This window comes from Arachis hypogaea, chromosome 14 (genome assembly GCF_003086295.3).
Source record: "Arachis hypogaea cultivar Tifrunner chromosome 14, arahy.Tifrunner.gnm2.J5K5, whole genome shotgun sequence".
Taxonomy (NCBI): domain Eukaryota; kingdom Viridiplantae; phylum Streptophyta; class Magnoliopsida; order Fabales; family Fabaceae; genus Arachis; species Arachis hypogaea.
The window spans coordinates 131,079,152-131,151,240 of record NC_092049.1 but is presented as its reverse complement, the minus strand read 5'-3'; the positions used below and the strand labels follow the sequence as shown (position 1 = coordinate 131,151,240).

The window sequence follows — 72,089 nt, the reverse complement described above, 5'->3', positions numbered from 1 at the left end:
TACGAGTATGAGGATAGATGTACTTCCAAACAAATTGAGGCGCATCCACCTTGGCATCACCCTCAAAAGAAGAGCTAGGCTCTAAAGCCTTGCGCTTCTTCTTTTCTGGCTCAGGGGAGGATCGGGGAGGAGGGGACGGCTGAGAAGAAGCCGAGGAAGAAATAACAATAGGACGGGCAGGGGTCCCCAAATTGTGGGAAGGAGGGGGAGGAGAAGGAAGAGAAGAGCTATTTACCCTGGTGCCACCAACTCTGGCGCGGGATCTTGCCTTGGCCTCCTGAACTCTCTGGTAAGACTCCCTGGAATTCTTTTTTGCCATCTCTATAAAAAATAATAGGTAGCCAAAGTCAGCAAAACAAGTCGGAAGAAATGAAGTCGGAAAATATAAACAAACCAAAAGCTACCTAATTGTGTCTGGACAAAGGTCGGAGCCCCCTGGAGAAACTTTTTGGTATTCAGATAGGGGCCCTCCCCCACACTTCTCGGAGGAACCCCACAATGGCTGCCTCCACTTCATCCAGATCATCCAAACTATATTTCTCACAGGGGGAGGCCTCTAACTAGTACAGAGGAAAGCGAGGAGAAGAACTCTCATCCAGGAAAAAGGGGTGGTGACCCTCTACAGCTTGAACTTTGAAAAAATAATTTTTGAAGTCGTGAAAAGATTCATCAAAAAGAGTGAAGACTCTCCGACCTTGTATAGCTCGGAAAGACATCCACTGTTGCTTATTATTTTGCCCACTGAAGGGCTTAGTCATGTGGAAGAGGTAAAAGAAAATCCTCAAAGAAGTCGGAAAGTCTAAAGCGTGGCTGACAAACTGGTAAATTTTCAGAAAACCCCAGGAATTGGGGTGAAGCTGGGTAGGAGCAACACGGCAGTGACGTAGAACAGCGATCTTGAAATCAGAAAAAGGGAGAAAAACGCCCAGGCGGGTGATCATACTCTCATACATATAGAAGAAATGGGGGGGCTGCCTCAGAAGTCCTCTCGAAACAAACCCGGTCTTTCGGACCCGGGGCAAGCATCTCATACTTTGGCTCATTCTCATCAGAAGTGCAGAGCCTGTGATGAGTGTGAAGGTTGGTGATGAAATCGGTATCAACCATAGGTTCTTCCCCTAGGACCGTGACGTCGACCCACTGAGCAAGAAGTTCTAGGGAAGTCATTTTTTCCTAAAGAGGATTAGTAAAACCTACAAAGGAAAAAAGGAAAAGAATAAAAAACAGGGTCTCTAAGGGGCCTGGAATCAAAACAGAAGTCTACAAGCCAACTCCTCTCTCTAAAATAAAAGCATGCAAACAGAAGCACCTTATGAAAAGAGAAAAGACAAAAAAACTAACCTTTGCCTGGAAAAAGGATAGAGAAAGATGAATGCCTTCAAACAAGAATTTCCCACAAGCAGATGAGAAGAGGTTTTGAAAAATTCGCAGAAACGAAACAACGAAAGAGAGGGAAAGTATTTATAAACACGTTAGGGGCATAATGGTAAAAATAGAAGCGGTCATTAATGGGTGCACCGTTACCAAGGTAATTATCCCTACGTGAAGTTACACGAACCTCTAACGGACGCGACATTTGATTAGACGCAACTGTAAAAATTCAAAAGTCACAAAAAGTCACGTCGGTTCCAAGCGATCACATCGATTCTTCCACAGGTCGGCTACGACCCCGAGTAGAATACTCGAACCCAAGTCTTAAAAGAAATTGGGCTCGAGTAGAGGCACTGTTCATACCCTGGCCCAACACTGAGGCCCAGGTCCAAATGGAGGGCCCAATCCAAAGGATTGAGCCTCACTCCAATGCCGACCTTCGCCCTGAGAAGTCGGTTCTTGCCACGACTAGCTCTAAAGAAGTCAGGAACGAAGATTAGCTGGCAGATAAACACTCATTCAAATGAGTAACTGCCCCTAAAATCTCTCCACCCACTTCCAGGAGCTTTATCCCAACTTTCCTAAGATAAAGGACGGTTATTCCCCCTTAAATGGTGGAACTACTCCAACGGTGGTTATGGGTTCACCACTAAAAATACCCTGACATCCCTCAGGTATCACTAAGCCCAATACTCTCTATACCTGTTTTGCTCCTTTGCTGACTTTGGCATTGGAGTGTCTTTGCAGGTACCACCCACATTCTCTCACACACAAGTCGGACAGAGGCCCTGGATCATAAACCTGCTCAAAGCCTTCCTCTTTTAGATGATTGGGCTAACCTAACTAATCCAATCTAATAATCTCCGGTTACCCATCGTAACAGTATCGTTTATATTTATATAGTATATCTGTGTATTAGTTGTAGGATTCTATGCCTTTATTACTTTGATTCTTCTGGCACCTATATATACTCCTTGTATATTGTACTTTTTGATCACACAATAATACAGAAAATACTTTCTTTAGTTTGGTCTCTTGTTTCTAACATGGTATCAAGAGCTTAGGTTGTTTTTTTTTTCAGAAACACTTGGTTTCTGGCTCCTTTATCTTGTTTCACCGGCAGTACTTTGTGCTCATTTTTTGTCTTCCTCCCGACGCCTTGGTTCGTCACCGTCGCCACCCTCGCCTTCTCCTCATTGCAAGCTTTCCAATGCCACCACACTCGCCACCTGTTGCTGCCGGACGCTCCCTCACGCGCCGCCAGAAGTCCGGTCACCGCTTCAGCCAAATTTAGTTCAATCAGTTTTGGTTTCTTTTCCTTCTCCAGGCAGCCTCTTTCGTCCTCATTTTGCTTGCCTTCCCAACCTTTATATTTGTCATAAACCATATCATTGTCTTCGTCTCATCCTCACGATTACAAAGAGCTCCGCCGCACTGCCAGAGACATCAGCACGCGCCGCCAAATCATCGCTGGCCGCACCCCTTCTTCTCTGCCTAGAAGCTTCAGCAGCGGTTGGATCTTCGCGCAGATCAGACGCTCCGCAAGCCTCCATGTGTCACGCCGTTAGCCTCCGCAACCCGCCCCGCGTTCTACCCGGCCCGACCCGCAACGCTGACCCGCGTCTAGCTCAGCGCCAGCGTGCCTCCTCTCTCCAGTCAATCGCCGCCACGTGTCACCGCTTTGCTGACGTGGCAGACAAGTGGGACCCACCCTAAGGTTTTTTGGTGAGCTCTTTCCGATTTTGCCTTCCGTTTTCTCATTTTTGGCTTACAAGTTGCAGTTTTTCTCTCCTCTTCGTGATCTCTATATCTACTATTATGGAAAAGTTGTTTTTGCTACCACACACAGAAATGATAAATTCTGTCGAAATTGTAACCGTTTTGGGCACCTCTTCTTCGTCTGTCCTTCTGTTGAATGTCGCACATGCCATCAGAAAGGTCATATTAGCTACCATTGTTCACAACTGTTCTGCCATTATTGCAAGCTCTCGGGACATTTGCTTACTACCTGTCCTACTCGCCCACCACGTCGTGTGCCTGCTTCTGCTGTTCATGCTACTCCTGAATCTACCACCTCTGCTCCTCTCACCTCGTCTTCTGTCTCTCTATCTTATATTGCGTCTCTCCTTCAGCGACTTCTCTCCCTTTCTGGTAATACCCCTGCTGCTTTTTCGACTCCTCCAGGTAATTCTAAATGGTATTTTGACTCGGCATGCTTTAATCACATGTCTCCGTTGCGTAATCTCTTCTCATCTCTGTCTACCACTACAAATGGACCTTCTGTCAATACTGCTAATGGTTCCCACTTGCACGCAACACACAAGGGTTCTATCTCCCAGTCGACTCTTCATCTTCCTGATACTTATTTTATTCCCAACTTATACTTTAATCTTATTTCCGTTGGTCAACTTGTTGATCTGGGTTTTGATGTCACTTTTTCTCTCTCTGGTTGTCGTGTACAGGATCGTCGGATGGGACAAGTCATCGGGACTGGACGTAAGGTTGGAAGGTTGTTTGAAGTCGAGAATCTTCATATTCCTCCTGTACCAAATATCTGTGCTGCTTCTTCTCCATCTACCCTTCACTTATGGCATCAACATCTTGCCCACAGCTCCTTAGAAAAATTGCATCCTCTTGTGTCTCAAGGTGTTTTGGGTCAGGTTCCTAATGAATCTTTTGATTGCATTTCTTGTCAAACTGCCAAACAACCTGCTTTATCTTTTCACAATAATTCATCTCTTGCTTGCTCTCCTTTTGATCTCATTCACTCTGATGTTTGGGGTCCCGCTCCCACCGCTTCTATGGGAGGAGCTCGATACTTTGTTGTTTTCATTGATGATTATTCACGCTTTACTTGGGTTTATTTGATGACCAATCGCCATGAGTTACCTCAGATTTATATAAATTTTGCCACTATGATTAAAACTCAGTTTTCCAAGGTCATTAAGGTTTTTCGCCGTGATAATGCTATGGAATACCGTGATTCCAAACTCTTAACCTTTCTTGCAGAACAGGGTACATTGTCTGAGTTTTCTTGCCCTGGTACCTCTCAATAAAATGGCCGAGCTGAACACAAACACCATCACATTCTTGACTCTGTTCGTGCAATGCTTCTTTCTTCTTCGTGTCCTGAGCGTACTTGGGGTGAAGCTGTTCTTACTGCTGTTCATGTTATCAATAGACTCCCTTTTTCTGTTCTTGGTAATGTTACTCCCTTTGAGTGTCTTTATCGTACCTCCCCAGATTATAATTCTCTTCGAGTTTTCGGTTGTGTCTGTTTTGTTCTTCTTCAACCTCATGAACATACTAAACTTGAACCTCGGGCTCGTATGTGTTGTTTCCTTGGTTATGGAACTGACACAAGGGTTATCGTTGTTGGGATCCTCTCTCTAAACGTATTCGTATATCTCGTCATGTTGTTTTCTGGGAGCATCACATGTTTTCTCGGTTCTCCTCCTTTGAGTCTATTCCTCCTACTCAGTCACTTTTTTTCACTAACCCCAATGTTGATCTTTTTCCTAGTGATGATTCTACAGGTTCTATCTCGAGTCACCCTCCACAGCCTCCTGTTCTTCCGCCTTCTCCATCTTCCGATGATTCCGGACTGGACGACGCTCCTACTCCTACCGTCATGTCGCCTCCTTCCACTCGTTGTTCCAGGGTGAGAAATCCACCTCCTCATCTTCTTGATTATCATTGCTTTTCTACTATTCTTCATCAACATGAAACTAAGTCATTCAGAGAAGTCTCCACAAATCCAAATTGGCAACAAGCAATGCAGGAAGAAATACAGGCACTTGAAAAAGTACACACTTGGGACTTAGTTGATTCTCCTTCAAATCAAGAAATTGTGGGAAGCAGATGGGTATACAAGATCAAAACTCGCTCTGATGGTTCTATTGACCGTTATAAGGCACGATTAGTTGCTCAGGGTTGTACGCAAGAGTATGGTATTGACTATGAAGAGACTTTTGCTCCTGTTGCTCGTCTCACATCTGTTCGAGCTCTTCTTGCCATTGCTGCGGTCAAAGATGGTCTCTCAGTCAGATGGATGTGAAGAATGCATTTCTTAATGGAGATTTGAAACAGAAAGTCTATATGAAACTCCCTCCGGGTTATCCTTGTCCTTCTGGCAAAGTTTGTCTACTTCGCAAGGCACTCTATGGGCTTAAGCAAGCTCCTCGTGAATGGTTTGACAAGTTCAGCACTACCATATGCGGTCTTGGTTTCACTTGCAGTCCTCATGAGAATGCTCTCTTTATTCGTAAAAATGAACGTGGAGTTGTTCTTCTACTTCTGTATGTTGATGACATGATCAATACTGGAGATGATGCTGATGGTATCTCTGATCTCAAGGCGTCCCTTCAGCATACTTTTGAGATGAAAGATCTTGGTTCTCTCAGCTATTTTCTTAGTCTAGAAGTTATATCCACCGATGATGGTATCTATCTCTCTCAAGCTAAATATGCTTCAGATCTTCTTACTTGAGCCGGAATTACCGATAGTCGCACTGAGTCTACTCCTCTTGAGCCTAATGTTCGATTTACTCCTATGGATGGCACTGTCTTGGATAATCATACTCTCTATCGACAGCTAGTTGGAGGACTCGTCTACTTAACTGTCACCCGACTAGACATTGCCTATCCCGTTCATGTACTTAGCCAGTTCTTGTCAGCTCCTCGTACTACTCACTATGCGGCAGTTCTTCACATTCTTCGCTACATCAAAGGCACTTTATTTCATGGCCTTTATTTTTCTGCCCATTCCTCTTTGTCCCTTTAGGCATACTCCGATGCTGATTGGGCTGGTGATCCCACTGATCATCGTTCTACTAATGGTTACTGTTTGTTTCTTGGCGACGCTCTCATTTCTTGGCGTGTTAAGAAGCAAACGTTCACTGCTCGATCAAGCACAGAGGCTGAGTACCGTGCCTTCGCTGACACCACTGCTGATGTTATCTCGATTCGTTGGCTTCTCGAAGATTTGAGTACTCCTCAGTCGTCCCCTACTGATGTTTTTTGTGACAACCGCAGTGCTATTGAGATTGCTCATAATGATGTCTTTTATGAACGTACCAAACACATTGAGATTGATTGTCACTTTGTTAGGCAACGTATCCTTATTGATGCTGTTCGTCTCATTGTTGTTGGAACACTGGATCATACTGCTGATATCTTCACGAAAGCTCATCACCCGACTCGTTTCCGGATTTTGTTATCCAAACTCAAGTTGGTATCCTTAGCTCCCACTTGAGTTTGAGGGGGGATGTTAGAGAATTATTAGAGAATCATTAGAATCATTTTAGATTAGTTAGTATCATTTATATTTATATAGTATATCTGTGTATTAATTGTAGGATTCTATGCCTTTATTACTTTGATTCTTCTGGCACCTATATATACCCCTTGTATATTGTACTTTTTTATCACACTGAATAATACAGAAAATACTTTCTTTAGTTTGGGTCTCTTATTTCTAACAATCATAACACAAGTAACTTTTAGCCTGAATTTATAGACAAAACTATAAGTACCTATAGAACATGGACACCATTTTCATTATCAATCTAAAAAAAACTCAATTCTAAGAGAACTCCATATAGAAATTTCTAGTTTAATAGATATCAATTTGTTCAAATAAACAATTATTTTGAACCAGCTAATATTAAGTAGTGTAGCTTTAGCTACATATCAACTTGATCAAAGTTAATCGATCTATCATCAAAATTAAAATTGTTTGTGGTCGAAGTAGTTAATAAATTATTTTAGTTTTACAAAAATAAATGTACAAATGTTTTTGTAGCAGTGAGGTAAAAAAAATATTTTGTACTATAATGAATAAATTTTTAATAAATTAGATGAGAGTATTTAATTTTTTGATAATAATAATAGAAAAATAACATTAGCAGTAATAATACCAGTATGACTGAAAAACAGAAAAATAATAACAGAGTATAGCAATGGAGTAAGTTTTAGGGAGTGGCAGTGCTTTTAAATTTTGGGTTCTTTTTTAAAAAATCTTATACCTATGAATCAGTCTTTTAATTTTTTCTAATTCTTTTTCACACCCTAGTTCTTTAAGGTCTTTGAGATACTTTTGTCACCATAGAAAACTGCATCTTATGATGTGTTTTTGATAGAATGTTACTAGTTACAAATATTATGGTTGTTCAATAACTAGTGTCCAACATGCATTCACATAATTCTCTTTTTGTTATTTGTTATTATTATACAAGTGAATTTTAAAGTCTATTTTTATTTTTATGGTTTACTTGGACCATTTTATTCATAGTTTCTTTGCTGATTTTAAATAAACCTTATGCTTGCATTTCTGTGTCTCCATGTAATTCGATCTTTCAAATTTTACTCGTAATTCAATTTGTTTTTTTTTAAGTTTCAATTGAACTCTAATTTCTAAATGTTTTTCAATTTCTCACAAATAATATGTTTATTTTCTTCGCCATTTTTTTCATAAACACTTAAAAATTTTAGCATGATGAATTAAGCATCTAAATCAACATTTCGTAAATAAAACAGCAATGAAAATACACTAAAAGACTAAATTTATACTGTGTTAAATTTCAAAGATTAAATTGGACTAATTTAAATTTAATTATTTAAGAGATCAAATAAAAGGTGAGTCAAATTTGAAATATTAAATTGAGTATTTTAAGTTTAGACCAAATGTAACCAAATTAAGAATATATGCTTGAACTCCCTATGGTGGTTTGTTTTATATCATGAGCTTTATGTATGGTTTCTTTTGTGGACTCATTCTTCTTTTCATCCTACTTTTCTTTTCTCTAGCACTTGTGTTTCATAGTTGGATCTAATTAAAAATATTTTTCTAGTTAATTTCAAATAAGAAATCGATCAAAATAATAATATTTTGGATTTGAATTTTTTAATCATATTTTTAACAAATTAGGCAGACTAAATTGAATTTTGCATATATTATTTTAAAGTTAATTTGATTAATCTAATTGGATCCAAAGTAGAGGAGTTATTTATATCTTAGTTGTTAATAACCAAATAATCAAATAAACACACATTTGTTATTAACTTATTATGAGTTGAAAATTTTCTCCACATAACAAGAATAAAAACTATCAACCAAGTACCTTTTTTTTTTTTTTTCATAATTTTAATTTTGATATTCTCTTGCATCAAACTGAAAGAATGGTCCACAGTTATAGGACCCACCACACCTAGTTCTTATCTACATCTACCTTTAATTTAATAACACTTCCTGGATACTTTAAGTATTGCTATTCTTTTACAAATTTAACCAAAATCCCACTGTATTTGTTATAGAAGAATATTAAATTGTTATCAGAATTTATTATTTTTTATTATTAATTAGTTATTAATATTTATAAATATAAACTAAAATATATTATTAAATTATTAGATTAAAAAAATTGAATTAATAATTAAAATAATGATTAAAAATAATAAATTTTAATTACTTTCTAATATTTTTTATTATAATAATATTGTTATTATATATAATTTTGGGTATAAAATATTCACAGTTACTTAATCTCCTAACAAAAATAATTTTCATATTATTATTATTATTAATTATGGAAATTTAAATTATTCAACAACCTACTGATCTTCTAAGATCTTTTATTACTATTATTTTTTTGCCTTAATTAAATGCCCCAGCCGCTAGTAGGTACTAAACTAAACTAAGTAATTTATATGAATATATAATTACAATAATATTAAAAGTTTAATATTTTATATCCAACAACATATCAAAGACATGATTTAAAAAAATGATATAAGTGAAAGTAATCAAAGAAGAGTTAGGAATCATATTGTATAAGAAACACTAACTGGCACACCACAAAACAACAAAGAAAACGCCTTTTGTATAATCCATACGGTGCATTATGCTGAATAAATGCCTTTTTATTTTAAGAACTTTTTTTTTTCTTTTCTTTTTTGTTTTGGGTGACTTTGTCAGAACACACTATAGAATAAAATATAAAGATTCTAAAGATCATTGGTTGCTTTCTATTTTGCATTGTGACAGAAGAGCAAGTGTTCATTTAATTTGTATAATTCACTGTTTATTTAATGCACGAGACCACAATTTTCTTGCTCAATCTTATCGTACATTCTTAGCCTAAAAGAAAGCTCTAAAAGTATTATTCGTATTGGCAAAGCCATAATTAATGTTGGTTCACAAATTAGGCAGTTTCATAATAATCATATCAAGCAATTTTAATTTGCCACGTTTTAGAAATTATGAAGAGACTAATTAATAATGTGAGGAAGATTATAGTTTAAGGCTTTAAGTCAAGTAGCTATATTGTGAAAGAGGTTTTAGTTATACCTTGTTAGAAATTATTTTGTCAAATCCATTTACTGGAAGTAAATGTCCAGTAAATGAAATAAAGTTACAGAACTCACATTCATTCAAGAATATGCCAAATTATTTGAAGTTTAGAACAATTTTATTTAAGCAATTTTGACTATTTTTTACATTAAATAGTAGTTTTTAATACTTCATCAATGAAACAAAATTGCACAATCAATTATGCATCGTATATCTATATTTTTTATTTTTTTTCAATTTATAAAGATGCATGTATTCTTCTATTATTAGAGATAATTTTAATATGAACTAAATTTTTACAATGATTCTTAAAATTTACGATTTTTATTATTTTAATTTTTTAAATTTAAAATTCGTTATATTAGTCTCTTAAATCTAATTTCAGGCACTATATTTATTTTTATATTTTTTTTTATGTTGAGTTGAGTAGTGAAATAGTTTTGATTTTTCATGCGAGACATAAAACTAAATAATGTTGTTTCATTTTAGTATTTGAATAAGATAAAAACGAGGTCATTTAAAAAAATAAAGAGAGATAAAATGATTTGTACGTCGTATAAAACTTTTCTTCGTCTTTTCGTTTTTACCTTGTTTAAGCACTTAAATGAAATAATGTCGTTTAATTTTATATCCAACGTTATAAGTCAGAAACAACTCAACACTCTATTTGCTAATTCAATGCTAAAAAAAATTTCAAAAATCAATATATTGCATAGAATTAGATCCCAAAAATTAATATAATAAATTTTTATTTAAAGAACTAAAATGGTATAATCGCAAATCCGAAGGAATGCTTTGAAAATTTAATCTCCTATCATAGCTTGCCAAACTTTTCATGCAGATAGTTCAAAATTGAAACCACTAGTTTAAGGGAAGTAACATTTACTTTTTTTTTATTTAAATTAAATAATTATATAATTTACAAAAATATATAAATATAAAATAATTACTTAAATACACAGCGTACCATATTTCGGATGTGAGGGAAACTCAAATATGGATGTATCTCGGATACTGAGATCTCGGATACTGAGATCTCGGATTATGACGCAATGAAAGTTTGACGTATCCTGGGTGCACTGAGATACGTTTTACGTGAAAAAACAGGTATTGAGCACCCGAGATGCGTTCAAAAGCTGATCAGGGTCTCAGTATTCAAGATACAGTTAAACGCAAAAAATTAAGTCACAGTATTCGAGATATAGTCAGATACAAATTAAGATTACAGTACCTGAGATACGTGTATTATAGTCTAGGTGTCTCTGCACCCTAAATTTCTTGAAAAAAATTCTATATTCTCCCATCCTCAACCATATCCTCACAATTTGTTATTTTCTCTCTTCTCTTTTTTATCCTTCCACTTTGTTCGCATGGATAATAATCAATTCTTTTTTGTTATAATTTATCCCAATAGGATAGTAAGAAACGATGATAAAGGAGTGGTTTTTGAGTCTAATTCAACTGTGATGTTGCGCACTAACCGTGTTGATACCCTACATGCGCTAAAGAATATCACACTGAGCAACATGGAAGAATAGGTTCCAAGAAAGTTGGGCGGGTTGCATATAGATTTTTGAACGCGCTTCCGAGTGGTGGATTTACCAACAGGTTATTCTGACTTGAAGTGGACCAGCATGTGAGAGTAATGTTCGACGTAGATGCAAAGCTAATGCTACAACATGTGATGGAGTGGTATGTTACGGTTCGTGACGTGGTTGGTAGTGGTATGTCGAGTCCTCAAGTAGTCCCGCTAGATGCAAGACCCATCCACTTCGCCCAACCTTGTGATAGTGTCGAAGAAGACGACAACGATGGTGATTCAGATTATGTTACCAAATCCAGATCGACGACTTCTTCCTCTGATGAATATGTGCTAGAAACTCCCACGGGCAATGGTCTCAGTTTCTCTTGCCTTTCCCTTTGCCTATTCCTCAATTGTTAGAAGTTTTAAGTCATTATCACACTTTGAATTTGGACCCAATGCAGTTGGATGATCCTTTCAATACCGGCCAAGGAGAGGATTACAACACCGATGTTGGGTTGGAATTCTGGGTTAGCCATAGGTTTAAGAACCAAGATGCTGTTCTGATGGCGGTAAAGAATTACAGTATTAAAAGGAACATGGAGTACAGAATTCTGAAGTCGGATAAGCTTAATTACCATTGTTGTTGCAAGCAATTCACCAACGGTTGTCCATAGAGCCTTCGTATGGCACTACGTCAGAATTTGAACTACTAATATATTTTATTTATTAAGTTTGATGAAATTAAAGGCTATTATATTAATTATGTCTTGTACTGAATGTTGACATGTACAAGTAATTTTGTAGGAGGTGCATAGGTTTCGTAGACCACACACCTGCTTGACACCAACCATGTCTCAAGACCATACTCAGTTATAGTAGTTTGATTTTTAAGGTCATCCTACCTATAATACAAAGTGATCCATTTGTCTATATTCTGGTGTTATAAAGTGCAGTGTATCAGAGTTATCATTTCAATTCATCGTATTGAAAGCTGTGGATAACAAAGCGAAAAAGCGATTGCTCATATTTATGGTGATTAGAAAGAATCGTACAACAAGATACTCAGTCTCTTACAAGCTTTGCAAGAATGCCTCCCAGGTACGCTTCACGATTGCATTGGAGTTTCGTATTATGACGGCAACATGATTGACAGAGATTGGAGCAGCTTGATAAGGTATTTTGCAAATTTTCTCCTTGTGTTGAGGTATTTAAGCACTGCAAGTCTTTTGTATCAGTGGTTGGGACACACTTGTACGGAGAGTACGGGGCGTGTTATTAATTATTGTGGCTCAAGATGGTAATAACATTCTGCCCATAGCTTTTGCATTAGTCGAGTTTGAAACAACTGAGTCATGGCCATTTTTTCCTACCGAATTTGAGGCAGCATGTTACTCCGCAATAGGAACTTATCATATTTGATAGATCACATGCCATTCACGCTATCTTAAATGCACCTCACAGTGGTTGGCATCCTCCTTCAGCATATCATGCTTATTTCATATGCCACATGGCTTCGAACTTCAATTCACGATTCAAATCAGCCAAAAGTAAAAGGTACCTTATAAATACAGCGTATAATCCAAGCAAAGAGGGTTGCAATTGGTATTTGGATGCTTTGGGTGGATTATCCCGCGATATGTTGGATTGGACTCTTCGATTTAGGAAGGACTTATAGCTTCAATATTGTGATAAAGGTCGTCGGTGTGGTCACATGACAACGAATCTTTCAGAGTGTATAAATGCAGTGCTAAAGGGAACAAGGAATCTTCCTGTAGCGGCCGTTGTTAGGGCAATTTATGAGAGGTTGCAACAGCAATTCGTGCACAAAAGACACAAGAATAAGTGACATGCATCCTGCAATGTCAATCATATTATGTCTAGCAACGGTGCAGAGTGAGTGGTACATGTGTGCCAGCAGTGCAGACCCCTAAGACAATTACCTGTAATGATCGAAATCCACAAACAATTGCAACCATCTCAAAGGAACAATTGTAGCTGACTTGTCTGTGGAAAGAAACCCCCCGATAAGCATCATCAAATAGCACCTGACGTACTTAAGAACTATATCCGGATTTGTCCTAGGTGGAATGTGTGAAACCCTATTCTTCAGCCATCCTCAAACCGAAAACTTGCTTCCTATCCTTTGGATGTGGATGTGACCTATTGTCAAGTAAATCCTCAACCTACTCCCACATGGGTGTCCATGCTACTGTTGGAAATCTCTAGTACAATTCCTAATCGGCTCACCCTCAGTGCGCATACCAAGATAGTAAGCAACATCTTGAAGCGTAATATTGATCTCACCCAATGGAAGGTGAAAACTGTAGGTCTCAGGCCTCCATCGCTTGACAAATACAAAGATAAAGAAATTATCAAACATAAAATCTCTCAACTCTACTGCATGTCCAAAGCTAGCTCCCTGATATAAGGCAATAGGATATTCGATGGGGTCTAACCAAGGTCACACGATGTGGCAATAATAACTGAGGCCTCTACAATAGTCACAACATTTACTCTCGCAAATTAATCTCGTCTAAATCATTATATAGGTTTAATAATTATTAAATATTGTAAATCTAGTAGATACACATCATTAATAAAATATATATTTCATACAACATTAATATTCATTATCAATATTCAAAGTATCAAATAAAAAAAAATAATATGAAGCAAGAATTAAAAAATAAATCATTCATGTTGCACTATTTTAACCTAACTAGTAGTCTTCTAGATGATATCAATCCAGCGATAGATTTTAACAAAAAAATATGATCTAATAACTATTTTATTTGAATAATATATTTATTTAATTTAATTAATATATTATTTTACGTTTAACTATTATATTTATTTAAGTTAACTTTCTAAAATATTAAAACCTACTATATTTACCTAAGTTAATAGAACTTCTAACTAACAAACTCAAAATACCTAATACATTAACTAAATTAATAAAGCTTAAATACATAAACTAATTATTTACTAAAAATAAAAGCGAAAAAAAAAACTAACCTCAAAATCTAAAGCTCTAACTATGTGCTAAGTCACATTCAGTCGGTTGATGTATTCGTCGTGAACATATTGTTGAGGGGTCATCTGTAATTCAAAAACTCAAAGTAAAGGTATTGCAAAGTTACAAAATTTTTCAAAACTCTTCAAATACATGAAAATCTTGGCTGCAATTAATTTATATAGGCATCTGACTATATTTTCGGTGCTATGACCTAATTTTTACGTTTGACCGTATCTCGAATACTGAAATTCCTGATAATTTTTTGAACGCATATCTAATACTTAATACTCGTTTTTTCACGTAAAACGTATTTCAGGTATATCTAAGATACGTCAGACTTTCGTTGCGTCATATAGCCCAGAATCTCAGTATTCAGAATATGTCCATATTTAAATTTCTCTTACAGTACTCAAAGTGTAGTAAGTTACATATTTAAGTAATTATTCTATATTTTATATATTTTTGTAAATTATATAATTATTTAATTTAAATAAAAAATTCTTACTACTTCGAATTAATTAGTTATTAAAAGAGTTTGACCTTTCATGGCTAAACTTTTTGCAAATAGATTATTTTAGTGTTAAATATAAAAATACTTAATTATTTTAATATTTTACAACATCATAATAATAGTATAAAATACCATTAATATTTTGTAGTAAAAATATTTAGTTATAAAAGGGCATCCACAATAATATATAACACATAATTTAAGTTATTTTTAAAAAATTTACTCATGATAATCCAATATAGAAAAAAGGTTTATAAATTATAATTGAATGGTCTTCACTCTGATTTTGTAGAATGATTAAATCCATGTTATTAACCAGTGTAAGTATGTTGAATATTATGTTTATGCAATTATATATATATATATATATATATATATATATATATATATATATATATATATATATATATATATTCAAGAGAGTTTCACATAATTATTGAACAAATTCATAAAATCATTGTCATTTGGTAATATAACCATGGCAATGTATTATTAAATGTACATAGTTTTTTAATTAATCTTTTATGCTGGTAGCTAATGTTAGTTACTATATCATATTTTATATCAATTCCTTGCATGATCTGTCAGCTTAAAAAACTATATAAGAATCTAAGAATTTACACTAATTATAGTACATTGAAAACTAAATTAATGAACAAACTATATACTCCACTACCTTGACGGAAATCATTTCAATTTTGGTGAAAAATTAATTTGGTATTTAATGTTTTTGGTAGTGACATTATTTATGAAACCATTAAACTATGAGCAAATCTTACACATTTGGTCCATAGTCTTTAACGTTATTCTCAACAACTATTCAGAAAAAGACAATTTTGTGTTATATGAGGTAGCTGAAATGCGCTCCAAATATTTTCAATATTATTTTGTGCCAAATATTTCTACAATTATATAAAATATATTTCACAAATATTTATTATTAACTAGCTATAGTTTAGGTTTTTCTAGACATTTGTTTAATAACATCAAAATAAAAAATCTTATTAAAACCGTTGAAAAGATTTTTTTTTTTTTTTTAAGAAAACTTACTCTAAAAGACGGTTAAAAAAAATAATTATTAAAAGAGACTTATTTTTATCAAAATTATTTAAAAAAATTAATTAATAAAATATTTTAAAAAATCATTTTTTTATTAAAGAAACCAATATATTTTTAAATCATTTTTTATTTATTTTTCTTTTAAAGACATATTTTTTCTTTAATTGAATTTTTTTTCTTTTTTTAATTATATTTTTATGCATCAAATCATTTTTCGAGTCTTTCTTTATTTTTTATTAAAATTTTATTGTAAATAATTTTGTTATTTTACTTTATACTCTCACTTCGTACTCCCAAATCTAATACAACAACGATAGAATAAGAACTAAGAGAAAAAGAAAGAAAATATATATTTTTATTATCTTTTGGAAATTATGTACATAACTGAATTCAATTATAATGTATTGATTCTCTAAAGTTTTTATATCCATCGTCATTGTTAAATTCTGTAATCAAATTTAATTTTATAAGGTTAATAATGAAGATAAAATTTACACTATCTAATAATAATATTAAAATTAACTACTTATAAAAAGAAGTGACAAAATCAACTTAAAAATATGTATAAATAATTATAATAAAAGTATAATAATAATATATTTCATGTTCATAATAAAAATAAAAAATATTTTTTCTCTCTTCATTATTCTTGTAGTGTTGTGTTAGATTTTAGAAGTGTAGTGAATATTAATGGTGAATTAGTAGTTTACAGTAGTAAATTTATGTTTATAAGTAAAAGTGTATTAATAAAAATTCGAATATAATAGATAATTAAAAAAATATGCTTATAAAAAAATAAATAAAAAATAACATAAAAATATATATATATATTTTTAAAAATTAATATTATTTTTTAAATATTATAAAATTAATCTTTTTTAATAATTTTGGTATTAAAAGTTCTTTTTAATAACCTTTTGAGTAACTTTTTATTTTTCATATGTTTAATATATTAAATATTTAAAAATGTGTATTATTATTTCCTTGGCAAATATTCTTGTAACAATTTATAACCAAATTTTTTATTTTTAAGAAATTATAAATAAAAGTAAATAATTATAAATATGCTTAGACAACTCATTAAATTTATTTTAAAAAGAGAGAAAAATTTTTAAGTGCAGCGCCACCAACCTAATTAAATGACACAACTCCAATTCTTTCATGTGACACCAACCTAATAATAATGATGCATGCATAGCTGAAATGAAAAATGAATATAGGTTGGAACGACAAGACTTTACTTGCTTGGGGAAAGCTTTTGCTTTTTCAAAAATAATTTATAAAAATTAACTTTTAAAAAATAATTTTTTAAAAATTATGATATTTATATTTAATAAATTAAATTAAAAATAATTTTTAATAAGTACACGTAACAATAAACCTATTTGATAAAATAATTTTTAAAAAAATTTCAAATATTATAATAAATGTTAATATAAAAATTAAATTTAAATATTAATTAATGTATAAAATATATTAAATTTTTTAATTTTAATAAATACAAATTAATTTTAAAATATTTTTTTTAAAATACTTTATCAAACCAAATCCAAGTTGGAGTATCTTTTTGTTTTTAAAAAAGTATTTTTATATATTTCTTCGTTTAATAATAATAATAAGCTCTATTTTACTAAATAAGAAATTAAAATTTGTTAATTTATTTATTATGTCTAATTGTATGTCATTTTCTAAATAATGTTACACTTACTATTATCCAATAAAAAAATGTTAGAATTGTGGTGCTTTTTCAACGAGTGATGCAGAATTGGTTATCTTCGATTCTCGATTCTAAACATCTCAAATAGCAGAGTCATTGAGCAGTGCCGGATTCTCAACGTTAATCTTCTTCTGTCACCTTCATTTTTTCTCTCGTTTTCCTCTTTTTGTCATTTTTCGTTCAATTTTTCTTCCTTCACTGTTCCCCATATCAACATGCATTATCATTTTATCTTAATTTTTTTATATAAAACATAGACATTATTACATCATAATCATGTTTAATTCAACAACTCAAAACATAGAAACACAATATCAAGGAAACAAAACAACACAACCCCACATGATGCAAAATTTGATGGTGTTTTGCTGGCCTCACCAAAGCTTTTCTTTCTTATATGATCTCTGTCTCTCTAAAATATAAGTTCTCATTCTGCTAAATTGAGTAAGTTTCCTTTGATTCAAGCTCCAAATGATTCCTCTCTCTCACTAACCCCAAGCACTTTCTCTTCTCACTCTTCTTCTTCAGATTCAAAATTTTCATTTTTTTTTCACCTTTTTCCTTCCATTGCTTCATATCCACTTTCACAGACCCAGTTTCTAGAATCTCACCTTCCGAGTCTCATTCACCACATAGAAGAAAAAAGTTCACTCTTTCATCACTTTTCCGGCGACCCATTTCCCAGAAAGTTCACTCGCCGGAAAAAGTTCACTCTTTTAGAAATTTTCCGGTGACCCATTTTCCTGAATCTTCCATTCGCCGGAGAAAGGTTCACCCTTTATAACTTTAACGGCGACCCATTTTCTAGAACTTCACGGTGATTGTGCTCTCTCTCTCTCTCTCTCTCTCTCTCTCTCTCTCTAGCAATGTCAATTTTCGATGGAGCATTCATGGACACAGAGCTCTCAAAGCGAACCTCAATCTTCGGCCTCCGCCTCTGGGTCGTCATCGGAATCCTCGTCGGAGTCCTCATCGTATTTACCCTCTTTCTTCTCTCCCTCTGCCTCACCTCCCGCCGCCACCGCCGCCGCCGAACCGTTGCCGGAAAATATTCATCCGCCGGAGCACCACCAGCCAAGGAGATCCAGGAGATAGTCCACCTCCCTGGACCACACATGCTCCGGCAGCCTCAGGCGCCGGCGCCGGTGCCAGAGATTCACGTTGACTTCGGAAAGGTGGAGCACCGTGTGGTGGTGCACTCTGATAACAACAACAACAGCAACAATAGAGGAGTGTCTAGCGGTGAGAGTAAAGGAACTGTTAGTGGCTGTGAAACGACATCGTCGTTTGGGAGTGGGAGTGTCGTTTTGGGGGTTGGTGGTGGTGGTGTTGGTGTGGGACCTGAGGTTTCTCATCTTGGTTGGGGAAGATGGTACACTTTGAGAGAACTTGAAGCTGCTACTAATGGATTGTGTGAAGAGAATGTGATTGGTGAAGGTGGTTATGGCATTGTTTATTCTGGCGTTCTAAGTGATGGTACCAAAGTTGCTGTCAAGAATCTCTTGAATAACAAGTATGTGTTCTTTTCTTATTCTTCAATTCAATTCTAGGTTTTGAATTCTTCTGTTGGTTCATATTTTGTGTGGTTGAATTTGACATCAATTTGGTGATAACCATTTCAATAGTGCCATTCCTTCCTTGAATTCACTTTAAGTTTTACAAGTTTAGGTGAAATCTTGAGTTTGATTACCTTGCTTCCCAGCTTGTTTGTTTTGCATGTTTCATTTGATGCTTCTGCTTGATTTTTTATGGGGTGTGGCTTAAGAAATTTCAATAAAACTGAAATGTCTTAATTGCCTAATGACCAGCGGTATTTTGATCTCCTTTTCAATGTTGAATATGTGTATGTTAGTTTTCTTTATTTAGCTCATGCTTGATCTAGGTGAATTTGTTTGAATGTAGTAAAAATATTAGATGAGGTGTCAATTGTTGTTCAAATGTTGTTTTCTCTCATGCAATTTAGCTCATAAAAAAACTTGGTTTTCTTAAAAATTCATGATATTAAGAGCTTTGTTGATATTTTGAATTGGAAGAAGGACAAAGGAACATCTTTTATTATTAATTGTTGCTCCTATTCCATGTGATTTGAAAGAAATAAAACAAAGTTTACACACACATATAATTGGATTATACTTCAGAACACAGTTCTGAGTTTTAATTGCACCCTCTATAATAATTGAAATAATTGACACATTTATTAAATTAATAAATATATATACAGTTGTTCTCTGTCCTTTTTAATTATTTTGTTGATGAAACCAGTGAGAAGTATCAAAGGGCAATGATTGGCTTTTTATTGTAGGCCAGCATTTTCTTTTGTTTTACTTTAACTACTGCTTTCTACTTTCTTCCCTTTTTTTTTTTTTTTTTTTTAAATTTTAACTGTTTTTTTCACTGTGTTGTCCTTGTCTTTTATAGTTAGGACTTCATCATCATTTCAGTGAATTACTCATGAGAAGGAAAGAATCAAGTCTCTTTTCGGCTCCTTGATCTCATATTGCTGAATTGATATGATGTTGTCACTTGTCATGATTTTTTGCACTCATTGCATCTTTTGGATTTTCTTGCAACTTTCTCTTTTGGATTACTTGATGTTGCTTACTAGTGAAGGTTCACTAGTCCTTTTCTTGATTCTTGTTCTTGTATTTTTCTTTTGCATAGGATGTGTTAGGTAAGTGTCTCATGACAGAAAATACAGATTCACTGAGATAATAGAGACGGAGGTCCATGTCTCCGTTCGGGTGAATAGAAAATTGAACAAATTTTGTCCGAAAACAATCATAGTTCGTCGATTTTTATATTTACCTTCTTTTCCAAACACATTTATATCTCAATGTTTCTTGTTTAACTCACTTTCAGGGGCCAAGCTGAGAGAGAATTTAAAGTAGAGGTAGAAGCAATTGGTCGAGTTCGACACAAAAATCTTGTTAGGTTACTTGGCTATTGTGTTGAGGGGGCCTACAGGTATTGATATCTTTTTGTCCCAAAAATATAAATACAAAAATACAAAACCATTAATGCTAAAAAGTTTTATTTGGTTTTGAGAGATGTAATATTGAGGCATGGCTTTGTTTTAATTTACAGGATGCTTGTGTATGAATATGTGAACAATGGGAATCTAGAACAATGGCTCCATGGGGATGTTGGACCTGTAAGTCCCTTGACATGGGATATACGCATGAACATCATCTTGGGAACTGCAAGAGGGTACTGAAATTTGTGACTAATTTGCATATTTCAGAGCCGAATCTGTGTTGCTGCTATGATATGAATGTTTTTGGTCACTGTGTTTGTGTTATATTATTTCAGATTGGCATATCTTCATGAAGGTCTTGAACCAAAGGTTGTCCACCGGGATGTGAAATCGAGTAATATACTCATTGATCGCCAATGGAACTCTAAGGTTTCTGATTTCGGGCTCGCTAAACTTTTGTGTTCTGAGAATAGCTACATCACAACTCGAGTGATGGGGACATTTGGGTTAGTATGATTAGGCTAAGCTTTTTTCTATACATTCTTCCGAATTAGAATTAATTCATGGACACCAGTAATGCTTTAAGGCCACAGACACTGAGCCTTTCTCTATCTCCTTTTGTAGTTATGTTGCACCGGAGTATGCTTGCACCGGAATGTTGACCGAAAAGAGTGACGTTTATAGCTTCGGGATACTCATCATGGAGATAATTACCGGGAGGAGTCCTGTCGATTATAGTAGACCACAAGGAGAGGTTAGAGGCCATAACCAACGGCACCATAACAATTTATAGATGTTCCCTCCATCCAACAATAATTGTCAGATTGTCAAATTCAGTACATCACTTGAAATAATTTGCACCAATTTTGTCAATATGACAGTTGTTATGGGATGGACGAATGGAGTATTTCCTTTTACAATTTTGTCCTTCCTCTTTTCTTGTGCTAATTGTGAAAGTTACAAGTCACAGGTTAACTTAATAGATTGGTTGAAGACTATGGTTGGGAATAGAAAAGCTGAAGAGGTAGTTGATCCTAAGCTCCCTGAGATGCCAACCTCCAAGGCCCTTAAACGTGCTATATTGATTGCCCTTCGTTGTGTTGACCCTGACGCGACAAAGAGGCCTAAAATGGGACATGTGATCCACATGCTTGAGGCAGATGATCTGTTATTCCAACATGTATGTACTTTTTGCTTCCTAAAACTTAACATTGATCATGACTTGATCAAAAGCAAGCTACATTTTTTGTTCATATATACTGGGATGAAATTTAAATCTAGAATTTCATGCATATTATCCGAACCCTTCACTACCAAACTAAGTCCTAGTGACTTAATACTTTTTTTTTTTCTTGTTTGTAGGAACGAAAAACTGAGGGAGAATCTTCGCGTTCGCAACGACAAGAGCGCAAGGACTCAGATTTAGATAAGAGGATACCAGATGGAGGGATCACTGATCAAAGTGAAGATGATAGTAATAGAAATCACCAGCAGCATACTAGGTGGAGATGATAAATTATAATAGTATGATAATTATTTAAGTCATTAAATAGCAATATGTTCTCACTCTTTTTGTCTTTAGTAATTTCCCATTTTTATATATTTATTCCTAGCTTGCTTTCAAAAACAAAAAAATTCTAATTTTTTTCTTCTTTTGATTACATAATTTTGTGCCTGTTGTTAGTGACACCAATTTGGATCCATATTCATGTGTATACTACTATGATTCATTATTATAAGTGAAAAAAAAATAATCTTGTGTTCATATGAAACAATTTTGGATAAGTATTACCCTACAAAAACAGAAAGAGCTGAAACAGAAAGAAGAATGAGACCACTTTGGCTCCTACATTTTTGGATTTAGCATTTGCATAATGGTCCCATAATTAAGAATGTAACAGTGCTAATTTGTGGCCCCTCAATTAGTTATAGTTGCTGTGCTCTGATTGAGCATTGAGCACCACACCTACCATCCAGCTATGTTGATAGGAGCAATTTGATTGATTGCATCAACATCATTGCCAACTCCATTGTTGGATTCTTATGGGAAAATGGACCTTCCTAACAGGGGTGATCACTGATCAATGATCATTGATCAATGTCAACTTGTGTGAAGCTTTTTGTCATTTTGGCTTCTTTTGAATTCTATCTTAGACAATGCAAACTTTGTCCATTGAAGATGAATTTAATGAAAATTGTTGGATGCTGATTGTGGATGTAGTACACCTCTTTTTGTCTCACCATCTTTCAAACAGTTAGTTTCTTATGATCACTATCATAAAAGTAAAACTACACTGCTCTTGAAAAAAATTATATTGAACAATTAAATTTTAATCTAATTTCTAGGGAAAATTTTAGCTATACAATTCTGGGTATCCTTGTATTTTATAAAAAGTATACCTTTTAATTTAATAAATGACAACTACTCTGCTACCCTCTGAAAATTGAAGAGTATATTACCTTATTATACATTATTGCATGATAAGTTGATTCTATATATTTTTAATACAGGAAATATTTTTTTTAACCAATACAACTTGGGGTTAAAGTTTGTACAAGAACTCATTTGAAACATGCATTAAATGCACTCTAGAGTTTAATTAAAATATGATACTTCATATTCAAATAAAATACAATGAGATATTTATTTTATCTGCATAATTAGACTTATCATGTAATGTTATATCATAGAGGATAATTAGTTCTCCAATTTTCAAAAAATACAGAAGCAATATATATTACGTATCATCTAATTTTAAGTGACTTCAGTGTAATTTACTATAATTTCCTATGTGCATTTCTGCACTTCTCATTGGTGGTCACAACACCAAATACATATAATTTATTATTTATTTCTAATATATATGAAATTTGTTTAGCCTACAATGTAACTAACTATAACTAACCAATAGATTTGTGGTAGGCATTGATGATGAAAGTATAGGTAGTTAAGTCCTTAATAGTAGGCAGAGTTATTAATTAAATAGGTCTAATGATATTGCCTTTTCTTGTTTTGCTTATCGTTTCTATAACCTTCAAAGCAAAAAATGTTAAACCTAAATCTCTTGCAAGAAACTCAATGTCTCCAAATTTTCAATTAAATGTTACCAGCATTATTTAAAGTTATGGTCCTTTAAGAGAATTTAAAATTGGTTCCTGCTCAAATAAATAAGGGTAAAATAAATTTTTGTCCTTGAAATTTTTTAAAAATATCCATAAATTTTATAATTTTATCCTAAAAGTTTTCGATTTGCATCAAATATTCTCCTGGCGGCTAATTTTTCAAAAAATTTAGGATTAATTTAGCAATAATTTCACAAAAACAACCTTCACTACAAATAAATCAGATATAGTTGTCATACATTATTGCTAGCTTTATCTTTAACTTTTTAAAAATTTAGTTGTAAAGATATATTTGATGCAAATTAAAAATTTTGAGACAAAATTAAAACAAAATAAAATTAAAAAATATTTTAAATTTTTTTTATAAATGTCAGGAATAAACAATATATTTTACGTTTATTTTTTTACATATTGATATACCATTGGTGTAATACTCAATCATTGAATTTTATGGTGTTTTTCAAAATTGTGGGAACAGTACAATCTGTCCCCCTCATACAAGGGGGACGGATTGTACTGTTCCCACAATTTTAAAAAACACCATAAAATCCAATGATTGAGTATTACATCAAGTTTTTTTAATATACAAAAAAAATTAACCTATATTTTACCCAATAAATAAATTCTTTTTTTTTTAATTATTTTCCTTAAAAGTTAAAACAATTCATTTTGGATCCACCAAAAAGCATTTCAATTTGAAAATTTGAAGGTGTGTGCACTCAAGTCATGTGAAGTTTTAATGGATTGATGGATTGTTGTAGGTATCGTCATGTGTGGTAGGGTTATGATGATGAGCATCATGGCTCTCATAAATGGGTTACTATTACAATTGGCTTATTCTTATCTCCTGCTAGTTATGTCAACGGAAAAATGATTGTACAAATATTATGAACTATATAACAAAAATGATTGTACAAACATTTTGGGATAAGGATTTTGTTGAAGTGCACTACTTGTTTAGTAATAATAGGTAAAAAAAATGAAATAAAAATATTATATTGAAATGATAAGGTCAACAAGTGCACTTCTAATAGGGTCTATAAAGCCAATGAATCATTAACAAAAGGCAAGAACAACATTATTGATTAGCTAACATGACAACTAACAATGAGGAGAAAAAAAGAAATGAGAGGCACTCTAGACGACGACGACAATAATAAAGTTTTGTTCTATTAGGTAGAGCTTGTTACAAGGATCAAATGATTCTATTAAATTTTATCATGTATTATATTTACAAAAAGATCGTTTATATGTAAATTTTGTTTGACCATCTCATGGATGGTCTTTCTCTACTTTTTATTCTTTATCCATCTTCCATCTCATCCACCCTCTTGACTCGGTATTCTGTCGGTCTTTTTCTTACATGTTCAAATCACTTGAGACGCGATTTTACCATCTTTTCTACAATAGGTGCTACTCCAACTCTCTCTCTCTCTCTCTCTCTCTCTCTCTCTCTTATATCTTTGTTCCTTATTCTATCCAATCGCGTATGACTATTTATCCATCTCAATATTTTTATCTCTGTCACACTTAACTTATGTTCGTGTTCCCTTTTGACCGCCCAACACTCTGTACCATAAAGCATAACCGATCTGATAGCAGTACGATAGAATTTACCATTAAGTTTTAAATACACTTTTTTGTCACATGTAAAATCAGACGCACTCTACCATTTTGACCAACCTTGGATCATATGATTTACATCTTGTTCAATCTCTCAATTATCCTGTATCATAGAGGTGGCAATGGGTAGGGTAGGATAGAGTTTGGATCCAACCCTAACCCTATCCCGCAGGTTGAGAATATTCCAACCCTAATCCTATCCGTTCTTAACCCGCGGATACCTGACCCTACCCGAGGTTACCAAAAAGATGCAACATTATTATATAATTTGATGATAATTTAAAATAGAATTTATTTTTAGGGTAAAGGACAAATAGGTCCCTAAACTTTTAATTCGTGGACATTTAAATCACTGAAGACTGGAAAATACAAAACGCTCCCTAACCTCTCAAAACGCCGTACAAATTGGTCTTTTCGTTCAATTTGTATCGCAACACGTTACAGATTCAGGTTACCTGGCACCTATGTGGCATAGCAATGGGTAGGTGTCTCCAGGATGGTGTGAACGGGGCTGACGGGGTCAACCGCAAAAAAGTTATGAGACATTGTGGTCCTTGGGTTCTAAGACGATGTCGTTTTTCTTGTGTGTCCTATGTCTTCAAATGGAACCCAGTCGCCATTGCCGTTGTCATTTCTGTGAGAGGTTGAGGGTGATGGTATTATGCAGTGTTAAATGGCCAGCGACGGAGCTTCATCTAGCGCACGATGCGTTCCACTACCATCAACCGTGAAATGCGTGGAAGCTGCAGAGGAGAAAGATGAGATTGCTCCGACGCGTAAATGTGGAGTGTAGCCATATTGTACAAATTGAGGACGACGACAAATCCCAATAGATTATTCTTTGGATGTCCATTCTTTAAGGTAAGTTGGTGATTTTATTTGAGTGAGTTTGATTATACGGGCGTTGTTTATGTATTTTTTGTTTTGGAATGATGAACATGCAGCTGAAAAATTTCAGTCACTGCAAGTTCTTCTTATAGCTGGATGACCATGTTTCAACAATAAGAGTCCTTGACAAGTTTATGACCAAGACCGAGGTTGATGATCTAAAAGTATATCTTGGGAAGAAGGTAGTGGAACAGAGACTAACTGATTTGGAGAAGAAGCTGTTGCATCTAGAGATGAAGAAAAATGTTAATTTGTATTTGGTTATTCTTGTAGTGGTTAGTGTAATTTTTGCTTCCGTTATTGTCAAACTTGGCTGAAAAGTGAAAAAGTATTTTCAAAAAAAGATGTAATGCGGTATGGGATGAGTTCCCAAGATTTGTATGCTTTTCGAACAAAAGTATTGTATTAAATTATGCGATATCTAGTAAAGGATGAAAAAATGTGTATGAAAAAAATATAATATGTGGGTTATTGTTGTATGTTTGGTAGTAATTTGTGCTGCTGTTGTTGTTATTAGGTGTTATTAAATGATGAGCATCGCTCTTGTGAGGGACAATTTTCATAATGTACTTATGTTTATCCTTTGATGAATGATAATATGCTGTTGCTGTAACATCTTGTGTTTAAATAGCTATATATAATATCATGTTGATGGTTCGGGTAGTGATTAAATAATTTGGATCATTAAACATTGAACCATAAGATAAGTTCGAAGGATTACAATCCTAACAAAATATGATAAGCAGTCTCATAACAGGTCACAACCTAAGCATCATAATTTTTCCAACAAGATACTAGAATGCATAACAAATGAAAATAAGTTCGTCCAAATTTTTACATCAGCTACGAATGACTTCCTAAAATATCAACATCATTTCTTGGAATTGTTGACTCCTGGGATGGGGATGAACCGAAACATTCTTTTAGTTCTAATGCTTGCTGCAGCCAGAGTCTCATCAGATGGTCCTTCAATTGCTTTTACACTTGGCTGTTCTGATCCTTGAACATGTTGTTGCCATCATCCTTCCTTCTAATTGGTTGTTTTGGTCTCAAGGTTCTATTGATTGGCCTTGCTAGAATTCAGGCTGGAGGTTTAAATGGAACCTGGCCTTGCCTTGCAGAAATGGTCACAGATGCAGCTTTTGGAGCAGCTTGATGTTGAAACATATCTGGAGTTGTGGTAGTTGCAGAATGGTTCTAGTTGGTTGGAATAGCTAAGTTATGCTCGTCATCCTGAAATGAAGAAAAATAGTAAAGTCATCAAACAAATTATAAAAATACAAATATGTCCTTTAACACTTTTAAAATGGACAACTAAATCTTTCAACATTTTATCGGGGGGACATAAAGATCTTTCGTAATGTCAAGTACCTCTGTCTCAGGTTCTGATTGTGACAGTGGTAGAATCACAAGAGAAATGTTATTTTGGGTCTTCTTCTTTGGTTTCTTGGTCTTAGGTTTCTAATTTGGGTTGGATGGCGCACCCTTGCAAGTCTTATAGTTGTGCCCTGTTTGACCACACTTGCTGCAGGTTACATAGAAACTCCTTTTCAATTTTTATCTTCAATAACAATTTCTGCTGGGTCTTTCTACCTATTATAGACCTTTGGATGACCGATTGGCCTCTTAATGACAGGTGCAACAAGCCTAGTCTGATCAGTCTGTGTCCAGAACTCTTCATTAGTAACAGGCTAGATAAAGTACTCGTAAGTCTTCTTCAGCAATTCCATGCATAACCATAGATGCACATAATCTTCCATGTTGTCATGTCTTTTTCTGATTGCTGCAACTGCATGAGTGCACGACATTCCTTTTCCAAGAAATCCAACAAATTGGTAACAAGCATGCAAGTAAGGATAACTATAAGACAAATGCAATTAGACAAATTTCAAGTAATAATAATACTAGCAGGAAGTCCAAGACAACAAAGAATAAGTAGAGAAATACAATTACACACTGACCGGTTAGTTGCCATCTGTTACATGTACATGTATGCTTGATCAGGTCCAGATCCAACTTAGATTCTTTGTATGTGACCTCAAATCGCTTGCGTTCGTTATCACTAATCCACTCTGCAGTCCATTTGTTACTTGGCCTGACAAGCCATTTCAACCTTTTCTCTTAAACCAGTGCAAGCTTCCCGTGATGGAAATCTGTTAGTATCTTGTGCTGAACCATACGTCTCATGAGGTAGCACCGTACTTCCTCGCACATTGTGAGTATAGGCTTGCACCTGTACTTGACAATCTTGGCATCGAAAGACTCGCACATATTGTTAGTCAGGTTTTCCACTTTCGGACCATGACTGAAGTAGTCCCTTACCCATATTGCATGATCAAATTTCATCAGGTATGACCAGGCATCCTGATTAACTTCCTTCAACCTCTCCATTGTTGCCTTGAACTCAAGCACAGCCGTTCATCTTGCACAGTCTCACACAATTTTTCTAACGTATAAATCCTTGAAACAGTTGATAAAATTCTTTCACATGTGTATGACACAATTCTGCACATGTGCATTCGACATTATTTCTTTCAATGCAGGCATCAGACCCTGACACGGATTGATTCAAGAAGGGTTTTGATCAAATTGTATGATAAGTATTTAAATTAAGTTGAGAAAGTCACTTACTAATCTTTTACTAGTTAGACAAAAAATTCCAACCATGTTGTTACACATCTTCAATGTCCTCTTGTAGTAGGGTCAGAAATCACTTCCATGACTCCTTTGATTCATACTTTGCCACAGCATATGCAATCACATAAAACTGGTTATTAGTGTCCTGTGCCATAGCAGACAGTAATTGGCCCCCATGATAGGTCTTGAGGAATGCTCCATCCAAGTGAATCAAAGGCCTACATCCACTTTTAAATCCCATCTTGCAGGTATCGAAACATATATACATTTTGTCAAATGTTGGGGGTACTTGTGGCTGGGGAATAACGTCTAGCAAGGCAGTAGACCTTAGATTGCTTCTATGTATCTCAATTAGATAGTCCTTCAGCTTCCCATATTGTTCTATCTCGTTGTCCATGATCCTGTATTTAGCTTTTCTCACAGCTCTGTAAACCATTTTAGGGTGTAGAACTAGATCAAACTCTACTCTAAAGAAATCAATAGCCTCATGTGTGTTAATGTGGGATGGGTGGTCATTCTTTTCTCCACTTTTTTGCTGATCTAGTGTTGGTCAGCTACATTACTTTCCAGATCTCTTGCATATGTATGTTCACTCCTATAGGTTTTCACTTGGAAATATTGTAGCTGTTTATTGTATGAGAGATGAGCAATCCAAGGACAATCCTCACCCTTGCAGCCAACTCTAACCCTTTTCTTATAATTTTTAATCCAAACCAACTCCCTCTCCTCAGCAATAAATGAATCCTTCACAACCTCCTTGAACCTCTCTATTGTAGCAAATCTTATGCCTAGTTCAAATCTGCCTTCTTCAAAGCCATACTGTTCATCAAACTCAGGCCAGTATGGTTTGCTCCCTTCATCCTCCGATGAGGCAGGGGTATACAACTCTTCAGACTCGTACTCAAACACAATGTCCTCATGATCTGTGTCTGCATCACTGACATACTCTGCAATGGATGGCCTCATGCTGGCTCTCTAGCAGGCCTAGATTTATTGGGTTGTCTTCCTGACCTACTTGTGCTGGGCTGTTTAGCAGGCCCAGTAGACCTTGAGGAACCTTCGCCAGCTGAGCCCACCCTTCTTGCTTTAAATCTCTGCCTTTTAAACTCATGTGTTGTTTGTTTTTTTTTTTTTACTTCTCCTTGGATTTAACCCCTTTCCTCGACGATGGAGACACTTGTTTCTTCTTTCCTTTGGTAGCTCTAACCCTTCTGTCCTCATCATTTTCACCATTCTCACTCCCACTTTCATAACCAGCTGGTGGTGGTTTATACAGCTCATCTTCCTCACTGCCATCGCTATCATCGTCAGTAGACGAGTCATCCAACTCCTCCAAGTCATTTGGATTGACTTCTTCCTCAACCTCATCATTTTTCTCACACTCACCATCTGCGATTTCAGGTTGGTCAACAGGATGGTCAAAGAAAATGTAAAACTCATCCATGTCTTTGTTCCTTAACTTAGCCTGTTGCATTTAGTTGATCCCTGCATCCCCCCTCAGTACATGCAACCCTGACTCCATATCTTTGTTTTTTGGATCATACTAGTAAGCCTTCTTATACGATTGATATCCCAGTCCTTTGAACATCGTGACCAGATCTCCGAAATTGACAAAATCCAAGTCCATCGGAGGAAACCTCTCCACTTGACCATGCAGGTAGACTAACTCACTGGTAGCCGCCCTTGAAAAGTTTCCCCATGATGGAACACGGAAACACTGGATATATCAACCATCTGCAAAATTTTTCAGTCCACAACACAACACAAAACAAACCTTTATTATCAAAATCTCCAATATTTCACTAAACGTACAATTCCTGACAAATGACTAACCCCACAACTAATCACCTACGAAACTCACTTACAGACCCTATCAATCCCATCATACGACATTCATAACAAATAACAGGCATAAGCAAAACAAATTTAAACAACAATGTACTTACTACTCTCCACGGTAGACGCAGGTAGAGCCACAAAGCTTCAATGGAACTACTTCACGGAACAGTAACGACGACAATATGGAGACGAAGTGTTGTATTTTTTGGAGGAAAACCGTAAGTGCTAGGGCTTCCTATAATTGTCTTTGACTGATATGGGCAGCATTGGCAAAGCTCATAACAACCATTGCAAAACGTTTTCCGAAACGACGTCGTCTTAGGGCCCAAGGACCACAATGTCCCATAACCTTTTTGCAGTTGACCACATCAGCCCCGTTCACACCATCCTGGAGACATGTACCCATTGCTACACCACATAGGTGGCAGATAACCTGAATCCGTAACGTGTTGCGATACAAATTGAACAGAAGGACCAATTTGTACGGCGTTTTGAGAGGTTAGGGAGCATTTTGTATTTTCCAGTCTTCAGGGATTTGAATGTCCACGAATTAAAAGCTCAAGGACATATTTGTCTTTTATCCTGATTTTTATGTAAAAAAAACGTATTAAATTATTAATTAATAATTTTTTTTTTGTGGCTAAGAATTTTTTGCATTTAGTGAGAAGTCTTTGGTTCAACATTCACTTGAAATATGTTTTTATATAAATATATAATATATACATATATAGGGTGTGGGTTGGTCGGGTAGGGTTGAGGCTCAACCCGCATCCTACCCGACCCACACAAAAATCCTATCTGTACCCTACCCTATCCGTTGCAGATAGGGTTGGATCGGGTTGAAAATCCACGGGTATGATACATATTGCCATTCCTACCTGTATGATGCAACCAAAATATTTTATACTGTTAATGCACAAAATTAAACTCATGTATATTTAATATCTCATAAAAATATTTATTATACTAGTATGAATAATTTTTATTATTCATTTATTGTAGATTTGTTATTCTATTCTAACATGTTTGATTATTCTATTAATTAATCATTTAATTAAAAAACAAGCAAATATAGTTAAATATATAATAATTAATTTAATAGTTAATTTTTAATGTAATATAACTATTTTTGTTAATAATTAGTAAGCAGTGGCAATGACCAAATGTTTTTTCTCTCTGCTTATTATAAACCAAACTTTATTTTGTCAACTTTCTTGCCACCAAACCAAATGTACCGTTCATTGCAAAGCAATGCCTTCAAGAAACTCCTACAATGCTAAACTTTTCGTTCGTTCGTTCATCATCATCATTACTACTTATGACACATGACAAAAAATAAAGGCTCAAATAATCTTTATTACTATAAAATAGTTTTTTTTTTCATTTTGATAATCTGTAAATTTTTTCTTGATTTTGTTCTAATAAAATTTAATTTTTGTATTTTGTTAAATTTATTGGATTAAAACACATTTTTTATGGATGCTTAAATGTAAAAAATATTTTGTTATCCCAATAATGAATGACAATCTCTTAATAGCATAATTCTTTTAATATTGGTTAATCACACCTAAAATTTGAACTCAAAATGACTTACTAAAAAAGACTGAGTATATGTTAGTCTAAAATTAATCCATGTGTTGGTAGTAAAAGCACAAGTGTTATTGATAGTTTGGAATTCATTATTATCGATACATAATATAAGCAAAAAACATAACGTAGTAATTCAAATACTAATAAAGACTATCATGAATTTTTTTTTTCAAAAATAAACATTTAAATCGCAAATTTAGTAGAATTATTTTATTATTATATATGTATGAATGAAATCAATGAATTACTTAACTAATGAACATACGATATATTCTGAAATCATAAATTAATCAATCATGCTAAATATATATATATAAAAATTAGTTATTAAATTAGTTATTAATATGATATATATAAAAATATAACATAAATATATAATGAATGATTTAATGATTAATTTTTAATGAGTACATAGTATTTTTTATTAAAAAGTGAAGAAAATCTGATGTCCTAAGCTGTTCAAGCTGTGATGTTGATGCTTTGATGAACCAGAAGGGATCAAGAGAGGGAGAGAAATAAGTTCTTCTCATTATTGGAGAGAATAAAAAATTTCCTTTTAAAAATATTTGTTGAGTTATTACACCTTATATACTATGTACTTTTTTATGTACTCTCACTGAAAAATAATTACAATGGTAAACCTATTATTGATAAAGAAATAATCTAGGTAACACCCTCCCGTAAGCTAGAATTGTGTAAATCTAACAATCCTAGCTTGGAAATATTAGCAAGAAAAGGACCCGGTGGCAGAGCTTTGGTAAGAAAATCAGCAAGTTAATCCTAACTGGCATAAGATGAATGAGACCAGACAAATGCTTTTCACGAACAATGTGGCAGTCTACTTCAATGTGTTTAGTTCTTTCATGAAAGATGGGATTATTGGCAATGTGAATGGCTGACTGGTTGTCACAGAATAGAGTGATAGACTTTTGAAGCGGCAAGCCAATGAAATCCATTAAGAAAGATAACCAACTAGCTTCACAAGTGGCAATAGCAAGAGACCTATATTCAGCTTCTGCAGAGGACTTGGCAACTGTGGTTTGCTTCTTACTCTTCCAGCTAATGAGCGAGTTCCCAAGCATGAAGCAATAACCGGAAACGGAGCGACGAGTATCGGCACAGGTAGCCCAGTCAGCGTCGGCAAATCCAGTGAGATGTAGATTAGAAGTAGAGGAGAAGAAGAGACCAGTTACAGGTCGGCCTTTTAAATATCGGAGTACACGAAAAGCAGCCTGTAGGTGAGAAGTGGTTGCACAGTCCAAAAATTGGCTCAAACGTCCCACAGCATAAGAGATATTGGGTCTAGTGTTTGTGAGGTAAAGGAGTCGGCCGATGAGCTGTCTGTAAACAGTGTTGTCTGTTAAAATGGTACCTGATTCCTTTGAGAGTTTCTGACTATAATCAAATGGAGTAGAGAGAGGCTTGCAATCTAGATAACCAAAATCTCTGAGAAGGTCCATGGTGTACTTCCGCTGATAAATGTGAATTCCAGAGTTAGAGCGTGCTACTTCCATTCCCAAGAAGTATTTGAGATCACCAAGATCCTTTATTTTGAATTTGTCATCCAAATCTTGCTTGATGGAATTGATTTCACCAATGTCATTCCCGGTTAAAATCAAGTCATCAACGTATACTAGAATGGCAGTGAAGCTTTCAGATTGTTTCTTGATGAAGAGTGAATGATCATCAAAAATCTGCTTATAACCAGCATCCACAAGAGTCTGAGTGAGCTTAATGTTCCATTGCCTGCTTGCTTGCTTAAGCCCATATAGAGATTTTTGCAATTTACAAACCAAACCTGGTTGTGACACAACCAAACCGGGTGGTATCTTCATATAAACTTCCTTGTCCAAATCTCCATGAAGGAAGGCAGTGTTGACGTCCAGCTGTTTCAAATGCCATTTCTTTCCCGCTGCTAATGCTAACATTACTCGTAGGGTAGTCATTTTGACAACTGGACTAAAAGTATCACCATAATCTACTCCTTGCACTTGAGTGAATCCTTTTGCAACTAGCCTCGCTTTGTGCCTCTCTATGGTGCCATCGGAATTGAATTTTATCCGAAAAACTCATTTGCAACCCACAGCCTTCTTGTCTTTTGGGAGTTCAGTGAGACACCAAGTTCTGTTCTGATCTAGAGCTGTCAATTCATCTTGTATTGCCTTTCTCCAACATTCATGTGCAGCCGCTTCCTCATAAGTGCTAGGTTCTTGAGTTGAGGTGATGGCTAGAGAAAGTGACTTATATTTTGAGGTTAGTTTATCATATGACAAGTGTTGTGAGATAGGATATAAAGAATTAGAGTTTGCAACATTGCTAGAGTGAGCTGTGTGGGTTGTCATACAATGATAGTCCTTCAAATAAGCAGGCGGTTTCTTGACTCTTTCAGACTTTCTAGTAATGCAGTCATGTGTGATGTCAGAGTGTTGTGATGCAGGTGCATTATTAGTGTGTGGTGTGGTAATGGGTGCAATGGTGTGTGAGGAAATTGGTGAGTGCATTGAGCTTGAGAAATGTTCATTTGAATCTATGAATGTGGTATGTGTGGGTGATTGCAAATGATGTGTGGATGGTGTATCATATTAAAAAAGATCAATGCATTGTGGAGTACGAATGGGTACCACAGAAATGTCAGTGCTAGTGGAATGTAAAAATGGAAAATGAGTTTCATAAAAAATTACATTTCTGGATATGAAAATTTCCTTTGATTTTAAATCAATAAGTCGAAAACCCTTTGTTCCTAATTTAAAACCAAGAAAAGCTGTTTTTCTGGCTCTTGGGTCTAATTTTGTTCTTGAATTTGTTAATGTGGAGGCATATGCAAGAGAACCAAATACTCTTAAATATGAAAGGTCAGGTAAGTTACCATACAAAAGCTTATAAGGACTAGCATTATCCAGGTTAGTGCTGGGCAGCCTATTAATTAGGTGAATGACGTGAGCAACTGCGTATTGCCAAAAACAATGTGGAATTCCTGATTGAAATAGCAGTGCTCTAGCAACACCTAAAATATGCTGGTGTTTTCTCTCTACAATCCCGTTTTGCTCTGGTGTTTCTACACAAGAAGTTTGGTGTAAAATTCCAGTTGATGCAAAAAAGGATTTTAGAGTGAACTCTGGCCCATTGTCGGTCCTTATACACTTAACTTGTTTTTCAAATTGTACTCTGACAAAATTCACAAAATTAATAACCAATTGTGATGCTTCAGATTTGGTTTTCATAAAAAAAATCCAAGTGAATTTGCTCTTGCCATCCACCACAGTCAAAAAATACCTATGTCCTTCATTGGAAGGGACAGAAATAGGACCCCAGATATCCATATGAACTAAGTCAAAACAATCTTTTATTTTAGTTGTACTAAAAGATAATTTCTTTTGTTTTGCAAAATGACATGAATCACAAGAAAATTTTGAAGCAATACAATCTATAAAAGGATAATACTTCTTTAGAAAAATCAATTTATGCATGGGTATGTGTCCTAATCTAAGATGCCAAATGTTGTTGTGCTCACTGTGTGAAGGTGTGGTGGGATGAGTAGTAGTCGTAGTTGCCGCCAATGAAGCTTGCTTTGTTGAAAAAAGGGGAAAGTGAGAGAATTCTGGTTCTCTACTCATTGTATATAACCCTTCTATACACTCAGCAATGCCAATCATTTTTGATGTGGATCTATCTTGTATCTCACAACACTTATGATTGATTAACAGTTGACAATGTAAGTTTAAGGTTAACTTTGACACATATATCAGTTTAAAATCAAAAGAAGGAATGTATAAAACATTTTTGAGAAAAAAATTTTTAGAGAATGTGATTGTGCCAATGATGGTGCTAACAGTTTTGGTCCCATTTGGCAATATCACATTGATTGGATCAATATTTTGAAAACTTGCAAAATCTTTTAAGTCAAAAGTCACATGATCTGTTGCACCGGAATCAATGACCCATAGTGCAGATTTTGGAGTGACAATGCTCATAATTCTCGCATTAAAATATAATACAATGGTTTTACCTGGAGTGAAAGTTTGAATGGAATTAGTCAAAATTTGATTTGCATTATGAGGTTGTTGCTGCACACTTTTGTCTTTGATCAACTCTAACAAGGCAAATCTTTGCTCTGGAGTGAATCCAGATCTTGATATTCTAGTGTTCGACAATTGAGCTGGAATTGTTTATCACTGAGTATATCATCATGCCCCTCAGTGATCACGTGATTGATGGTACTGTTATGTTGCTGCCATTGATAGAAATGGGAGGAGTATCCATGCTTTTTATAGCATACATCTTCTGTGTGGCCTTGCTTGTTGCAATGAGAGCAAGCCAATATAACTCCACGACCTCTGCAATGGGAGAATCTGTTTGCCATGTTTGCCATTTTGAGAAATCAATGAATCACAGAGTAATAGGGATTCAGATCTTCTTCCTTCCAACTCGTTGATCGTAACAGCTATGTTCACCAAGAAAGAATCTTGCGAAATAGCCTCTCATCAAACTCTATTGGGTGAGTTTGAAGGAAGAGGTAAGAATGGGGGAAAGAAAATGTCGAAAGAAAAATTAAGGATAGAAAGAAAATGGCAAAATTGGATTGATCTCAATTCACAACTTTTTTTTTTTAATAATTTGATTCGCAGCTTGATTGCTCTCCACGCTCACCGCACCATGAAGAAAATCTCATGCCCTAAGCTGTTCAAGCTGTGATGTTGATGCTTTGATGAACCAGAAGAGATCAAGAGAGGGAGAGAAATAAGTTTTTCTCATTATTGGAGAGAATGAAAAATCCCCTTTTGAAAATATTTGTTGAGTTATTACACCTTATATACTATGTACTTTTTTATGTACTCTCACTGAAAAATAATTACAATGGTAAACCTATTATTGATAAAGAAATAATCTAGGTAACAAAAAGAATTGATGGAATTTATTTAATTAAAAACCCTAAATTAAAAAGCCAGAATTATTGTCAAGCATTTATAAAACCTAGGGGTGACAATGGATATAGTAGGGTAGGGTTTAGATTCAATTCTAACTTTACCTGCGAGTTGAGATTTTTATATAAATTCAACCTTATTCTATTCGCGGGTTAAGAATATTCTAATTCTAACCTACCCGCTTTTAATCCGTGGTACCCGATCCTACTCGCGGTTACAAAAAAGATACAATATTATTATATAACTTGATGATAATTTAAAATATAACTGAATTTTATATAAAAAAATATTAAATTATCAATTAACAATTTCCTTTTAGTGACTAAAGATCTTTTACATTAGTGAGAGGTCTTTGGTTCAACATCCACTTAAAACATATTTTTATATAAGTATATAATATATGCATATATAGAGTGCAGGCTCCAGGATCATACCCACACCCTATTCTATCCACTGCGAATCGGATTAACAACTCTTCAACCGAATGGGATTAGATTGGATACCCCTAAGTAGAATATATATTGCCACCCCTAATAAAAACTATTGCATAAATTAGATATTATACATGCTTATAAAACTATATATTGTGTAATTATGCATCATATGTGAATTAGTCATCAAGGGAGATGACACTTTTTCTGAATACAAAATTTAGAAGATAGCATGACGTGTGGGGTGTGGTACCAGCGGCGGTTCTTGACATACATATTGGTAAAAAAGGTTGCATGGCTTTCTAATGAGTTCTTCTTGTGATGTGTGAATTGTCCCATTTATGGGAAAAAGGGTTTGGTATTCGATACCTAATTCAGTTCAGTGCCAGATGGTAACGGTTATCTTTTAAGTCATTCCAAGCTGAGAAACATAGTGTATATATTAGGCTTGGCTTAAATTAATGCTGCAAATTAAGGTTACAATTATATATATTCTTCTCATTTCACACGCCTTTGCTTAGGAAAACTGATAAGGAGACAAGCTTAGGAACTTGGGCAAGGATAATTTGGAAATAAAAAAAAAACATACTATACCAAGTTTGGTAAAGGGATCCTTTATGTTTTTGTGGACAAAGGTAGCTTGGTGACAATGATAAATGTTCCCCGGAAACAAAAAGTAACAGCTTTACTAGGGAAAAGAGCATGTGTTTCAACTAACTATATGTTTTAGAATACTAAATCCGTGTTTGAAAAAGAGATCAAAACTAAATTAAATTTTTAATATTATATTTGATATAAAATATGTATAATTGAGTTATATATTAGTATGTTATCGTATTAAAGAAGAAAAAATAGAATTAAATTTAAAATTTAAAAAATTAGATAAAAATAATTTTAAAAATAAATATTATTAAAGTTTTAGTCTTTATTTTTAAAAATTTCAATCTTTTATATTTTTATTTTTTAAAAATATTAAAAAATTAAAATTTTATATTAAAAAATAAAATTTGATTTTAATATAAAATTTGATTTTAATATAAAATTATTAAACACAACACTAAATTTTAGATTCAATTAGAACTCCGACGCTACCTAACAAATGTGTACGAAAGCTAAGAATTATGCTTGTTGAATATGAAGCTTTGTGTATCTCCATGAAGGTTGAATGTATCATGTGAACATATTGTTACATCATACCTAGTTCCAAAACCATTATTTAGGACAAACGATATTCTCTAGTATATTTAATTTTGAGAAACTATAATTTCGGTGCTCTAAATGAAAATCCAAATAGAAAAAGTATTTCATTTATATTTTTGCCTTAACATTTATGAAATTTTTTTTTTGGCATGTACATTTATGATTTTTTTTTAAAAATTTATTGAAAAAGTGATGGGCGTGGGCAGTCCATGCAACCGAAAGCGGGTCCCAGTTTCTGGCATTTTTTCAACGGCTTTTCTCATTAGAGAACGGAAGGAAGTTATCAATCAGTTACAGCCGTTCGATAAACTTTAGGAAGAGAAACTAAAACCGTCCGATTTGGTGCCGATCGCGAGGAATATTCTTTTGAAGATAAGTTTGCCGCGGCCATGATTCGGCTGGGCTGACAGCTCTCCCATTCCCGCCGGGTTGCGACACTTAACATTTTTTTAATAAAATAATAATAAATACGACTAAAATATTATAATATATGCTCTTCAAGATGATTACTAGAAGAAAATGCCAATTTTAAGGGAAAAAACAAGCTTAAAACGTGTTTCATTAAAACAATTAGCGTCTGCTTATTGGGACTTTTCATTTTATATTTTTAAACTATTAATATAATTTATTAAAAAAATCATATATATAATACAATAAATAAAAAAAAATATACTTTAGCCATAGTGCATAAAAATATAATTTAAAGAGACTAACTTCAAGTCTTCAATTACTATTAATCAACGATTAATCTTATCTAATCATATCTTTACATTTAATGAATAAATTATAAGAACTAATTGTTAGCGTTGAATATTTGGTAGTTTTTGCTTTAAAAAAAGAAAAAGAAAAAACAATGGACGGCAAAAAAGAAAAAAGCAAACAATGGACGGCATCCAAAACTAAATAAATAAAATATAATAAAGGTAAACAACGGCTAAGTGGCTAACCCACTAAATAATAATAAAATCAAACAACGGGAACAGCAATTTGTTCATCACGTACCAACAAAATAAAGACACGTTTCAATCCTTCACGAATTCAAAGACTTAGCGAGGGTAATGTTATCACAGCATCTCCCTCACCAGCTACCTCACAAAGTTAAGCCTCAAGTCTCAACTTTTCCCAATTCAGAGACTCTATATGCAAAACACCAAAACGAAACCCTAAGTCAACTTTTTATCGATCTCGATCGATTCGATTCTTCTTCAAGGTCCCTTCTTTCACTCCTTCATTCTCTCCATTTTTTCTTTTTCGGATAATTTCTGCGGTTTTTCTTGACGGAAATTCAACAGAATTATGTTTCATTTTTTGCAATTTTATTTTGGTTGTCTTTTGTGGAAAATCTGAAGATTGGTGAAGTCTTTAGTTTCGATCTATTCTGTAGATTAAGGATCTAACGTATTTTATGAGGTTTACATCTTTTTTATTTTTTGAAGTTCGCGGGAAAATGGAAATAATTTTTCCTTGAATCATTTTTGTATGATGATTTGGTGTTTGATTTTTCTGTTGATAGGGTCCAGATGAGGGGATGGAATGATAGATGGTAGATTTTTGCTAGTTTTTTTCATTTTTAGGGTTTTTCAGTTGTAAGCAGTGATGTAGGAAAATGGAAGGATTTGGAGGAGAAAGACTTCGATTGGTTTTGGGTTATTCTGTCCTCCACCCCCCCCCCTTCTCTCTCTCTCTCTCTCTCTCTCTCTCTAAACCACAAATTCTTTTTAATTATTGTATTTTAATTTTCATTTATAGGGAAGGATTTTAGCTAATTGGCTGCTAGTTTCTTATTCCCATATGGATATAAAGATGATGAGAATATTTTTCTGATATTGGAATTTCTGGTTTTCCAGTTATGGGTACTTTTGGTGTTAGATTCTACTTACTATATGCAGCCTGCAGGTTATTTAAGATAAATTGGTCAAAGTTTTCTAATAGCATGATACAGCTTGATTTCAGAAAATGAACTAAATGTTTATTGTCACAACAAAATAATTAGATTGGGGAAGGAGAGGATAAATGGTATTGGGATTTGGGAGTTAGTTATTTGAGAATTGAGATTAACTATGTCAGGATTATAAGAATGAAGGAATTGGGAGTTAGTTATCTGCATTCTGCCTTCATCCAAATTTTTTATTTTATATTTTATCTTGGAGAAACATGCTATTGTAAAAGGTGTAGTTATTATGAGATATTAGTCCACGAATGACTACTAATTGTGTTATTTGTGATGTTTTGCTAACTAAAATTTTCATTTGATATGTGTTGCTTGTCTGCTCGATATCTTGAAATTGTATTGTCGTTCTTCTTCAATGTTGTATCTTACTTCGTAATTTGTAATCTTCCTCCACAGTAAAACATCTAAATGAGCCGTCCCCAGGAACCACACAGACCATTCTTTCCTTTTGGAAATCCTTTCCGGATGATATCACCTAAAGGATCTGTCTTGTCTCCTCAACTTCTGGCAGTATTACATGCCTTTGAGGTAACCCTGGGAGAAAGGCTGAAAAAGCTTATGCCCAAAAGCAATGATGAGATCCTCAGTTTATCTTGGATGGCTTTGGCTATGCAAATGCTTAGTGAGACTCATAATGATATTAAAACCCTCATAGCAGATCTTGATCTTCCTGTTCATGATTGGGATGAAAAATGGATAGACGTGTACTTGGACATCAGTGTAAAATTGCTAGATATATGCATTGCATTTAGTTCTGAGTTATCACGTCTGAACCAGGGTAATCTTTTACTTCAATGTGCATTGCATAATTTGAATTCTTCCTCTTCAAAGCAGTTTGCCCGAGCTCAATCTTCACTTGATGGTTGGAAGAAGCATATTCATTCTAGGAACCCTAGGATTGAAAAATGTGATGGAATCTTGGATAATCTTGTCGGGTCACTTGATCTGCCAAAGGTCAAAAAGTCTCCCAAGGGGAAGGTTTTGATGCAAGCTATGTATGGAGTAAAGGTGCAGACAGTATTTGTATGTAGTGTGTTTGCAGCAGCTTTTTCAGGCTCTACCAAGAAGTTGATAGATTTGGATGTGGCTGAAATATATACATGGGCTCCAGAATTTATAAGTTTGCAAAATCTTGTAAATGAGGAAGTTAGAGTTAGATTTTCTAGTGGGCAATTTACTGTGTTGAAGGAGTTGGAAGCAGTTGATTCTGCTGTTAAGGAATTATACCCTATTATCCCTGATGTGGTCGACCCCATTGAGACAGAATTGGATCTGAAGACTGTTGAGCAATTAGGCAGAGCGACGGAGAAGCTTTCAGAAGGATTAGATCTTCTTGCAAAAGGAGTGGATGGCTTTTTCCAAGTGGTCTTGAGTGGTCGTGATGCCTTACTATCTAATCTTAGATCAGGTGGAACTCTCTATGATCGTGGCTCCGGGGGTAATATAGGTGTGCAAGCAGTCAATTGAATGTCTTGCAGCCTGACCCTGGTACATACTAAAGCATATAGGTACTTGTTTTTCCATTTTATGATTGATGTTTTTCAATCTTGTTTGGCTTATTATGGTGTCCAAGTTAGCATGAGTAATAGGTTATATGGTTGTTCTATGGTGCTAAAATGTATATGTCTATTGCTATGTGTAATTGCATACAATAATATATATATATATATATATAAGAAAGTTGTATTGTGCCCAAAGATGTTTATTCCTGTGTGATCTGGCAAATCATTGTAGTCATCAGCTCATGAAATCTCTGGCTATCCATTTCCCTTCTGGCAGCAAGTGTCCTCTTATGAGTTGTGACGTGTTTTGTGCTTATGTTACTCAATATAGCATGCTATTATTCATTTATGTTGTTATTTTTTGTTGGTGAGCTTGCATTTACATCTGGGATTTTTTGCCTGAAAGTTGATTAACATTTTTATTAGGGTATTGTAGTTCTTTTGTTGTTTCATAGACTGTGGACTTTTGGTATGTGTGTGTATATCACCCTGAAGCAGTTTTGATTGAATATCATAGAATGGAGCACGTGTATATCACTTACCTTTTCATATGATATGTGATCTGACACTGAATCTTAATTAACAGTTGCATCTTGGCTGTATCCAAGTGCCACAGCTTTTTATCTCCTCACATCTCAGCTCACAGAATTACTCAACGGTATGTTTTGGTTAATGGGAGATTAGAAGAAGCACTTGCAGCCTGGCTGCTCTTGTTGAGATCTGTGAAAACTGAGTTGCTGTTGAGATCTGAAAGCTGAGAAATGAGTTTTTGGTAGGAGAGCATCTATATCTCTCTCTGATCTGAGCCAATTATTCACTCGGGCTCAGTTTGCAGTCCAGAGAGAAGCTCTATGCCCCTCGTTTTATGTCTTGCGTCGCAAGCCCTCTGTTTTATGTGGTTCATTAACCCCCCCTTAATATGAGGTGGTAAAGAAAATTTTGAAGGGAATAGTTGGGGAAGACCACATTCCTGAGCTGAGATGAGATGGTTACACAGGGTACCTTGAAGGGATCAGAGATGGAACCACACCACCTGAGAGTCCTCTTCCATATCTAACTTGGCTGGCATAGCTCAAAGAAGAGCTGTGTCCTGAAGGGGGCGTGGTTTGGGGAACACATTTACTATAAATTTTACCATGAAATATATCAAGAAACTCACTGAATATTGATTAAAACCGATACACTTCGCACGTGTGGTTTGAACAAATGTTTCCTCAATTTAGGTTACTTTGTGCTCACATTTTTAAGCGGGCAGACGCAACACCACCCTGCATAGAACTTCCTTAAACTCTAAAGAGTACTTCATGTTCAAAAAAAGAACTCTAAAGAGTACTTTGAAAGGAAGAAATGTTTTCATGAAGGTAGAAAGGAAAAAAAGTGGGTTTTCTTTGTTTTAAATATAAAACAAATAAATGGATCCAATAATATTAGTTTGCAAATAAATTCGGTTTTCGTTTTTGGGTGGTTCTTAACACACTTATATCAGGGGTCCTCTCTGTTGGCGGGATAAGTCCGCCAATTTTCTTTCTGTTTTTGTTTAAATTAATTTTTTATTAATAAATTATTAAATATTAAATTATATATAATTTTATAATTATTTTAATAAATTTATAATTTTTAAAGATATAAAAAAATTTATAATTTTTAAATTTACAAATATTAAAGTCTTTATAATTTTAAATATGTAATAAACATATTCATGAATCAAATTTTTGAAACAAAATAATAAAATTAATATTGTAAAAAATAAATCAAACATTATCCAAAACATATGATTAAACATCATTAAATCTCTAATCAATCAAAAATCAAACATAGAATATAATTTAAATTATAACTTAAAAAATTTTCAATTATCATTTTTAATTACAAAAAAAAGACGGATCCGTCAAAAAAGTTTGCCCTGCCTTCGAAACCCACCAAAGACCGTGGATTAGGTGAGCTTTTTAATTACCGGTTTCAAATTTTTAATTCGACCCGCTTTTTTGGCGAGTTACGCGGGATAACCCGACGAATTTTGACCCGTTTGCCATCGCTACTTATATGTCTTTCTTTCTTTTTTTTTTTTTTTTTTTACCAAAGATATGAGACTCAAACCCGTAACCTCTTAATTGAGTATGGGGAGACTATGTCATTTGAGCTATTACTCATTGACCTACTTATATGTCTTTCAACGGTTAAAGTGATTCCAAATATATTATTCTAACGACTAAATATTTGCTATAAATTCTTTAAGGATTAAAATTATGTTATATGTACCTTTTTTGAGAATTAAATTGATGTTATGTGTATTTTTGAACGACTGAATTGTTCTTTTAGTCTAACTCAAATTTTACATTTTTTAAACCGTAATTGGTGCAAGGGTAAATTGGAAACAAAACAAGGGAAAATACTCTTGTTCATTGATAGCCTGTTATAGAGATATATAAAAAGAGAGAAAAGGGAGGAAGAGAAGAGATTCCTAACCTTATTAAATGGATTGATGTAAATAGATTGTATTAGTACCTAATTAGTACCTAACATATAGATCATGAAGAAACACGAATGGTATGGAACCAATTTTGAATTTTTGATCAATAACCCAATACCATATGTTTAGTCAAATTGTTTGTTAATAGGTTTTTATGTGTTATCGATTTGATCTGAAGTTTTAATTTCAAATTTTCAATGAAGCAGCTACCAAATATGAAGAAACCATGGACAATTAATAAGTGTTAGGTGCACTGTTGTGACTTCTGCATTGCACACTTAAAGTGTTCTGGTTAAAAATTCATTACAAAAAAAAATTCACAAAGCATAGGGATAAGATAACATTTTGCTGGCGTAATTTTTTAAAATATCAACCGCTGGATTAAAAGTTTATATGCTATAGATTATCGGTAAAAACTTCATATCAATACCGAATTATCTAAACTTTTATATACTTGAAATCAATATAATGTATTTATTCAAAATATATACAAAACAAAATTATCTTCAGTTACATGTTTATTAATGTCCGGTGAAATTTTGTATAGATAATATTTACTATATTGAAAACAGTAATTGGGGATTGTGGCTTTTAGAATGGGTTAGAGTGGGTTTAGAACTTTCAATGGAGGAGGGAACTCTACCAGTGGAAAGCTGACACATTGGATCAGATGCTTCAGGTCTTGCAGTATGTTAGATTAATAGCAGATGTGTAAGATAGAGTGGTGTGAAAATTTGACAAGGAAGATGTTTATTCTACTAACTCCTTTGCTCAGATTTTGCAGGAACAAACTATGGCTGATGATATCCTAAGCTACAAATTCACAAAGAAAATTTGGAAAGATCTGGTCCCGCCAAAAGTAGAATTGTTCTCCTGGTTTGTATTAGTAGGCCGGGTAAATACAAAGGAGAGGCTAAGTCGGTTAGGGATCATCAAAATGAATGATAACATATGCGTCTTGTGTAAGAAGGATGTTGAAATTGTGCTACACTTATTTGCTACTTGTGAGTACTCTTGGCAGGTGTGGTGCGCATGGATCAAGGAGTTTGGACGAAAGTGGACTATACCAAACACCTTAAAAGACCACTTTGAGAGCTGGCGGACTATGCTGTGTACAACAGAGCTGCGTAAGTGTTGGCAAATTGGGTTCTTTTCAATTTTATGGAATATATGGTTATGTAGAAACGATGTTATATTCGAGAACAAGACAACAGACGTGCCTGAATGTGTAGCTAGATCATTCTGTTCTGCTAAGGACTGGTGTGATTCTTAAGTCATATTATTGATGGTTATACCGAATGTGAGGGAGAGAGAAAGAAAAGGAAGGCTAAGGGTTATTATAGGAAAGTTTTATTTCTATCTGTTGAAATTATAGCATATAACCACTATATAAACGTTTGTAGAATTTCAATTCAATCATCATCAACAATAACAACTACATTCACATCTTCTTTTCATATTATTATTATTATTTTATTTTATTTCTTTTTCTCTTTAGTAATTATATAGCGAGTGCATTATTGTGAGTAGTGTTCAATTTCATATTACTTTGTAGCTATTAGAAGTCAAAATTCCGCAGCAGACTCAACAATTGGTATCAAGAGCCAACGTTATATTATTCATTATTTGAGTGGTAAAATTCAATTTTGAATATAATGGCTTCTACTAGTAGTAATGTCAAAGTAGGCAAATATGAAATCGAAAAGTTCAATGGGAAAAATGATTTTTCCTATTGGAGGATGCAGATGAAAAATCTGCTTATATCACAAAAATTACACAAGGCACTGGCAGGAAAAGAGAAAAAGCCGGAGGAAATGAAAGATGAGGATTTAGAAGAATTAGATCTTGAGGCGCGGACAGCAATAATCTTATGCCTTGAGAGGGATGTTGCTTTTTTGGTAAATGAAGAAGCAATTGGAGCAGGCGTTTGGTTAAAGTTAGAGAGTAACTTCATGACGAAAACTCTAACTAACAGGATCTACTTAAAATCCAAATTGTATACATGCAAGATGGAGGAAGGCACCTCAATCCGAGAATATATCAATAGGTTTGACAGGATCATATCAAACTTAAAGGATATAGATGTGAAGGTTGATGATGAAGACCAAGCACTCATATTGTTACTTTCATTACCGAAGTCCTATGAAAATCTGGTGCAGACATTGATGCTGGTGGGTGACACTCTGACCATGGATGAGACGAGGGCATCACTTTTAGCGGATGATCTACGTAAGGTTGCTACAAGTGTAATGTCATCTTCAAATGGAAGAGAGTATAATGATCAAGCACAAGGATTGTTCGCGGCTAGAGGAAGGACTAATGAAAGAGAAAAAGGTAATAAGCATGGAAAGTCTAGGCCAAAATCTAGACCTCACGCAGAGAGAACATGCTTTAAATGTGGTGATGCTGGACATTTCAAAGCAAATTGTCCAAATAAGAAGATAACTTTCAAGAAACAGAACAACGACAACCCAAAAGAAAAGCAAGAAGCAAGCTACGTCTCAAATGATGAGGAAGATTGTTACTCTGTGACAGAACAATCTTATGAAATCTTCGATAAGTGGATTCTTGATTCAGGAGCCTCTCACCATATGTGTCCAAATAGGAAGTGGTTTACTACATATGAAAGCATAAATGGTGGCACAGTTTTAATGGGCAATGATCATGCTTGTAAAACTGTGGGGTTTGGTACTGTAAGAATCAAGATGCATGATGGTGTCGTAAGAACCTTAAAGGATGTGAGACATATTCCAGACTTGCGGAAAAATCTGATCTCCATATGTTTGTTGGAGAAAAATGGTTGCAAAATAGTTGCGAAAAATAGGGTACTGAAAGTTGTTCGTGGTTCTTTGGTAGTGATGAAAGGAGTTCGTCACGGTAATCTTTATTCTCTTTTGGGGACAACGGTTATAGGTGAGTTAGCAGTTGGAATCGGTAGAATTAGAGAACAAACAGATTGCACGAGAATATGGCACATGCGGTTTGGATATATGTCAGAGAAATGTCTATCATTGCTTTGTGGACAAGGTTTGTTGAAGAATATGAAGAAACCACAAATGGAATTTTGTGAGCATTGTGTGTATGGAAAGGCACATAGGGTGAAGTTTTCTACAAGCAAGCATAAAAGCAGAGGGTTGTTAGACTACGTGCATATTGATGTTTGGGGTCCGGCTAAAGTTACTTCCAAGGGTGGTTCCAGGTATTTTGTTACTTTTGTTGATGATTATTCCAGGTATGTTTGGATTTACTTCCTCAAACATAAGAATGAGGTATTCGATACTTTTAAGCGATGGAGAGCAATGGTTGAAAACTGAACAGGTAGGAAGCTGAAAACTCTACGATCTGATAATGGCACAGAATACACGGATGGGGCTTTCAAGGAGTTCTGTGACCGAGAAGGCATTACAAGACACTGGATAGTTAGAGAAACACCACAACAGAATGGAGTCGCCGAACGACTAAATCGTACGCTACTTTAGAAGGCAAGGTGTATGCGCTCTAATTTCGGGTTAGGCAGAGAATGGTGTGCAGAATCGGTTGCTACAGCTTGCTACATAGTGAATCGATCCCCACATTCTTCTCTAGATGGAGACACACCTTATAAGGTATGGTCAGGGGAACATGCAGATTACGAGAAACTCAGAGTCTTTGGATACACAGCCTATTATCATGTCAAAGATAATAAGCTTGATGATAGAGCTAAGAAGGCAATCTTTTTGGGGTATCTAAGAGGGGTTCAAGGCTATCGCTTAGCAGGGATGTTACCTTTGATGAACGATCTATGGTAGCTTTGTCTAAAGATGTGGTGCCAGATGATGGTGATGTTGGAAAAACTTCAAATACTCAAGTGGTGGAGATAGAGTCTAAATACCAACAAATAGACTCTAATAATGTTCATGTGGAGCATCCTAATGCTACTCGAGATGACGCAGAGGATGAAATTGATCATGAGAAAATTCAGCGAGAAAATGCACATGCATTACAACATCAGCAGCAGGATTCTTTGGCATCTACTAGGCCAAAGAGGAATTATAAATTTGTTCAGAAGTTCGGGTCAGACAAGCCTTTGAGACATTATGGGCAGCTAAACTTGGTAGATTATGTACTCTCAGTGGAGGATGATGAGCCGGTCACCTTCAAACATGCTATCAAAGACAAAGATAGAGAGAGTTGATTGGTCGCTATGGAGGAAGAGATGCAATCTCTTCATAAGAACAAGACATGGGATGTGGTCCCATTGCCCGTAGGAAAGACTGCAATTGGTTGTAAGTGGGTGTATAAAAGAAAAGAAGATCCTACTAAGTCAGATGGTACAAGATTCAAAGCTAGGTTAGTAGCAAAGGGATTTGCACAGAAAGAAGGTGTTGATTACAATGAGATATTTTCTCCAGTGGTGAAACACACTTCCATACGGGTGCTTTTAAGTCTTGTCGCTCATGGTGATCTTGAGTTGGAACAATTAGATGTGAAGGCTGCATTCTTGCACGGTGACTTAGAGGAAGAAATCTACATGTATCAACGTGAGGGTTTCAAGGTTGAGGGTAAAAAAAGTCAGGTATGTCGCTTGAGAAAATCGCTATATGGATTGAAACAATCTCCTCGGCAATGGTATAAGCGATTTGACTCCTTTATGTTAAAACAAGGTTTTTCCAGAAGTAATTATGATTGTTGTGTATACATTCGTAAGCTTCTTGGAGGTGATTATATCTATCTTCTATTGTATGTGGATGACATGCTTATTGCCTCTAAGAGCAAGGTAGAGATAGATATGTTAAAGGTTCAACTTGGTAAAGAATTTGAAACAAAAGACTTGGGTGCTGCACGAAAAATATTAGGCATGGAAATTAAAAGGGAGAGATCAAGCCAAAAATTGTTCTTGAGCCAAAGAGGATACATTGAGCGCATCATTGAAAGATTTGAAATGAAAAATGCTAAATCGGTGGTAACGCCGTTGGCTCCACATTTTAGGGTCTCTGGTAAACAATCTCCCACAACAGCAGAGGATAAGGCTTACATGAAAAATGTACCTTATGCTAGTGCAGTCGGTAGCCTAATGTATGCTATGGTATGTACACGCCCAGATATTTCACAGGCAATAAGTGTTGTTAGCGTGTTCATGGCAAACCCGGGTAAGGCACACTGGGAAGCAGTCAAGTGGATATTAAGATACTTGAAGGGCACCATTGACACAGGTTTATGCTTTAGTGGAAAATCATGTCAAATCAGCGGCTTTGTTGATTCTGATTATGCTGGTGATAGAAGACGTTCTACAACTGGTTATGTATATAAAATACAAGGTGCTCCAGTTAGTTGGCGATCGATGTTACAAGCTACAGTGGCACTATCTACTACAGAAGCTGAGTACATGGCAGTAGCAGAAGGGGTGAAAGAAGCATTGTGGCTAAGAGGTCTTCTAGATGATTTGGGGTTAAAGCAAGATTGCGTGGATCTGAATTGTGATAGTCAAAGTGCAATTCATTTGGCTAAAAATCAGGTTCATCATGCTCGTACCAAGCATATTGATGTTAGATATCACTTCGTGCGTGATGTTATGGAGAAAGGTGACATTTCTCTTGTAAAAGTACACACGGATGAAAATCCCGCTGACATGTTGACTAAAGTGGTGTCAAGAAGCAAGTTCCAACACTGTTTGAAATTGCTCAATATTGTTCCATGTTAGGCAGTCATTGTCAAATGATGCAACCGAATACGAATACCATTCTTTGATCGTCCAAAATTTGCGTAGATTTCAAATTGTGAACGAGGTGGAGAATTGTGAGGGAGAGAGAAAGAAAAGGAAGGCTAAGAAAAGGAAGGCTAAGAGTTATTATAAGAAAGTTTTATTTCTATCCGTTGAAATTATAGCATATAACCACTATATAAACGTTTGTAGAATTTCAATTCAATCATCATCAACAATAACAACTACATTCACATCTTCTTTTCATATTATTATTATTATTTTATTTTATTTCCTTTTCTCTTTAGTAATTATATAGCGAGTGCATTATTGTGAATAGTGTTCAATTTCATATTACTTTGTAGCTATTAGAAGTTAAAATTTCGCTACAGACTCAACACCGAAGATGAGATAGGAGTTGTTTGATATTATTGTTGTTGAGCTTTTTTTTCAAAAAAAAAAAAATGATTCAATGGTTGAATCTATAAAATATTCATTTATGAAATGGTGTCGTTATATATAAACAAAGTCGGTGTCCTATATTATTAGTTTAAAAGATAGCATCGAAGAAATAATATTGAATTTTACTAAATGGTTAATTAACTATGGCTCTAAAAGCAAATGAGTTCAATTCATCATAATCCCAAGATTTACGATTGTCACAAGCTTTCATACGGTAATAATTTACCATTTTACCACAATATTCACAAATGAACATTAGAGAATAAGCAAGAAGATGGATGGTTGAAGAGCCATAAGTCATAACCCTCAGTTGGTCTTGGACGTTATAGACTTATAGTTCTACTCGTTTTCATCTCCAAGTTCAACGGTCAACATTATGACCAGAGTGAAATAGAAAAGAAAAGAAAAACAAATACTGACAAAGAACTAGGAAGGAAACAAAGCATGCCACTAAAATAAACTTTTATTCACTCCATTATTTCGTTGAAATTGGGATGAAGAATTTTGGCTTGACATTGACTTTGAAGGATTAGGTAGGTAATATCTACGAAGCTTACAAAGTAGCTTGAGTTTGATGAAATCATTTACTTGACTAGCATGATTGGTTCTAGATTGTTCATTTTGCTTTATTAAGATTATGTGTCATCCACCTTGTTATTAGGTTTACCCTTCTAATTAATTATAATATTTTTCAAGAATTGAATTACATACTCACTAAGATCATATTGCAAATCTAGTTAATTATTATTATCTAATATCTTAGTCTTTGTGGTGTAAAGTTTTTTACTACAAATTGCCTTTAAATATAATATTTGTATTATCATTTCATGTAATTTGACTGAGAAATTTGCAAAATACTCTAAGATCATATATATATAATCATATTTCTAAACAAATACTTGTATTTGTATATATCTAGGTTTAATGATTTTTAGTTTTCTTCTCCTAAAAGCTGAAAAGGTGCTTATAAGAAGAAATTAAGGTTGAAAAACAAAATTGTTATCTACAAATAAGTTACATATAATTATACATGAATGTATGTATTGTTTGATATATTTTTAATGTGTATTTTATATTTTAATATATATTATATACAGTTAACTGATTTGATGTAAACATAATATAGTTAGGGTAAAAAATTCAAATAAACCAAGCTGAAAAATTTATTACCCAAATCAGCCAAAACAAAAATTATTTCAGCAATCCACCAATGGCCATTTATATATAATTCGAATCAATATGATTCGAACTACAAATACATGTAATTCGAAACAACTTGCTTCGAATTACGTTTGAATGAATATGCATGTAATTCGAATCAAGTAGATTCGAATTAGAGAAGGGTAAATCGAATTGACTCGATTCGAATTAGTAGGCTCATGTGACTCTATGGAGTTCGAATCATATTGATTCGAATTACTAGTGAGTTGCCTATATAATGCTACGTTAGTTGGATATATATCAATTTTTTTTTTTCACATTCTTACTTGGATAGTTGGATATATATCTTATAGTTGATACAAAAAATATTTATTGTATAATTTTATTTTTCTAAAAATAATATATATATATATATATATATATATTTTGATGATTACACAATTTTAGAAATATTTAAAAAGTATTATTAAAATTAAAATTATATTTTTTATTATTTGACAATAAAATTAAAAATTAAAAATTAGGGATTAATATTGCTAGGTAGCCAATAGTTGTGGTGGCAAATTTGTACCCTAACAAAAATATTAGGAATTAATATTGCTAGGTAGACAAAAAAAACAGCCAAAACTTGTCTTATTTAACATTAATTATATAAATTTGGTTACAGAATATTTTTAAAATTACACAGTAAAATAAAATTATATAGTAATTCGAATATAGAAATATAATTTAGAAAAAAGTATATAAGCCAATAAATTATAACTCAAATGACATAATTTTTTCATACTAAATTAAGAGGTTACAGATTCGAGTCTCACTATCTTGATAATAAAAAAAAAGAGTACATAAAATTTTATTTAAATTTATTTTTAAATTTATAACTGGTACAAGAAATACGCATATTTAAACTTTTAATATATCAAAATTTTATTTAAATTTCAATCTTTTTGATTTGGCAACTTCTTTCATTACTTATTTAAATTTTTCGTTCATTAGTTTTATTTCTCTAATCCTTATAAATTAGATTTCAAACTGCTATTATTCTATTTAAAGTAACAACACGCTAAAAAATAAAATATTGGATTAGTACAGAGAGAGTCTGCTAGTCGCTCTTTTAGAAAAAATAGCATACTGTTCAAACTCTCGTACTCACTTGTGCTCCCACTCTCTTCTAAAGAACTTGGAAACGTGTTGTTTAAATTCTCTTTATGAAATAGTGATCGGTTTCAAATCTAACTAAATAATAAAAATAAATTAAAAAAAAGCGTATAGTTTAGAAATGTGAATGATTTATAAGGAATGAAGATTAGTTGCTTAAATACAACAGAGAAGAGAAGAGTTAGTTGATATAAATAGCGAAAAGAATGTAAAATATGAAAAATTCGTATTTAGTAGAGGAGGATTTTGATACCAACAAAACAAACACAATTTCTATAATTATTCTTGTATTTAAATTTTTTTGTAAATTTAATGATACAACTATAATATTTATTAATATTTCATTCAATCTAAATAGTAATAAAATATATAATTTTTTTAAAAATTGATCTAAATTAAATTATTAACATTTTTATTATTTAAAAAAAATTATATTTTTATACTTACAAACACATATCTCAATTAATTACATATCAACTGCACATATGAGTTTGTAAGTATAAAAATATAATTTTTTGATATATATGAAAAATAAAAATATAATTACATATCAACTGCACATATGAGTGTAATTAATTTAGAAAAATAAAATTATATAGTAAATATCTTTTGTATCAACTATAAGATATATATCCAACTATCCAAGTAAGAATGTGAAAAAAAAATTGATATATATCCAACTAACGTAGCATGATATAGGCAACTCACTAGTAATTCGAATCAACTTAATTCGAACTACCTAGTGTCACCAATATTGAATAATTCGAATCAATATGATTCGAATTCCATAGAGTCATGTGAGCCTACTAATTCGAATCGAGTCAATTCGATTTACCCTTCTCTAATTCGAATCTACTTGATTCGAATTACATGCATATTCATTCAAACGTAATTCGAAGCAAGTTGTTTCGAATTACATGTATTTGTAGTTCGAATCATATTGATTCGAATTATATATAAATGGCCATTGGTGGATTGCTGAAATAATTTTTGTTTTGGCTGATTTGGGTAATAAATTTTTCAGCTTGGTTTATTTGGGTTTTTTACCCATATAGTTAGTTGAAAAAATTGTGAAATGAATAAAAAATGTCACTTTATTTTGTTGGGTTTTTGGGTTCTCTTCCTATGTGGAAAAAAAGCACAAATGTAAGTATCCAAGTCCATGAATAGTTGAAGTGGCTGAGGTGAGTTAGGGTTGAGTGAGAGATGTCTCGTTTGCAAGAAAAATACCAAACATTAGAGAGAAGAGAAGAGAAAAAGTCATTTTCGCACATATACAAAGCTGTCTCCGTAAATTGGTCTCTGCAGATTCGTTAACCGTTGGATCGATCTCAAATTTGGATAGTGTATTCCACACATCTGGTTCTTTGTTTTCACCGTTCGGATCTTTGATTGGAAGTTTGTAATGGGAGATATTGGTCACACACAGCAGCTCTATTTTTGTGGTATTTTCATCTTCTTGTTCTTGTTTTGTAAGCTTTGAAACTTGGTTGTTTGGCTTGTTGTATGCACGTTTTGTGCAGTAATTTATGACTCTCTTGTAACCTATTTTTCATCATAGTGAAGCTATTTTTCTGGTCTTGGTGACTCGTGGTTTTTACTTCTCTCGTTGAGGAGGTTTTTCACGTTAAAAATTTTGGTGTGCTAGCTTGTCTCAAATTTCTGGTTTATGTGATTTTTCCGCTGCTATTGGGTATTATTGTGCTGGTATTAATACTTGTTGTGAGTAGATATTTTTACTCCTCTAATTCTTGCAAGTAGGAAATTGTGTGTTTTATTCCTATCAATTGGCATCAGAGCTCAGTTTTGGGTATTTGGTTATAACTTACTTGAAATATGGAGGCAAATAATTCTATTAGGATGACAAGTTTGAATAGCACTAATTACCATCTATGGAAGGGCAAAATGAATGATTTGTTGTTTGTCAAAAATCTACATTTACCCGTATTCTCTACACAAAAACCAGAATCTAAAACGGATGAAGAATGAGAGTTTGAACAGCAACAAATTTGTGATTTTATTAGGCAATGGATGGATGATAATGTTTACAATCACATTGCTAATGAGACTCATGCTAGGACTTTGTGGAATCAAATTGAATCCTTATATGCTTCCAAGTCTGGCAATAATAAATTGTACTTGTTGAATATGCTGATGAATTTGAGATACAAGGAGGGGTCACAAGTATTAGATCACTTGAATGAATTTCAATGAATTCTGAATTAGTTGTCAAGCATGGGACTCAAGTTTGAAGATGAGGTTCAAGGATTGTGGTTGCTAAATACTATACTAGATTCTTGGGAGACATTTCGTATCTCTCTTACTAATTCAGCTCCGAATGGTAAAGTGAGCATGCAACTTGTTAAAGGTGGCATTTTAAATGAAGAGATGAGAAGGAAGACGCAGTATTCTTCGTCACACTATGAAATGCTAGTCACTGAAATTAGGGGGAGAAATCAAAATAGAAGTCAAAAGGGTTGAGATAAAAGCAAAAGCAAATCCAAGTCAAGATACAAGAATGTTGAGTGTCATTACTATCACAAAATGGGTCACGTTAAAAAATATTGCTTTCTTTGGAAAAAGGAGAACAAAGGTAAGCAAGAAAAGAAGGATGATGGTGGTAATAATCGCGTATCTTCTATTTTAGATGATCTTCTTACTGTTGATATTGTTGATTATGAGTACAAGGTCAATCTTGTTTCTGGTTATGAGTTCAGCTGGGTAATTGATAGTGGCGCCTCAATACATGTTACACCAAAGAAGGAGTTCTTCACTTCTTATACTCAAGGTAATTTTGGAGTAATTTTGGAGTGCTTAAGATGGGTAATGATGGCTTGGCCAAAGTTATTGGTGTAGGAGATGTTTGTCTTGAGACTAATATGGAAATGAAGCTGCTACTCAAAGATGTTAGACATGCTCCAGATGTTCGCTTGAATTTGGTTTCAGTTAAAAGGCTTGATAATGAAGGCTTTGTAAACACTTTCGGCTTTGGACAATGGAAGCTTACTAAAGGCAACTTAGTGGTGGCTCGAGAAAAATGTACTTCAAATTTGTATGTGATGCATGCCATGATTACAAAAGGTAGTGTGAATGCAATTGAAAGTAAAAAAGTTTGTAGCTTGTGGCACAGACGACTTGGTCATATTAGTGAAAAAAGACTTAATTTTTTGGTTCGAAATGATGCTCTTTCCGGTTTGAAGAATGCAGAGTTGGAGAAATGTTCTCATTGCATGGCTGGCAAACAAAGAAGATTATCCTTCAAGAAGCATCAACCTTCAAGAAAATCAGACTTCTTGGAATTGGTGCACTCCGATATTTGTGGTCCTTTGAAGGTACGGTCTTTTAGTGGAGCTATTTACTTTATTACTTTTATTGATGATCATTCAAGAAAGCTTTGGACTTCTGCTTTGAAAACAAAGAACCAAGCTTTGGAAAAGTTCAAACAATTCCAAGCTTTGGTTGACAGGCAAACAGGTAAAAAGCTTAAATGTATTCGTAGGGGTGAGCATGGGTAGCGGGTACTCGATTACCCGTTCGAACCCAAACCGAACCAATTAAATTGGTTCTGAAACCAACGGGTAATCAGGTCCAACCCAAACTAAACCGATGACTTTTGTTAGTGATTGGTTCGGATATCGGTTTTGAGAGTGCGGAACCCGAACCAACCCGCGAACCCGATCATATATTAATTAAATAAAAAAAATAAAAAATATATACGGCTTTTCCATTATTAGACAATGATTATTCATTAGTAATATGTTTGGATTTTAATGAGTTTAGTTTTTAATGTATTTGGTGTTTAACATGTTTGGATTATTTCTATTGATGTTACATGTTTATTGTACTTATTGAATTTTTAAGATAAAAATTTGTTTTTTTTAATGAATTTCAAAGTCATCGGGTACCCAATTACCCGAACCGAACCAATCCGTTCTTAATCGGTTTGGTTTGGTTCGGGTATATGTACAAAAAAATACAAATCCGAACCAAACCGAACCAATTATATTTTGATCGGTTCGGTTCTAATTTTACTATAAACCCGAACCAAACTGATCCGTGCTCACCCCTATGTATTCGCACTGATAATGGTGGTGAGTATTGTGGATCATTTGATGAGTATTGCAAGCAGCAAGGCATTAGGCATGAAAAGACACCTCCTAAAACACCTCAATTAAATGGTTTGGCATAAAGGATGAATAGAACATTGATTGAAAGAGTTAGGTGTATGCTTACTGAAGCTAAGCTACCTAAAGTCTTTTGGGGTGAAGCGCTACTTACAGTGGCTCATGTGATTAATCTGAGTCCTACAATTGCTTTAGATAATGATGTTCTGGATCATGTTTGGTCGGACAAAGATGTCTCGTATGGTCACTTAAGAGTCTTTGGATGCAAAGCATTTGTTCATGTTCCAAAGGATGAGAGGTCCAAGTTGGATGTGAAGACAAGACAGTGCATTTTTATTGGGTATGGTCAAGATGAGTTTGGTTATAGGCTTTATGATCCAGTTGAAAAGAAGCTTGTAAGGAGCCGTGATGTAGAGTTTATTGAAGACCAGACCATTGAAGACATTGATAAGGCAAAGAAGAGTCAATCACAAGAGAGCAATGACTTGACTGAGGTAGATCCAGTTCAGCCGCCTCCTTTTTCAGAACTAGCAGAGAATCAAGATCAGGAGCATATGCAACAAAATAAGCCTTTGGTTCCTGATGACCAGGAGATGGGAGATCCGATTGATGCTCCAGTTGATGATGATACTGATAATCAACCTGAGCTACCTGAAGATCCACCAGGTTTCCATCCTAGGAGGTCTACTAGAGAGCGACGACCTTCAATGAGGTATCCTTCTAATGAGTATGTGACATTTACTGATGGATATGTGACCTTGACTGATGGGGGAGAACCTGAATGCTATGCGGAAGCTACGGAAGGCGACGACAAAAAGAAATGGTTTGATGCAATGCAAGATGAAATGAAATCCTTGCATGATAATCAAATATTTGAGCTTGTGAAGTTGCCAAAAGGAAAGAAAGCTTTGCAAAATAGGTGGGTTTATAGGTTGAAGCATGAAGAAAATTCTCAGTGTCCAAGGTAGAAGGCTAGATTGGTGGTCAAGGGCTACAGGCAGAAAATGGGAGTTGACTATCATGAAATCTTTTCACCGGTTTTGAGAAGATCTTCTATTAGGACTTTTTTGAGTTTGGCTGCAAGTCTTGATTTAGAGATAGAGCAGATGGATGTGAAAACTGCTTTCCTTCATGGCGATCTTAAGGATGAAATTTACATGGAACAACCTGAAGGTTTCATGGTAAAAGACAAAGAGGATCATGTTTGCAAACTGAAGAAGAGCTTGTATGGCTTGAAGCAAGCTCCAAAACAATGATACAAGAAGTTCGAGTCTGTTATGGTAGAATAAGGCTACAAGAAGACTACTTCTGATCATTGTGTATTTGTTAAACAGTTTGCTAGTAGTGATTTTATTATCCTTTTGATATATGTTGATGACATGCTTATTGTTGGTCAGAATGCTTCTAAGATTGATATGTTGAAGAAGCAACTTGCAATGTCATTTGGAATGAAGGACCTTGGGTTGGCAAAGGAGATTCTTGGTATAAGAATCGAGCGTGATAGAAAGGAGAAGAAACTTTGGTTGTCATAGGAGAAATACATAGAGACAATGTTGCACAGGTCTCAAATGGAGAAAGCAAAGGCTGCCAGTACTCCTCTTGCTACACACTTCAAATTGAGTTGCAAGCAAAGTCCATCAAGTGATGAAGATAAGAAAGACATGAAAAAAGTTTCATATGCATCAGCCGTGGGTAGTTTAATGTATGCTATGGTGTGCACAAGACCGGATATAGCTCATGCTATTGGTTGTGTTAGCCGTTTTGTTTCAAACCCAGGAAGAGAGCATTGGAATGATGTAAAATGGATAATGAGATATCTTCGTGGTACTTTTAACATGGATTTATGTTATGGAAGTGATAAGCCTATTCTAGTTGGTTACAGTGACTCAGACATGGCAGGAGATATTGACTCTTGAAGGTCCATTTTAAGCTTCTTGATCAACTTTGCAGGTGGAGCTGTGTCTTGGCAATCTAGATTGCAAAAATGTGTTGCTTTGTCTACTACCGAGGCCGAGTTTATTGCCATTACCGAAGCGTGCAAGGAGATGCTTTGGATGAAAAAATTCTTGAAAGAACTCGGGTTTACTCAAGAGAGGTATGTATTATTTTGTGATAGTCAAAGTGCTATATATCTTGGTAAAAATTCTACTTTTTATTCTCGATCCAAACATATTGATGTGAGATATCATTTGATACGTGATGTTTTGGATGCTGAGTTGTTGGAACTTGAAAAGGTTCATACTGATGAGAATAGTTCTAATATGATGACCAAGGCATTACCAAGATAGAAGTTTGAAGTTTGTTGCTTAATCGCCGGATTGGCGGTTACCTCCACATAGTCATGAGGGGGAGATTTGTTGGGTTTTTGGGTTCCCTTCCTATGTGGAGAAAAAGCCCAAATGTTAGTATCCAAACCCATGAATAGTTGAAGTGGCTGAGGTGAATTAGGGTTGAGTGAGAGAGGTCTCATTTGCAAGAAAAACACCAAACACTAGAGAGAAAAGAGGAGAGAAAGTCATTTTCGCACACATACAAAGCTGTCTCCGTAAATTGGTTGCTGCAGATTTTTTAACCGTTGGATCGAGCTCAAATTTGAACATTGTGTTCCACACATCTAGTTCTTTGTTTTCACCGTTCAGATCTTTGATTCGATGTCTTTAGTTGGAGATATTGGCCACGCACAGTAGCTCTATTTTTGTGGTATTTTCATCTTCTTGTTCTTGTTTTGTAAGCTTTGAAACTTGGGTTGTTTGGCTTGTTGTATGCACGTTTTGTGCAGTAATTTGTGACTCTGTTGTACCCTATTTTTTATCATAGCGAAGTTATTTTCCTGGTCTGGGTGACTCGTGATTTTTACTTCTCTCATTGAGGAAGTTTTTCACGTTAAAAATCTTGGTGTGTTAGCTTGTCTCTAATTTTTAGTTTATGTGATTTTTCCGCTGCTATTTGATATTATTGTGCTGATATTAATACTTGTTGTGAGTAGATATTGTTGCTCTTCTAATTCTTGCAAGTAGAGAATTGTGTGTTTTATTCCTATCATGTTTACGATAATATTTTAAAGACAATAAAAATCAATTTAATTAAAAATAATTTAAAAATATTTTATTTTGTATTAGATCTTTTATTTTGCAATTTTTTGGAATTAATTAATAATTTTAAATATAATAAATATATAATTATAAATATTATATATATAAATAATACATATTAAGTTAATAAAGTAACTACCTAATTAAATTGAGAAATTAATTTGGTCTTTGTTATTTTAATATTTTTTAAATTAATTATATTAAGTATATATTAAAAATAATTATTAAATTAATTATTTATATAAAACACATATTAAAATCTAAAATATATTAAAAATAAATTAAATAACACGTATTTTAATACGGTTAACAATACTTATTTATATTGACGAGTCTCAATACAAATAAAACTAAAAAATAAATAGTATATTCAGAAACTAAATTTATAAACAAATATAAAATTTAAAAATTTAATACATTTTTTATGTATTTTTTAAAAAAAAATTTCAAACTTTTGGTATATTTGAAACTCTTTCTAAGTTTGGAAAAATTTTAAATGTATCAGAGAACATTGATATTTCAATTATTTTAACTATTAATTTTAATTAATATATATTATATATATTTTTTATAATTCAGATTAACGGTTAAAACAACTGGAACACCGGTATATCCGATATATTTAAAACTCTTCCAATAAGTTTACTTTAACTTTTCTAAACACATGTTACCTAAATTCAAACTGAAAATAACCAAATTGGTAAGTCTACCACCTTGTTCTAATTCCAAACCACGTTGACTGGAACATTCGCCCATATATACCTCCTAACTTTTAAGCATATTGACTCTTGATTGATACATTTTGTCCCATCTCTTTTTCAAAAAGAAAATTTGGAAAAGTTAAGACAATTCTTTTCTTCACTTCTTAGCATCATAACAACATTTTGATAATCCTTGTTTGTTTATTTAGCTGAATTTAAAAGTAAACACCATATTATGATTTTTTTAAAAAAAGGAATAGAAAATTTCAACAGAAAATGGGAAAAAACCCTAAACGCCCAAAATCAAAACCTTAGTTTTAGATCAAAAGAAAAATACAAAAGCAAACTAGTATCAAATATGAACTCAATTAGTCAATTCTACCTAATATTAAAACAAGTTTCTTATTTGGAACAAAAAACTAACCTCAAAATCATTCACAAAACAAATTCTAAATTGACGGGGAGAAAAAATGGGAGACACCAATGCTTAGAAAAAGAAACCGAAATAGAAAACAGAAAAGTAAAACAAAATCAATGTGCCAACTTGTTCACGGGTTCACACGAGCGTGTTTTTTTTAACACTCCAGTTCCAATAACGTTTGAACTTCAATGTTCACACAAACACACCTAACACACTCTCTCTCTGGGGCACAAAAACTCGTACACGCTCTCTCTCCTCCACTGTGTCCTTTGATTGAAATGTAAAAGACTTTTACTATTGCTCCTACCGACACGTCCCTTCTAAATTCACTACCACCCCATTTCATCAATTTTGCTTCTTCCCTTTAAAAATCATTCCTTTCTTCATTTTCCCTTTGATTCTTCCTCTTTTTCCCCATCTTTGATTCTGAGTTTCTGACCCTTCAGCAGCGAAGAGATATGGCTCTTGAGTCAGCTCCTTCTTTAGCTGACCACAACAACATTCGAGGAATTCCAACTCATGGTGGACGCTATGTTCAGTACAATATCTATGGCAACCTCTTTGAGGTTTCAAGGAAGTATGTTCCCCCCATACGCCCTGTGGGAAGAGGAGCTTATGGTATTGTTTGGTAAGGAACAAAAAAAGATTATTTTTTTTTCTGGGGTTGTGGTTATTTTGTTGGATTGATTTACTTCATCAGTTGGTTTTGCTGTTTGTGAAAAGGGTTGTCCTTTATTGATCTATTTGTTGCTTGCATCTTCTATTTTGGGGGGTATTGGAATGGTTGACTTTGAAAGCAAGGAAGTAAATTGTGATGATAATCGTAAGCATTTTGCTGAATTTGAATTTGAATGTAAGTGGAAGTTTACTCAGTTTAGTTCAGAATTTAGAATTTAGAAGTGGTTTTGTTAGTTATTTCTTCAGGTGGATGGTGTTGTAACTTATATTCAATGCTTTTAGTATTGGGGTTTGTGTGATTCATGAGCTGAATTTGAGCTATTAGCTGGGCTGATTGTGATTCTAGAGTTCAAAAATAGAGTTCAAAAATATACTATTTTTGGTCATTGATTGAGTTTCAGAGAAATACTTGATTGAGATTGAAAGGGACTCGAGATTCAATATGCAATTTATTTAGCATATAGTTTTGCACATTTAGTATTGTGCCTTACATTATCTTGTTTTTCAGCTTAATTTACTTTTGTTTGGAGCTATCTGTGTGTCATAGCCTACAGTTTTCATTCTTCTTTTTCCTCTGTACTTGCCTTTGACTTGTGACAACTTATTTTATTGACTTCAGGTAACCATAAAATGAAATTCTTTTCTATTATTTCCAGAGATAAGGATCTATTTTTATATTGGTGAAGAAGTTGACATACTTTCTTTGAGCGCATCACAGCAGTTATATTATTTTCTCATGTTTGAACTTGGAGATAGGATTGCAAATGAGTGATCATTTTAGGGGGGAAAAATAGTAGATAGATAGATCTAGATAATGGGGACGGAGAGATGCATTCTGTACTGCTATTGTTCTGCTCAAGCCGAAATTTAAATGAGATAAACAGTTCATTTTGATTGGCTTTTTATCTGGATACAAAATAAATTAGTACGTTTTTTATATAGAATTCACTAAATACCTTCTTAAATTTTTTTTTTTTCTTTTCATTAAAGTACTTTTTTCCTATAGAAAAGCCAATCTAAAATCATTCTTATGGTATCTTTGGTAATGTTGACACTGTAAATAGTGCAATTCGTGGTATTTTTAGACTCATCAGTGTAAGTGGATGTATATACTTGTGGATGGTTATTCACTTGACTATTATATTGTCTTCAATGATTCATGTGATTTAGATTCTTCGTTTATAAACGTTGTGATGGACTAATACTATTCTACATTTCCTCCAGTGCTGCTGTGAATGCGGAGACACGTGATGAAGTTGCCATTAAGAAGGTTGGCAATGCATTTGACAACAGAATAGATGCCAAAAGGACCTTACGCGAAATTAAACTTCTCCGTCACATGGATCATGAAAATGTAATTTTGGTTAACTTTTTGTCCGCATTCTTACATTTGAATCTTGTTTCCCTCATCAGTATTGCTTCTTTTCTTTCTCTTTAATTTTGGGATAAGGCAATGGCATTTTTTATCTGTTTGGAAATATGCATTTTCCTGTTTTTCATATGATTTCGTTCTTTTATTATTTTTCTCATATGTTAAAGCTCTTAGTAATGCATTAACCATGTGGCATAATTCATAAATTTGAACTCTAGATAGGATTCAAATTAATATACAATGTAGATGTCTTGGTTTATGTTTTTTAGGATGGAAATTCTTCTACTGAAGCATACTGTTCTGTACTTCCATGTAATGTATCTGGTTTTCATGATCAGATAATTGAAGTTTAGCAACCCAAAACATGCTCTTCAATGTAGTAAATTAGATCATGTTAAGTGTTCTTTTTTGATGTTTGTATGTATGTTTTCTTAGGCATTTGATGGCGGAGTCAGTTTTTCACTTTTTCTTGTGCTTAAATGATAAAATGAATCGATACTTCATGCTTGTTTCTAAGCCGACCAGTCTCTAGCTATATGTTCACTTTGATTCATGAAAGTTGATTGATTGGGATGTTGATATGATGATCTAAATTTTCTTATTTTACTTTCTGGTGAAGGTGATAGCCCTTAAAGACATTATAAGACCACCACAGAAGGAGAACTTCAATGATGTGTATGTTGTTTATGAGTTAATGGATACCGATCTGCATCAAATAATTCGTTCCAATCAACCATTGACCGATGATCATTGTCGGGTTAGCACAACTTCTTTTCTTTTAGGCTTTAGCATATGCATTTTATGGATCGCGTGGATACAAGAATGTTTTTACATTCCTAGGAATTTCACACTAAAAACCTTACATGGGAATGATTTTACAATGCAAGATTCTCAGGAATTTGAAAAATTTTAATGAACAACAGGGTTCCTTGGTGAATTCTCCTTTGCCGTATTTTGGCCCAAATGTAATTATACTTTTTCTCTCACAGCAACTGATAAGGTATATTTTGCAGTATTTTTTGTATCAGTTGTTACGAGGACTCAAATATGTACATTCAGCAAATGTCTTACACCGTGATCTAAAGCCTAGCAACTTGCTACTGAATGCAAATTGTGACCTTAAGATCGGAGACTTTGGGCTTGCTAGAACTACATCTGAAACTGATTTTATGACTGAATATGTGGTTACTCGGTGGTATCGAGCTCCAGAATTGCTTCTTAATTGTTCAGAATATACTGCAGCTATTGATATATGGTCTGTTGGTTGCATCCTTGGTGAAATAATGACCAGACAACCCCTCTTTCCTGGAAAAGATTATGTTCATCAGCTGAGACTGATCACAGAGGTATTAATTTGAGAACTTGGATGAAACTTTTTAATGCTGAATTCTGAATGCATGCTTTAATTTGTTTTTGTTTCTTCCATATATCAGAATTTTGGATCCATATATAATTGTTTTCACTATTCGAATTTGAATTTTTGTGTGACAAAGTTTAACAATCCTCCACTGGATTATCAACATTAGCATTTCTAAGTGGATCCTATGAACTTGAATACAAGTTATGCTTTCTATCCATTACTCTCTCTTTTTTTTTTTTTTTTAACGAAATAAGGTGGAGTAACATATGATGCATACTATCTGATAATTTGCAATGATTGATATAGGCCATGCATCTTTTTGTATAGAATATAAATTCTCTCACACTTTATGTTCGACTTTCTTCTTGTTGAGAAATTTATGTATAGTGTTGCCTTTCTTTTTTATTTTGCTTTTAAAAGCTCATAGGTTCACCTGATGACGCCAGCCTTGGATTTCTACGGAGTGATAACGCTCGTAGATATGTAAGACAGCTTCCACAATATCCAAGGCAGCAATTCGCTGCTAGATTTCCGAACATGTCTCCCGGTGCTGTTGATTTGTTAGAAAGGATGCTTGTGTTTGATCCAAACAGGCGCATTACAGGTAAAACAACCTTCAATGATTTGTTAATTTAGAACAAACAGATTAAAGAAAATTGTCATCAACATCAAGATCATTGTCTGAATTCTTTTCTCCTCTCAAGTTTAAATGTTACAAACTATGAAATTATTATGGCATCTTTGTAATCCAACATTGATGCAAGATTGTAAAACAATTTTCTACCGATAATGTATACAAGTTAAATCAAATCTGAAGTAGTCTTCTATAAATGCAGGATTTATTTATTTTTATTTTATTTTATTTTTTTGTTGGATATAAACTAGTTTGCTTTGTTTTGTGTTGCTTTGCAGTTGATGAGGCATTGTCTCACCCGTACCTGGCACCGCTTCACGATATTAACGAGGAGCCTGTTTGCGCGAGACCTTTCAGTTTTGATTTCGAGCAACCATCATTCACTGAAGAAGACATCAAAGAACTCATCTGGAGAGAATCTGTGATGTTCAATCCTGATCCACCTATTTATTGAGAATTTTGCATTTGACTGTTGCATGTCCATAGTGAAAATACTTCATAACTGATGTGAAACACTTCTTAGGAAGTTGTTAGTATCCACAAGACATGAAATATGTTGGATATGTTGAGATATAATAATTTATTTTTTGTTTTATTTTGGGTAAATTATGTTCAGATTCAATGAGATTTGTTGTTGAGGTGTCTCTTCAGGTATTTGTAGTTTATGTTAGGGATCACACATTTGTGTTAATATGGAGAGAAAAAAAAGGAATAGAAGTTTTCATTTGTAGAGACATAAATTGTGAGACAAAAATGTATTGCTCTAATACTCTTTTTTACATGCTTGCCTGTCATGAATCTTACTAGTTACTAGGATTATTATTTGGCTAAACTGCATTTATTTCTTTACTTATAGTTAGATGGTATTACATAGATACCTTTTTATTTGTAGGACTATACATTAACCTTTCAGATATATAGGTTATATGGCATTTAATGTTTTTGTATTTCTTTAAAGCGTTTAATTTTGATACACTCAGTGTAAAATGTTTTACACAGTCGTGGATGACTATTTACACGGTTAATGTAAACGGTGGTTATTTTGGCAGAAATGACTTTACTAAATTGAACGCATATGTAAAACTATTTTGGCTGAAATGATGTTACGGTCAAGTGCATCAATTCTGTATAAGATCCTCATGTCATGATTAAAAGTTTAAAACCAGCAAATTTCTATTAATATTAGCTTTTAAACTAGCAGGAATATCAAGCCAAGCCATCAAGTTTCATAAACTTGTAGGGAAAAGAAAACCATTTTCCATTTTCATTACTATAATTGCAAGGATCTCAAATCTTAAACTCCAAGCTATCAAGATTAAAAAAGAAAAAAGAAGACAATAAAAACACTTCTCTCGAAACATATAAATATGGTACATAGGCTAAATACACCCCAACCATAAATATAGCTCATGAAACTAGGAAAGTAGCACAGTAGAAGCACATTTCTTAAGCTCCAAGCTATCAATAGGAAGAGGCTCCTGAGGAAAATCACAAGCTGAGATTTTTTGTGGACCTTGATCAGGTAACAAGCTACAAGGTGGAGGGGTAACCCCACTTGTCATCCCTTCAATATCAGCACAAGTCCAAGGTTGTTTCTTGGCCTTTGCAGACAACCCTATTGTCACATTGGCAATGCAAATTCCAGTAAAAGGGTCATTGGATATCCCTTCAAACCTTGCAGCAATGGTAACATTCTCAGCAACAACATCTCTATAGTTAATCCCTTTGATCTCAGGCAATGCATTGGGGTCATAATGGCTATCGGCATGCGAATTGTAGTCGCCGGTCATCTTGAACGCCCATTTCATTGTGTGAAGGTTCATCCGTTTGACATATATGTCCCTCACAAACCCTCCTCTTCCTACCGCCGTCTTGATCCTTACGCCTGATTCTGTTTGGATTGCCGTGATGTCCTCTGCTCTGACGTCTTGGATGCCGCCGGACATCTCACTTCCTAAGGCGATGGTTGCGCTGTATGGTGATATGCATGTTAGTCTTCTGATGGCTAGTTGTTTTGTTGGCCAACCAAATTTTATGCCGTACTCGTCCCATCCACTCTTGACTGCAACACAATCATCCCCGGAAACTATGTAGCAGTCTTCAATTCTTATATTTGTGCAGGAATCTGAAAGGATCAAAATTGAAATGAGATAAAACATTTCAGTACAAAGATTGGTAAATTAATGTATCAAAACACATTGCATCAAAATACATTGATTTAAAGGTGAAGAAAAGTTATAGGAAGTACACTCGTTAATTAAACAAATCTTGACTGACCTGGGTTGATGCCATCTGTGTTTGGAGATGAGACAGGAGCAATGATGGTGATTCCTTGCACAATAATATTGCTGCATAATGTAGAATATTTTGTTAAAGGAGAATTAAAGGTTAAAACTTTTGTTATAATTTCATGTTTTTTTTTAAGCAAAAAGAATTGAATGGAAGTGAGGGGTTACCTGCTGTAAACAGGGTGAACATTCCATGATGGGGAGTTAAGGAGAGTTAGAGTTGAGATTTGAATGTTATCTGAGTACATAAGTTCAATGAGGTAGGGCCTTGTGTACTTCAACTTCTTTCTGTGGAACTGTTGCCACCAAAATGCACCCTGCCCATCAATGGTCCCATTTTCTCCTGTTTACCAAAAACCATCTCAATATTCTTTTTGGTACCTCATTAATATCAATATTTAATTATTTATTCAACAAACATCAATTCATCATCATCTCATTACTCCATTTAGCATATTGAAACTAGGGGTGACCATCGGGACAAAACCAGCCAAACGAGTCCATTTAACTTGTCGAAAAGGCATACTAAACTTAAAAATTGAGGCCACCAAAGAAAAAATACTTGTCAAACCATCCCGCTTAATTCATAGGCCTTGGCATGACGGAGCAAGTCAGCAGGCACTTACAAATTTATATTAATTTTTTTATTTAAATTAGTTTTTGACTTATCGAATTAAGAAATATCGTAGACAATTTAAAAAATAAAAAAAATTTTGTTTTTTTAAATTTACGAATTTTATCAAAAAAAATTTATAATTAATTAATTATCAAGTTATAAATTTTATTTAATTAACTTCATAAAACAAATTTTAAACTTTTCAAAAAAGCCATTTATGGCGGGTTGTCCTTGTCCACCAACAAAACGAAACGGGCTAGAATTTTTAACCGCCTATTTTAGTCTGATCCGTTTATTGGTGAACTTTTGACAGCCTGTTTACCACCCTTAATTGAAGCAAGTAAATTATGATAATTACTAATTAGTACTCTTTTTTTTGGAGATTCAATATTGAATCTTTGTACTTTTTTTTCCTTAAAAAAAAGGTTCATACCTGTGATGATAACATCAGTGAGATTTGTTCCAAATATGAAGCTTTGGTACCTTCCAGCTGGTGCATCTCTTCCTCTACCGTATGATGGGAGGGGCGAAAGGGTTGGCCATTCACTCATATCCTAAACCATTTTATTAAAAATTAATTAATAATTAAAAGAAAACATATGAAAGTGGCAAATTCAGCACATGTGGAAGCTTTTGTCCTACTAAATAAGAAACGACGAAATGACGAAAGTGTAATGGACCACACTATGGCACCGGCAGAGTTGGTGTGTGTATTCCAAAAGGTGATAAGACAATGGTTTTTCTTTTTCACTTTTTTGCTTTCATGAATTATATTTTAGAATATTGTTCTCATATTTTAGGTTAGGCTAAAAGTGAGGGAACTTGTGACACCATTCTTTGCTTCCATCATTTTGTGAGTCACGTGATTCCTTTCATAAAACGTACTATTTCTATTTCATTAAAGGGCTATGTCTATATGATATTGACATTCTTTAATGAAATTTAATGAATTCTACCAAAAATAAAATCAAATTGACAACATATATCATTTCAAAAAATCTTCTTTCCAATTACTCTATCTAAGAGTAGAATAGTATAGGTTGGCTCAATATGCAAGAAAAAATAGTCCAAAAGTTATTTATTTGGCCTGGGAAAATGTTCTAGCCAAATTATATATGGCTAAAATTACATTTTTTGTTTTCGAAATTTTACAAAGAGAAAAAAATATTTCATAAAAATACAAAACAAAAATTTATTATTTTTTTCATAAAAAATATTCAAATCAGACGCAGATTTGTGGTACACTATCAAAGGCAGGGCATATATGTAAATGTGTAGTGAAATAGTGAAAAAGAAACTTATCTTAATATTTCATAAAACAACTAAAGATGAAAAAAGCTTTGTTGGGATGGTTTTTGTATGAAAGTAAAAGTAGTAATATATTTTAATATTATATATATTTTTTAAATATTATATTTTTTTAATTTTTTTAAACACAAATTAGACAGTGTAATTTCTGTACCTCTATAAATTAGATCTCTAATAAATTAGACGATCCAATTTTTATTTCTCTAATTAAATTATTCTACATTAGAAAATAACACTCTAACAGTCTACATTTTAAAAAAATACCATTGTCACTCTAATATCAAAAATAAAAAGTGACATTTAACTTCTCCTAAAATTAGATTAGTGTCACCTTTCATAGAATACAAAAATACTAAGTAATATATAGCTCAAACCCTAAAGAAGATTAATGAATATTTTTACTAATAAAACGGTATCGTTCATAACTTAATCTTAAAAATGGTTAGTTGATTTAATAATTGATTGTGGATTATAACTTAATTAGCCTAGATTAAAGAATGAGTGAAGAGAAAAATTGAGATACCTGAGAAGCAAGAAGAACAGCATCTTTGTCAAGATAGAGTGTGAAGTGGCTGGTGAGGCTAAAACTTCCGGTGAGCCACTTGCCGGCCGGAACATAGAGCTCGGAACCGCCATCCGAACCGTACTGACTCAGATTACTAATTGCAGCTTGAAATGCCTTTGTGTTTGATGTTTTTCCATCACCAACACCTCCAAAATCCGTCAATGATGCAGTGTGTGCCCTGCAGTTTATTGCATTGTACTCAAATGAAGTTGTTACAATCTTGGATTTTCTACTCTCTCCAATCCCTGAACTTAGCATTGTCACAAAGAATAGAGCAAAGATTGCTCTAGAAACTGCCTGCATAAACAATTAAATGATTCATGAAAACAAAAGTTTGTTTGAAAATGAAGAAGTGGGAAAAGGGTGTTACTTAAGCTTGTACCTTCATCATGTGAGGTTTCCACAAGAGCTTCATCTTTAGAAAAATGACCTTTTTAATTTGGATTTTGTTTATGGTGTATTTGGAAGAGTGATATTATGTCAGGTATTATTTATAGTGGAAGTTGTGTTATGACCAATAGGTAGTAGACAATTTTACAACTAATCAGAGTAAATTTTGTGTATCATCCAATGAGCGTGGAAACTAGAGACTTGGAGTGTTAAAATTACTCTCAAATGAATATAGCGAGAGAAAGTAAGAAAAAGGTAATGGTAGATAAAAAAAATCAGTAAGAAATTGTCTTATTTAGCATTTATTAATTGTCGCAACAATTAATGAATGTTAAATAAAGCAAGTTATGGTTGTTTTTGGCTAATTTTCTTTGGTTACCAAATATTTTCATAAATTTAATAGGATTAATAGCTTACTTTATCATTTTAGATAGTCTTTTTCCTTTCATAACAATTTGAATTCGAAAATTTTTTTTTCATTAAACAATTAAGTACTACTATTAATATTGCACACATACTTAGATTTTTAATCAACTATATTAGATGTATATTAAATTAGTTATTAATAATAGTTATTAGTATAAAACATACATAAAAAATAAATTAAACTACATTTACGTGCACATAGTATTTTTGGTTTATGTTCGGTTGCTCGTCAAGATGCGAGGTCGGTTGGGTATTGGATCGAGAGCTACTACTGGTGAGAGGAAGGTTTTCGGACTTGAACGCAAATTTTGCGAAGAAATGTGCTGCTGCGATCGTTCGTGCGTCAGCAGATAGGACTACCTGTAAAGATACTCAAATATTAAAGAAAGTGTCTATACGACGAGACGACTAATTAGGGTAAAGATAACGTATCTTGGGAGAGGGATAGGTCCTTTCCTATTTATACTACCTTGTACTTGGGTGGATTCTCTGACACGCATCCGTCTACCTGAAAGTTTCTGCCAACTGTTCAGGTCTTTCTCAAGAGGTAGAGTAACACACAGGTCATTTTTGCGTATATAAATTAATGACCCATCGGGTCAATAGCCCGCAACATAAATTCCTGACTCTTATTGAGCTGAGTCTGAACAATTTTCAAGAGATTAATCGATATTAAATTCATCTAATTCTTTTTAACTTCAAATTCATTGATATTATTTGATAATACAAAGTTTGATATAATTTTACATTTAAATGATACATTATTATCAGTTTTAACTCGATGCACTTTAGACATTTCAATTGTTACATTAGTTTCTAAAAGTTATGTGGTTTATACTACATAAGCGTTTTGTTAATTCTTAAAGCATTTGCTACTTTTATGCGTAAGAAGGAAGTAATTAACGTAAGGATGCATAACATAGAAAGGAATGAAAGTTGAGTGCAAGTCTTAAAT

The 72,089-nt window shown here is 33.9% G+C and overlaps 4 protein-coding genes across 4 annotated transcripts; 3 read left to right on the top strand and 1 right to left on the bottom strand.

Moving 5' to 3' along the window:
• Nucleotides 1-17,551: 17,551 nt before the first annotated feature.
• LOC112744189 (probable serine/threonine-protein kinase At1g01540) lies at nt 17,552-22,287 on the top strand. The gene is made up of 7 exons (XM_025793736.3): nt 17,552-19,061; nt 20,408-20,512; nt 20,633-20,755; nt 20,858-21,028; nt 21,147-21,276; nt 21,493-21,702; nt 21,885-22,287. Exons 1-7 carry the CDS (start codon nt 18,415-18,417, stop codon nt 22,032-22,034), a joined length of 1,536 nt encoding a protein of 511 aa, XP_025649521.1. The 5' UTR covers nt 17,552-18,414; the 3' UTR covers nt 22,035-22,287.
• A 17,437-nt stretch (nt 22,288-39,724) lies between these two features.
• Nucleotides 39,725-42,423, top strand: LOC112744188 (protein BPS1, chloroplastic). Its single transcript, XM_025793734.2, has 2 exons — nt 39,725-39,985; nt 41,123-42,423. The coding sequence occupies exon 2, from the start codon at nt 41,135-41,137 to the stop codon at nt 42,191-42,193; it is 1,059 nt and encodes a 352-aa protein (XP_025649519.1). The 5' UTR covers nt 39,725-39,985; nt 41,123-41,134; the 3' UTR covers nt 42,194-42,423.
• A 19,086-nt stretch (nt 42,424-61,509) lies between these two features.
• LOC112744187 (mitogen-activated protein kinase homolog MMK2) lies at nt 61,510-66,320 on the top strand. Its single transcript, XM_025793733.3, has 6 exons — nt 61,510-62,125; nt 63,400-63,529; nt 64,167-64,304; nt 64,561-64,893; nt 65,328-65,511; nt 65,820-66,320. Exons 1-6 carry the CDS (start codon nt 61,956-61,958, stop codon nt 65,993-65,995), a joined length of 1,131 nt encoding a protein of 376 aa, XP_025649518.1. The 5' UTR covers nt 61,510-61,955; the 3' UTR covers nt 65,996-66,320.
• Nucleotides 66,321-66,765: 445 nt separating this feature from the next.
• Nucleotides 66,766-71,100, bottom strand: LOC112744186 (probable polygalacturonase). Its single transcript, XM_025793732.3, has 6 exons — nt 70,701-71,100; nt 70,277-70,615; nt 68,879-68,999; nt 67,998-68,172; nt 67,819-67,889; nt 66,766-67,666 (listed from the first exon to the last, which is right to left on the bottom strand). Exons 1-6 carry the CDS (start codon nt 70,731-70,733, stop codon nt 66,957-66,959), a joined length of 1,449 nt encoding a protein of 482 aa, XP_025649517.1. The 5' UTR covers nt 70,734-71,100; the 3' UTR covers nt 66,766-66,956.
• Between the last annotated feature and the right edge of the window lie 989 nt (nt 71,101-72,089).

What these genes read in the sequence shown, in the direction of transcription:
- LOC112744189 (XM_025793736.3), top strand. Translation starts at nt 18,415, where the DNA reads ATGTCAATTTTCGATGGAGCATTCATGGACACAGAGCTCTCAAAGCGA. An exon ending in TGTGTTGAGGGGGCCTACAG is followed by an intron (nt 20,513 to 20,632) that starts GTATTGATATCT and finishes TTTAATTTACAG; the next exon opens with GATGCTTGTGTATGAATATG. An exon ending in CGAGTGATGGGGACATTTGG is followed by an intron (nt 21,029 to 21,146) that starts GTTAGTATGATT and finishes CTCCTTTTGTAG; the next exon opens with TTATGTTGCACCGGAGTATG.
- LOC112744188 (XM_025793734.2), top strand. Translation starts at nt 41,135, where the DNA reads ATGAGCCGTCCCCAGGAACCACACAGACCATTCTTTCCTTTTGGAAAT.
- LOC112744187 (XM_025793733.3), top strand. Translation starts at nt 61,956, where the DNA reads ATGGCTCTTGAGTCAGCTCCTTCTTTAGCTGACCACAACAACATTCGA. An exon ending in AGCTGAGACTGATCACAGAG is followed by an intron (nt 64,894 to 65,327) that starts GTATTAATTTGA and finishes TGCTTTTAAAAG; the next exon opens with CTCATAGGTTCACCTGATGA. An exon ending in TCCAAACAGGCGCATTACAG is followed by an intron (nt 65,512 to 65,819) that starts GTAAAACAACCT and finishes GTTGCTTTGCAG; the next exon opens with TTGATGAGGCATTGTCTCAC.
- LOC112744186 (XM_025793732.3), bottom strand. Translation starts at nt 70,733, where the DNA reads ATGAAGCTCTTGTGGAAACCTCACATGATGAAG. An exon ending in CACTGATGTTATCATCACAG is followed by an intron (nt 68,173 to 68,878) that starts GTATGAACCTTT and finishes TTTGGTAAACAG; the next exon opens with GAGAAAATGGGACCATTGAT. An exon ending in CACAGATGGCATCAACCCAG is followed by an intron (nt 67,667 to 67,818) that starts GTCAGTCAAGAT and finishes TGATCCTTTCAG; the next exon opens with ATTCCTGCACAAATATAAGA.